Source organism: Triticum urartu, chromosome 7 (genome assembly GCF_003073215.2).
Source record: "Triticum urartu cultivar G1812 chromosome 7, Tu2.1, whole genome shotgun sequence".
In the NCBI taxonomy this organism is placed as follows: domain Eukaryota; kingdom Viridiplantae; phylum Streptophyta; class Magnoliopsida; order Poales; family Poaceae; genus Triticum; species Triticum urartu.
Genome location: NC_053028.1, coordinates 43683472 through 43755560, shown reverse-complemented (window position 1 = coordinate 43755560; position 72089 = coordinate 43683472). Strand labels below are relative to the sequence as shown.

The 72089-nt window shown below is 47.4% G+C and overlaps 1 protein-coding gene across 2 annotated transcripts; it reads left to right on the top strand.

Annotated features, from left to right (window-relative positions):
- The first annotated feature begins 20450 nt into the window (after nt 1–20450).
- On the top strand, nt 20451–38784 carry LOC125525780 (dormancy-associated protein homolog 3-like). 2 transcript variants are annotated; one of them, XM_048690791.1, is made up of 3 exons: nt 20451–20780; nt 21160–21283; nt 38381–38784. In XM_048690791.1, exons 1-3 carry the CDS (start codon nt 20537–20539, stop codon nt 38406–38408), a joined length of 396 nt encoding a protein of 131 aa, XP_048546748.1. In that variant the 5' UTR covers nt 20451–20536; the 3' UTR covers nt 38409–38784. The 2 variants fall into 2 exon arrangements, with proteins under 2 accessions (XP_048546748.1, XP_048546747.1); XM_048690790.1 differs by lacking the exon at nt 38381–38784 and adding an exon at nt 29470–29529.
- The last annotated feature ends 33305 nt before the right edge of the window (nt 38785–72089 follow it).

The following is a 72089-nucleotide window of genomic DNA, read 5'->3' as shown; positions in this document are numbered from 1 at the left end:
TGGCGACGCGCGGGGCGGCCGAGTGAGGATGCGCGAGGTGTCCGAGTGAAGGACTACGTGTCCAGCCAAGTGGCGACGCGCTGGGCGGCCGTGTGGCAAAGGCATGCACAACCGAGAGGCGATGCGCGGAGCGACCAAGTGGTGAAGACGTGCACAACCGAGTGGCGACGTGCGGGACGGCCGAGTGAGGATGCATGAGGTGGCCGAGTGAAGGATTACGTGTCCAGTCAACGGGTGATGCGTGGGGCGGCCATGTGGTGAAGGCATGCACAACCGAGAGGCAATGCGCGGAGCGACCAAGCGGTGAAGATGTGCGCAACCGAGTGGCGACGCGCGGGACGGCCGAGTGAAGATACGTGAGGTGGCCGAGTGAAGGACTACGTGTCCAGCAAAGTGGATGAAATTATCTTCGAAGGAGTTAGCCAGATGCTTTCGAAGTTAATGTAGCGACGAGGTTGATGTAGCGTGGTTGCGACGCAACAAGACCGGCGTGACAACTGAGTCTGAGTAGGAATGAAGATGGCGCGCAGAGCGTCTGGGTAATTATAAAACTTGTCAAGGTGGTGGGTCGAATGCACTTGTTGAAGTGAAGGATCTAACTGGTGATGAAGCACTCGACCACTCAGGAGAGTGTCATTCCAAATGAGTTGCAGCCCCCGAGTGTGGCGTAGCTCCCGAGCGTACTACAAGCTTCAACAACGGACATGTTGGAATACGGGAAATATAGTGTTGAATGGATAATTTGTAATTCATCGAGTCGGACTCGGGTAAGGATGAGGAGAAATTTCCGAGTGATACTCAAAAGAGGCAAACTCGCAAAAAGAGTGACGTGTGAAGTTTAATTATAAAAGGGACTTATCTGCCTCATGCCTGACGAGGTCTATATTATCGATGAAGAGGATTCAACAGAGGGGTTGGCCGGATGTGTTTGAAGCCAACAGAGCGACAAGGTCAGTGTTGTGGTACGCTAGGACCAGTATGGTGACCGAGTCCAAGCAGCGATGAAGTTGGCGCATAGGGCCGTCGAGTGATCACGTAACTTGTGTAAAAAATGGCACAAGTCAACAAAATAATTTCTTGAGGAAATTTGATGTGTGCTGAAATGATTTGTGTGAATAACACCCATAGACACCCGCTGGGAGTGCAAGGGGCTTGCTGGTTAACCAGCAAGAGTCTAAAAGAGCGAAGGATTCGTTCGAACTTGTCGAAGCGAGAGATCCTACTGAACTCGTTGGAATACTGGCTAAAATAAAATGGAAGTATAGTGTTTCGACTGAGTTGCAGCCCCGGAGGACCGATGCAAACTCGAAATGAAGAACGACACATGGTGTTCGTGAATGATGTGTGCGAAAAATGGAAGTTGGACTCGGGAGTCACATAACCAGTACTAAGCAAGTATGTGAAAATAAACAGCCGAGTGTAGAGGTACACTCGATGGCGTGGCCTCCGAGTGAACGTGATGTGTGAATTACGGGATACCCGGGAAGACGGAAATAACAGAATGTAAAATGACTTAGCTGTCTGAAGGCGCACGAGTGGCCGAGTGGTGATGAGGCGACCAAACGAGTGGCTACGCGCGGGGCAGCCGAGTGGTGACGAGGCGATAGTAACAGCCGACCTTCGTCTCGGTGTCCTTTCGGATAGGGATGGAGCGCACATTATACTTGTGATGCAGCTCCTTGAATTAGAGGTTTGCTCTTGTCTTAGTCGGGTTTTGGCTACTTAGGCGAGTCCTTAGACTGCAGCTAAGCCTCCGAGTGGGAGGCTTGCTCTCTACTCGGTAGGATTTTTTTCAAACTTAGGCGAGTACTGGACTGCAGCTAAGCCCCCGAGTGGGAGGATTGTTCTCCACTCGGTAGGATTTTTTCAAACTTAGGCGAGTACTGGACTGCAGCTAAGCCCCCGAGTGGGAGGTTTGCTCTCCACTCGGTAGGATTTTTTCAAACTTAAGCGAGTACTGGACTGCAGCTAAGCCCCCAAGTGAGAGGTTTGCTCTCCACTCGGTAGGATTTTTTTTCAAACTTAGGCGAGTACTGGACTGCAGCTAAGCCCCCGAGTGGGAGGTTTGCTCTCCACTCGGTAGGATTTTTTCAAACTTAAGCGAGTACTGGACTGCAGCTAAGCCCCCAAGTGAGAGGTTTGCTCTCCACTCGGTAGGATTTTTTTTCAAACTTAGGCGAGTACTGGACTGCAGCTAAGCCCCCGAGTGGGAGGTTTGCTCTCCACTCGGTAGGATTTTTTCAAACTTAGGCGAGTAATGGAGTACAACTAAGCCCCCGAGTGGGAGGTTTGCTCTCCACTCGGTAGGATTTTTTCAAACTTAGGCGAGTACTGGACTGCAGCTAAGCTCCCGAGTGGGAGGTTTGCTCACCACTCGGTACGATTTTTTTAAACTTAGGCGAGTACTGGACTGCAGCTAAGCCCCCCGAGTGAGAGGTTTGCTCTCCACTCGGTAGGATTTCTTGAACTTACGCGAAACAGATTTGCAGCTAAGTCACCCACTGGGGGTTTTGGCGATGGTGACGCGCGGGGCGGCCGAGTGGTGATGAGGTGACCAACCGATCGCGACACGCGGGGCGGCCGAGTGGTTATGAGGTGACCAACCGATGGCGATGCGCGGGGCGGCCGAGTGGTTCTGAGGTGACCAACCAATGGGGACGCGCGGGGCGGCCGAGTGGTTATGAGGTGACCAACCGAGTGGCGACGCGTGGGGCAGCCGAGTGGTTATGAGGTGACCAACCGAGTGGCGACGCGCGGGACGGCCGAGTGGTGATGAGGTTACCAACCGAGTGGCGATGCGCGGGGCGGCCGAGTGGTTATGAGGTGACCACCCGAGTGGCGACGCGCGGGGCGGCCGAGTGGTTATGAGGTGACCAACCGAGTGGCGACGCGCAGGGCGGCCAAGCGGTTATGAGGTGACCAACCGAGTGGCGACGCGCGGGGCGGCCAAGCGGTTATGAGGTGACCAACCGAGTGGCGACGCGCGGGGCGGCCGAGTGGTTATGAGGTGACCAACCGAGTGGCGACGCGCGGGGCGGCCGAGTGCTGATGAGGTGACCAACCGATGACGACGCGCGGGGCGGTCGAGTGGTTATGAGGTGACCAACCGAGTGGCGACGCGCGGGGCGGCCGAGTGGTTATGAGGTGACCAACCGAGTGGCGACGCGCGGGGCGGCCGAGTGCTGATGAGGTGACCAACCGATGACGACGCGCGGGGCGGTCGAGTGGTTATGAGGTGACCAACCGAGTGGCGACGCGCGGGGCGGCCGAGTGGTTATGAGGTGACCAACCGAGTGGCGACGCGCGGGGCGGCCGAGCGGTTATGAGGTGACCAACCGAGTGGCGACGCGCGAGGCGGCCGAGTGAAGTAGACTTGTCCCGCGGACTGACGATGCGTGGGGCATCCGAGTGTAGTAGACGCGTCCCGTGGAGTGATGATGCACGGGGCGTCTGGGTGATGTGGATGCGTCCCGCGAAGTGACGATGCACGGGACATCCGAATGACAACAACGCGCGGGCGGTCGAGTGTCTCATCGAGCGGCGACACACGGAGCAGTCGAGTCAGTTAAGGTGACGAAGATGTGTCCAGCAGAGTGACGGCGTGCAGGCGGCCAAGTCACTCCATGTTAGTCGTTTGGACGCAAATTTCATCTGAGTTAATCTGCATATGATGTTAGTCGCTTGAAACAAAATGTTCGTCCGAGTAAACTGCTGTCTGAGGGCCATGACGGACGAGTGACCCTGCAGGTTAGTAGCCACGAATATTGTTTTGCTGGACTAAAGTGTCCCTGCACAGATGCTATTTTGCAAGAATTAAAGACCATGGATGGTTGTGCATGCATGCACAAATTTAATCAGCGTGAAAAACGAAAGGTACGCAATTAAGCCATTAAATTGCGGAAGAAGCGGAGGCAATCAATCACCTTAACTAGGTAACGGAATCCTTGCCTAATTGGCCACTTCATGAGATATTTAAGAAATGGTAACTGGCACATGGCACGCAATTGGGTTAAGTGCATTTGCCAATTGAGAGCATGCACGCACTAGCACAACCATACGGGAGTGTATGGATGCATGCAAGGAGCATTAAACGGCTGTGGTAATTGGTGCTGGAAACCCTCATTTAATGGGCGTTTAATCAGGCGATTAATTTGAGGAAACTACCAGGCCACTTTACGAAGGATTAAGAGGGCCACGTTATGCGTATGGGGTAGGAGGCTACGTACCATCCGATGTAAACGACGCAGATGAAGAAGACCCAGGCGGCCGGGTGGCTCGTGCTGCCGGCGATGCAAGCGAGGGCCGGCAAGCGCGTCTTGAGGCGGCCCCGAGCGTGCCGCGGGGCGGCCCCGACGAGCGTGTCGCAAGGCGGGCGATCGCGGCGATCGGCAGACGAGCATGTCTCAGGGCAGGCGTGCGTGGCTTGAGGCCTGTGAGCATGACTCGGGCCGACGAGCACGGCACAACACTTCACTGCTCCGGGAATCAGACGGGTCCAATCCCTTCGCCTCCTCGACCGCGCCGCATGCGAGGCGGTCGTGCACGAAGCAGTAGCAACAGCGTTCGCGGACGACGGGACGGACCACACCGGTGACCGTGTGTAGGAGCTCAACGACGGTGCCAGACGCAAGGCCGGTGAGGACGAGGACGGATCGCGTCGATGGCCGATTTTGCGGTCACCGTTGATGATGATCTCGGAAGAAGGCAAGAAATATGGGAAACGAGTTGTTCTTTTCTCTTCTTCTCTGCTTCATGATATGCATGGGTGCGTCTGATCCTACAAGAGGAAAAGACAAACCTGTTGTTAGACAATTTATTGTAAAAAGAGTAGATGGAATGGATACTTCCTTGATCTTTTTGTTTGTATGAATGTTGCAATCGCTAGAACTCCATCGGCCAATTTCTCCGGCAATGGTCGTTGATCCGCTGCGGAAGATTGAAGAAAGAACCATTTGCACCATGGCTTGATAGACGCCAAGCCCCACGGTGGACGCCAACTGTCGTGGGAACGATTCCGACAGTAAGAGAGGGGTAGGATAAAGGAGCATTCCGACAGTAAGAGAGGGGTAGGATAAAGGAGCATGATCTATCGAGATGCATATGGGTGACACGGTGGTTTTATCGAGTTCGGGCCTCTCGCGATGGAGATAACAACCCTAAGTCTCGTGCTCCGGAGAGGCTTTGTTTTATCTTAGTATGTATCCAGAGATTACAATGAGAGGAGAACGGAGAGAGAGAGAGGTGGAAGCCCCGCGCCCCTTAGTCTAGCGGTGGGGGTGGCTTATATAGAGTGCGCCACCCCCTCACCTCCTATGTTACAAAGTGGGGGCGTTAATGCCATAACTCAGCCTACTACTAAGATGATGCTTCGCGTGCCTTGTCGACTGCTGGTCTGCGCATATCCGAGTGAGTTACACGGCCTAGTGGAATGAGTTCGTCGAGTGGAGTGACGTGCTCCGTGTGGTTGATGCCGTCCGAGTGACTTTCAAGTTGCGGTACATCTGGACGGCGATCTGGCCCAGGGGCCCAGTACAAAGTGTACGGTGCCCATGGGTAGGGTCTTTAGGTCAGGCCTGTTACCCTACCCCCAATACATGTCCTCGTCAAAGGACGTTCTTTATTGTTGGGGAACGTAGTAATTTCAAAATTTTCCTACGCACATGCAAGATCATGGTGATGCATAGCAACAAGAGGGGAGAGTGTTGTCCACGTACCCTCGTAGACTGAAAGTGGAAACGTTAGCACAACGTGGTTGATGTAGTCGTACGTCTTCACCATCCGACCGATCCAAGTACCAAACGCACGGCACCTCCGAGTTCAGCACACGTTCAGCTCGATGACGTCCCGCGAACTCCGATCCAGCAGAGCTTCACGGGAGAGTTCCGTCAGCACGACGGCGTGGTGATGGTGATGATGTTGCTACCGACGCAGGGCTTCGCCTAAGCACCGCTACGATATGACCGAGGTGGAATATGGTGGAGGGGGGCACCGCACACGGCTGGGAGAGATCAATTGGTCAACTTGTGTGTCTAGAGGTGCCCCCTGCCCCTGTATATAAAGGAGCAAGGGGGGAGGCCGGCCGGCCCTCTATGGACGCGCCAGCAGGAGGAGTCCTCCTCCTAGTAGGAGTAGGACTCCCCTTTCCTACTCCTACTAGGAGGAGGAAAGGAAGGAGGAGAAGGAGAAGGAAGGAGGAGAAGGAGAAGGAAGGAGAAGGAGGAAAAGGAGGAAAGGAGGGCCGGCCCCCTAGTCCAATTCGGTTTGGGCTAGGGGGCCGCACGCCCTGCCTCCTCTCTCCCACCACTTGGCCAATATATCGATCTTTACGTCTCGACCATTTCGAGACTCCTCTTCATGTCCCCGATCTCATCCGGGACTCCGAACTACCTTCGGTACATCAAATCACATAAACTCATAATACAATCGTCACCGAAACTTTAAGCGTGCGGACCCTACGGGTTCGAGAACTATGTAGACATGACCGAGACATGTCTCCGGTCAATAACCAATAGCGGAACCTGGATGCTCATATTGGCTCCCACATATTCTACGAAGATCTTTATCGGTCAGACCGCATAACAACATACATTGTTCCCTTTGTCATCGGTAAGTTACTTGCCCGAGATTCGATCGTCGGTATCTCAATACCTAGTTAAATCTCGTTACCGGCAAGTCTCTTTACTCGTTCCGTAATACATCATCCCGCAACTAACTCATTAGTTGCAATGCTTGCAAGGCTTAAGTGATGTGCATTACCGAGAGGGCCCAGAGATACCTCTCCGACAATCGGAGTGACAAATCCTAATCTCGAAATACGCCAACCCAACAAGTACCTTCGGAGACACCTGTAGAGCACCTTTATAATCACCCAATTACGTTATGACGTTTGTTAGCACACAAAGTGTTCCTCTGGTAAATGGGAGTTGCATAATCTCATAGTCATAGGAACATGTATAAGTCATGAAGAAAGCAATAGCAACAAACTAAACAATCAAGTGCTATGCTAACGAAATGGGTCAAGTCAATCACATCATTCTCCTAATGATGTGATCCCGTTAATCAAATGACAACTCATGTCTATGGTTAGGAAACATAACCATCTTTGATCAACGAGCTAGTCAAGTAGAGGCATACTAGTGACACTCTGTTTGTCTATGTATTCACACATGTATTATGTTTCCGGTTAATACAATTCTAGCATGAATAATAAACATTTATCATGATATAAGGAAATAAATAATAAATTTATTATTGTCTCTAGAGCATATTTCCTTCAGTCTCCCACTTGCACTAGAGTCAATAATCTAGTTCACAGCGCCATGTGATTTAATACCAATAGTTCACATCACCATGTGATTAACACCCATAGTTCACATTGACATGTGACCAACACCCAAAGGGTTTACTAGAGCCAATAATCTAGTTCACATCGCTATGTGATTAACACCCAAAGAGTACTGAGGTGTGATCATGTTTTGCTTGTGAGAGAAGTTTAGTCAACGGGTCTCCCACATTCAGATCCGTAAGTATTTTGCAAATTTCTATGTCAACAATGCTCTGCACAGAACTACTCTAGCTAATTGCTCCCACTTTCAATATGTATCCAGATTGAGATTTAGAGTCATCTAGATCGGTGTCAAAATTTGCATCGACGTAACCCTTTACGACGAACCTTTTGTCACTTCCATAATCGAGAAACATATCCTTATTCCACTAAGGATAATTTTGACCAATGTCCAGTGATCTACTCCTAGATCACTATTGTACTCCTTTGCCAAACTCAGGGCAGGGTATACAATAGGTCTGGTACACAGCATGGCATATTTTATAGAACCTATGGCTGAGGCATAAGGAATGACTTTCATTCTCTCTCTATCTTCTGCCGTAGTCGGGTTTTGAGTCTTACTCAACTTCACACCTTGTAACACAGGCAAGAACTCCTTCTTTGACTGTTCCATTTTGAACTACTTCAAAATCTTGTCAAGGTATGTACTCATTAAAAAACTTACCAAGCGTCTTGATCTATCCCTATAGATCTTGATGCTCAATATGTAAGCAACTTCACCGAGGTCTTTCTTTGAAAAAACTCCTTTCAAACATTCCTTTATGCTTTGCAGAATAATTCTACATCATCTTCGATCAACAATATGTCATACATATACTTATCAGAAATGATGTAGTGCTCCCACTCACTTTCTTGTAAATACAGGCTTCACCGCAAGTCTGTATAAAACTATATGCTTTGATCAACTTACCAAAGCGTATATTCCAACTCCGAGATGCTTGCACCAGTCCATAGATGGATCGCTGGAGCTTGCATATTTTGTTAGTACCTTTAGGATCGACAAAACCTTCTGGTTGCATCATATACAACTCTTCTCTAATAAATCCAATTAAGGAATGAAATTTTGTTTATCCATTTGCCACATTTCATAAAATGCGGCAATAGCTAACATGATTCAGACAGACATAAGCATAGATACGAGTGAGAAATTTTCATCGTGGTCAACACCTTGAACTTGTCGAAAACCTTTTTGCGACAATTCTAGCTTTGTAGATAGTAACACTACTATCAGCGTACGTCTTCCTCTTGAAGATCCATAATCTCAATGGCTCGCCGATCTTTGGGCAAGTCAATCAAAGTCCATACTTTGTTCTTATACATGGATCTCATCTCAGATTTCATGGCCTCAAGCCGTTTCGCGGAATCTGGGCTCATCATCGCTTCCTCATAGTTCGTAAGTTCGTCATGGTCAAGTAACATGACCTCCAGAACAGGATTACCATACCACTCTGGTGCGGATCTCACTCTAGTTTACCTACGAGGTTCGGTAGTAACTTGATCTGAAGTTACATGATCATCATCATTAGCTTCCTCACTAATTGGTGTAGTAGTCACAGGAATAGATTTCTGTGATGAACTACTTTCCTATAAGGGAGCAGGTACAATTACCTCATCAAGTTCTACTTTTCTCCCACTCACTTCTTTCGAGAGAAACTCCTTCTCTAGAAAGGATCCATTCTCAGCAATGAATATCTTGCCTTCGGATTTGTGATAGAAGGTGTGCCCAATATTTTCTTTTGAGTATCCTATGAAGACGCACTTCTCTGATTTGGGTTTGAGCTTATCAGGTTGAAACTTTTTCACATAAGCATTGCAACCTCAAACTTTAAGAAACGACAGCTTAGGTTTCTTGCCAAACCATAGTTCATACGGTGTCGTCTCAACGAATTTGGATGGTGCCCTATTTAACGTGAATTTAGCTGTCTCTAATGCATAACCTCAAAACCATTATGCTGTGGTGTTCCAGGTGGCACGATTTTGTGAAACTATTCCACATTGTTTTAATTGAAGACCAAATCGTAACTCAAATATCTGTCTCTGCGATCAGATCGTAGAAACTTTATTTTCTTGTCACGATGATTTTCCGATTCCCTCTGAAGTTTTTGAACTTTTCAAATGTTTCAGACTTATGTTTCATCAACTAGATATACCCATATCTGCTCAAATCATCTGTGAAGGTCAGAAAATAATGATACCTGCCGCGAGCTTCAATATTCATCGGACCACATACATCAGTATGCATGATTTCCAACAAATCTATTGCTTGCTGCATTGTTCCGGAGAACGGGATCTTAGTCATCTTGCCCATGAGGCATGGTTCGTAAGCATCAACTGATTCATAATCAAGTGATTCCAAAAGTCCATCAACATGGAGTTTCTTCATGCGCTTTACACCAATATGACCTAAACGACAGTGCCACAAATAAGTTGCACTATCATTATTAATTTTGTATCTTTTGGTTTCAATATTATGAATATGTGTATCACTACGATCGAGTTCCAATGAACCATTTTCATTGGGTGTGTAACCATATATGTAAACAGAACAATAATTTATTCTCTTACTTAAATGAATAACCGTATTGCAATAAACATGATCAAATCATATTTATGCTCCATGCAAACACCAAATAACACTTATTTAGGTTCAACACTAATCCCGAAAGTATAGGGAGTGTGCGATGATGATCATATCAATCTTGGAACCACTTCCAACACACATCATCGCTTCACCCTTAACTAGTCTCTGTTCATTCTGCAACTCCCGTTTCGAGATACTACTCTTAACAACTGAACTAGTATCAAATACCGGGGGTTGCTATGAACACTAGTAAAATACACATAAATAATCCGTATATCAAATATACCTTTGTTCACTTTGCCATCCTTCTTATCCACCAAATACTTGGGGCAGTTTCGCTTCCAGTGACCAGTCCCTTTGCAGTAGAAGCACTTAGTCTCAGGCTTAGGACTAGACTTGGGCTTCTTCACTTGAGCAGCAACTTGCTTGCCGTTCTTCTTGAAGTTCCCCTCTTCCCTTTGCCCTTTTCTTGAAACTAGTGGTCTTGTCTACCATCAACACTTGATAATTTTCTTGATTTCTACCTTCGTTGATTTCAGCATTACGAAGAGCTTGGGAATCGTTTTCGTTATTCCTTGCATATCATAGTTCATCACGAAGTTCTACTAACTTGGTGATGGTGACTAGAGAATTCTTTCAATCACTATCTTATCTGGAAGATTAACTCCCACTTGATTCAAGCGATTGTAGTACCCAGACAATCTGAGCACATGCTCACTGCTTGAGCTATTCTCCTCCATCTTTTAGCTATAGAACTTGTTGGAGACTTCATATCTCTCAACTAGGGTATTTGCTTGAAATATTAACTTCAACTCCTGGAACATCTCATATGGTCCATGACGTTCAAAACGTCTTTGAAGTCCCGATTCTAAGCCGTTTAAGCATGGTGCACTAAACTATCAAGTAGTCATCATATTGAGCTAGCCAAACGTTCATAACGTCAGCATCTACTCTTGCAATAGGTCTGTCACCTAGCGGTGCATTAAGGACATAATTCTTGTGTGCAGCAATGAGGATAATCCTCAGATCACGGATCCAATCCGCATCATTGCTACTAACATCTTTCAACTTAATTTTCTCTAGGAACATATCAAAAATAAAATAGGGGAGCTAAACGCGAGCTATTGATCTACAACATAGATATGCTAATGCTACCAGGACTAAGTTCATGATAAATTAAAGTTCAATTAATCATATTACTTAAGAACTCCCACTTAGACAGACATCCCTCTAATCTTCTAAGTGATCACGTGATCCATATCAACTAAACCATGTCCGATCATCACGTGAGATGGATTAGCTTCAATGGTGAACATCACTATGTTGATCATATCTACAATATGATTCACGCTCGACCTTTCGGTCTCCGTGTTCTGAGGCCATATCTGTTATATGCTAGGCTCGTCAAGTTTAACCTAAGTATTCCACGTGTGCAACTGTTTTGCACCCGTTGTACTTGAACATAGAGCCTATCACACCCGATCATCACGTGGTGTCTCAGCACGAAGAACTTTCGCAACGGTGCATACTCAGGGAGAACACTTGTACCTTGATAATTAGTGAGAGATCATCTTATAAAGCTACCTTCGAACTAAGCAAAATAAGATGTATAAAAGATAAACATCACATGCAATCAAAATATGTGACATGATATGGCCATCATCATCTTGTGCCTTTGATCTCCATCTCCAAAGCATCGTCATGATCTCCATCGTCACCGGCATGATACCATGACCTCCATCATCTTGATCTATATCAATGTGTCGTCACATGGTTGTCTCGCCAACAATTGCTCTTGCAATTATTGCTATCGCATAGCGATAAAGTAAAGCAATTATTTGGTGCTTGCATCTTATGCAATAGAGAGATAACCATAAGGCTCTTGCCAGTTGCCGATAACTTCAAAAAAACATGATCATCTCATACAACAACATATATATCATCACGTCTTGACCATATCACATCACAACATGCCCTGCAAAAACAAGTTAGACGTCCTCTACTTTGTTGTTGCAAGTTTTACGTGGCTGCTACGGGCTTAGCAAGAACCGTTCTTACCTACGCATCAAAACCACAACGATAGTTTGTCAAGTTGGTGCTGTTTTAACCTTCTCAAGGATCGGGCATAGCCACACTCGGTTCAACTAAAGTTAGAGAAACTGACACCCGCTAGTCACTTGTGTGCATAGCACGGCGGTAAAACCAGTCTCGCGTAAGCGTACGCGTAATGTCGGTCCGGGCCGCTTCATCCAACAATACCGCCGAACCAAAGTGTGACATGCTGGTAAGCAGTATGACTTATATCGCCCACAACTCACTTGTGTTCTACTCGTGCATATTACATCAACGCATAAAACCTGGCTCGGATGCCACTGTTGGGGAACGTAGTAATTTCAAAATTTTCCTACACACACGCAAGATCATGGTGATGCATAGCAACGAGAGGGGAGATTGTTGTCCATGTACCCTCGTAGACTGAAAGCGGAAGCGTTAGCACAACGCGGTTGATGTAGTCATACGTATTCACGATTCGACTGATCCAAGTACCGAACGCACGGCACCTCCGAGTTCAGCACACGTTCAGCTCGGTGACGTCCCGCGAACTCCGATCCAGCAGAGCTTCACGGGAGAGTTCCGTCAGCACGACAGCGTGGTGACGGTGATGATGTTGCTACCGACGCAGGGCTTCGCCTAAGCACCGGTACGATATGACCGAGGTGGAACATGGTGGAGGGTGGCACCACACACGGCTGGGAGAGATCAACTGATCAACTTGTGTGTCTAGAGGTGCCCCCCTGCCCCTGTATATAAAGGAGCAAGGGGGGACGCCGGCCGGCCCTCTATGGGCGCGCCAGGAGGAGGAGTCCTCCTCCTAGTAGGAGTAGGACTCCCCTTTCCTACTCCTACTAGGAGGAGGAAAGGAAGGAGAAGGAAGGAGAAGGAGGAAAAGGAGGAAAGGGGGGCCGCCCCCTAGTCCAATTCGGTTTGGGCTAGGGGGCCGCGCGCCCTGCCTCCTCTCTTCCACCACTTGGCCCATGAGGCCCATTACTTCTTCCTCGTATTCCCGTAACTCCTCGGTACCCCCGAAAATACCCGAATCACTCGGAACGTTTCCGTTGTCCGAATATAGTCATCCAATATATCGATCTTTACGTCTCAACCATTTCGAGACTCCTCGTCATGTCCCCGATCTCATCCGGGACTCCGAACTACCTTCGGTACATCAAATCACATAAACTCATAATACAATCATCACCGAAACTTTGAGCGTGCGGACCCTACGGGTTCGAGAACTATGTAGACATAACCGAGACATGTCTCCGGTCAATGACCAATAGCGGAACCTAGATGCTCATATTGGCTCCCAGATATTCTACGAAGATCTTTAACGGTCAGACCGCATAACAACATATGTTGTTCCCTTTGTCATCGGTATGTTACTTGCCCGAGATTTGATCGTCGGTATCTCAATACCTAGTTCAATCTCGTTACCGGCAAGTCTCTTTACTCGTTCCATAATACATAATCCCGCAACTAACTCATTAGTTGCAATGCTTGCCAGGCTTAAGTGATGTGCATTACCGAGAGGGCCCAGAGATACCTCTCCGACACTCGGAGTGACAAATCCTAATCTTGAAATACGCCAACACAACAAGTACCTTCGGAGAGACCTGTAGAGCACCTTTATAATCACCCAGTTATGTTGTGATGTTTGGTAGCACACAAAGTGTTCCTCTGGTAAATGGGAGTTGCATAATCTCATAGTCATAGGAACATGTATAAGTCATGAAGAAAGCAATAGCAACAAACTAAACGATCAAGTGCTATGCTAACGAAATGGGTCAAGTCAATCACATCATTCTCCTAATGATGTGATCCTGTTAATCAAATGACAACTCATGTCTATGGTTAGGAAACATAACCATCTTTGATCAACGAGCTAGTCAAGTAGAGGCATACTAGTGACACTCTGTTTGTCTATGTATTCACACATCTATCATGTTTCTCGTTAATACAATTCTAGCATGAATAATAAACATTTATCACGATATAAGGAAATAAATAATAAATTTATTATTGCCTCTAGGGCATATTTCCTTCATTTATGTGCCTACTTTGAGTAGGAATTTGATTTCAGTTTCATGTTTAGATGATTTTGGATTTCATTGTACCTTTGGGGAGAAACAATGTTTTTTAAAGTATTGTAATAAGGACGTTGGTCTCGCCGTCCGACGAGGCAAACTTTATATGTTAAATCTTTCCGGTCATCCTATGTGTGTGAATCTCTGTGAAATGAATATGAATGAACGCAATCATAAAAAAATGGGAGAAGTATCAATCCTTCTTCGAAATTGTGGCATCGTCGCCTGGGCCACATTTCGAGGGGGAGAATGGACCGATTGATTAAATAAGAAATACTTCTTCCGCTAGATTTCTCTGATGCGGGCAATTGTATTGACTGTATTAAGGGAAAATATGTGAAAACAATCAAGAAAGGAGCAGTAAGAGCCACATCGGTCCTTGAACTTATTCATACTGACATATGCAGACCTTTTAACGTAAAGTCTATGGATGGTTTTGATTCTTTAATTACCTTCACAGATGATTTCTCTCGCTATGGCTATATTTACCCCATACGTGATCGATCTGAAGCATTGGACAAATTTAAGATTTATAAAGCCGAGGTTGAAAATCAACTCAACCTAAAGATCAAAGTAGTACGGTCTGACCGCGGGGGAGAATATTATGGCAGGCATGCTCCTTATGGGCAAATTTCAGGACCGTTCGCAAAATATCTTGCTGAAAATGGAATAATTGCCCAATATTCAATGCCTGGTGAACCTCAGCAAAATGGCATAGCTGAGCGTCGCAACCGCACTCTTAGGGATATGGTACATAGGATGCTTAGTCATGCGAACTTACCAGTAAGCCTTTGGATGGAGGCATTGAAAACAGCTGCACACATCCTAAATCTTGCTCCAACTAAGTCAGCACCGAGCACACCTTACGAGATGTGGGCGGGAAAGAAACCAAGCTTGAATTACTTACGAGTGTGGGGCTGCCCGGCTGAAGTTAAAGTATTCAATCCACATATTAAGAAATTGGACCCAAAGACAGTTAGTTGTTTTTTCATTGGGTATCCTCATAGAGGAAAATGATATTGCTTTTATTGCCCAGGTCATACCACCAAGTTTGTGGAAACCAGGCAAGTGGTGTTTTTTGAGGATAATGAAGTCACTGAGGTTAGGGCCATTGATCTTGAGGAGAAGCGGGTGTACGTTCCACCCCCGACTATCCAACAGAACTTTATCCCTATGCCTAATATGCACGAGACACCTACTGGTGATCCCGAACCTGAAGTGGATCCTCAACCCGACAAGGAGCCTCAGCATAATGAAGATCCTCGGCCTGATGAGGATCCTCAGCCAAATGATGAGCCTCAACCCAATGTTAATCCTCAACCTTCTCGGGCAAGAGAAAATACGCATACTAATGAGCCTACGAGAAGATCACAATGGGAAAAGAAAAAGGCCATCTCTAGCGATTATGTGACTTTCATGTGTGAGGATGAAAATTACATAGGGAAGGCACAAGATCCGACCTCATATAAAGAAGCCACTAAAAGTGAAGACTCGTCCAAATGGTTGGTAGCCATGGAAGACGAATTGAAATCTATGAGCTCGAATGATGTTTGTGACTTAGTAGAAGTTCCTGATGGAGCCAAAAGGGTAGGCTGCAAGTGGGTCTACAAAACCAAATATGATTCCAAAGGGAACGTCGAAAGGTTCAAAGCGAGACTTATAGCAAAAGGTTTTACACAGAGAGAAGGAATCGATTATAAGGAGACCTTCTCGCCTGTGTCATCCAAAAATTCTTTCAGGATTGTCATGGCACTTGTAGCTCATTATGATTTGGAGCTGCATCAAATGGATGTCAAGACAGCATTTTTGAATGGTGACTTAAAAGAAGAAGTTTACATGACTCAACCTGAAGGTTTTGTCGTGGAAGGAAAAGAACACATGGCATGTCATTTAAAGAAATCCATATATGGCTTGAGGCAAGCTTCAAGGCAGTGGTACCTAAAGTTCGACGAGATTATTAGAACTTTTGGTTTTAAAGAGAATGAAGTGGACAACTGCATATATGTTAAATTTGAAGGCAGCAGGTTCACATTTTTAGTCCTATATGTGGATGATATTCTATTGGCTTGCAGCGATAAAGATATGTTGCATGAGACCAAGAGATTTCCGTCCTCAAAATTTGACATGAAGGATCTCGGTGAAGCCTCGTATGTCCTTGGCATCGAGATTCATCGAGATAGGTCCAAACGAACATTAGGACTATCGCAAAAGGCATACTTTGAGAGAGTACTAAAAAAATTCAATATGCATAAGTGCTCTTCCTCACCTGCCCCCATAGTTAGGGCGATAAGTTTGTGACATTCCAATGTCCGAGGAACCAAAATGAAACTGATCATATGAAGTCGGTTCCTTATGCTTCAGCTGTCGGAAGCATCATGTATGCTCAAGTATGTACACGCCCTGACTTAGCTTTTGTAATCGGGATTCAATCTAATCCAGGACCGAACCACTTGAAGGCCGCAAAGAAAGTCTTGTGTTATATGCAAGGTACTAAAAATTTCATGCTTACATATAGAAAGTCCGATAACCTGGAAGTTATTGGTTATTCAGACTCTGATCTTGCCGGGTGTGTGGATAGTATGAAATCCACGTCAGGTTATATATTCACACTCGCTGGAGGAGCCATATCGTGGAAAAGCTCCAAGCAAAAGATAGTTGTCTCATCTACGATGATGGCAGAATATCTAGCATGTTTTGAGGCCACTGGGCAGGCTGTATTCCTAAAGAATTTCATTCCCGGACTTAAAGTGGTTGACAGCATTTCCAAACCACTGACATTGTACTACGATAATGAACCCGCAGTTTTCTATGTGAATAACAACAAGTCAAGTGCTGCTGCCAGGCACATTGACCTAAAGTACCATGTTGTTCAACATAGAATCCAGGATCAAACTATTAATGTTAAGTATATCAGTATGACACGTATGCTTGCGGATCCGCTTACTAAAAGCTTACCACGCAATATATTTCGTGAGCATGTAGCCGGCATGGGATTATTGGAAGCCTCTTGATTCTGGAATTATCGGACCGCTAATATAAACCACTCCCAATAAGTAAAATGTGTTCCACTTTGATGAGCCTAACGATCAAGGGGGAGAATGTTGGTATTGATCTAGAGGCCCAATGGGCCAAAACGAAAATAAAAGACCAGAAATAAAGTTACGTTAAACAGAGAAACAGGGAGGCCACGAACCAACGTTCGTACCCCTCGATCTCAACTTACGCGCCCTGATCGGGGGCACCCTAACCAACTATGGTTTTGGTCCCCTGTCGCCAGCGCACATAAAAAGACGGGGGAACATCCGGCACCTACGCTAGACGAGTTCTCGTACGGTTTACTCCTGCTGCCCACATCCCTAAACCCTAACCGATCTGGGGGAGCGCTGCACGACGGGAAGATCATCTCCAAGCTCTGCCCCTGTCCCAGGGCAGTGCCGGTGGCGCCCGGAGGGACGCCGCTACCTGCAGCGAGCATCTTCACCGAGCCTGCATCAAGCCTGCATCGAGCAGGCATGGGACTTCGCATCGCCTACACCAATGGCTTCTTAATTGGTGGTAAGAACTCAACCCCTCTATGATCATATGCAATTAGGTGATCTGAATTCTAGGCATAAGATCCAACCTATCCTACTGGATTAAGTCTAACACCGGCACCATCGGCTGGTTGTAATGGGGAGTATCATATACTAGTATCATGCATATGATACTAGTCTATGATACTACATCCCTAATGCATAGTATCATATGTTGGTATCATAGAGGACTACATTTATTGCCATGCATGACACAAAGTAGCACATCATTTAATATGATACGGTATCATGATATGATACTCAAGCCTCTCTTTCTTCATTTAATTATATGTCACTCCATCAAAATTGCTTAGTTGGCATGCATTATACTACCTATGATACTTTCATTACGGGCAGCCTGACTGCGGCAAGGTCCTCGTGTCTCTCAAGCGGGACTCGGTTCCACCGCCGGTTCCATTAAGTTCCGCCCAAATCCACCGGAAGCAGTCAAACACGGAAGGGTCGAAACTCTAGATCCAGTGGCAGGAGACCATCGTCCACCTCGGGAGCTCCGATCAGGTGAGTTCTTTCCCATCATGTCGGCTCGTCATGGCCAGTTTTATGTGTTCTACTATCTCTCTCTCAGTTTACAGGGCGTGCGCGCCTAGGTCGTCAATTTGACCAACCTAATACAAGTCATATATTAAAAAACATATACCAATATAAAGTTCAGATGTTCTATTTTCAGATGGTATAATTTTTGTGTTATATAGTTTAAATTAGGGGAATAAAATTAGCAACCTAGGTATATGCGTAGGACTTGTAAATTGAAATGGAGGTAGTATTTGAATCTTTTCCTCCGCGGATGGTTTTGAATCCATGGCTTTTCTTGTCCACAGGTGCTAGCTTTGCATGTATCAAATTTTGCTCCATTTATTTCTTTGATTTGATCCGGGTGGGTTGCGGCCTCGCAGGAGCAGCCGACCTGCAGATTTGTGATGCGACCATATTTTCCAGGCCGAAGCCGTGGCCTTTCGGCGTGCTATTGCAGGGGCGAGTTTCATTCCGGCGGGTTGTGGTGTTCTGGTGGGTGTGCGTCTGACTCGGGGGTAGAAGAACAGTAATTGTTGGGTGGTGGGGTAAAATAGGGTGAATGGAGCGTGTCAATATTGGCCCCAATCTGCCGCTGGGGGCCAACACTGTTTCCAGGCTGTTCTGCTACTTGTTAAATTTTGGTACTTTCTCTGTTCAGTTTACCAGTCCTGCGCGTATATCTAGGTTGCTAATTTTATCACTCTAATATAAACAACATAACACAAAAATTATACCGTTTGAAAATAGGACGTCTGAAGTTTGTATTGATATATTTTTGTAATATATGACTTGTATTAGGTTGGTCAAATTGATGACCTAGGGATACGAGCACACCCCGTAAACTGAGAGAGAGAGAGAGGGAGTATATGCAGTGGGCAGTTAATTTTTTCACTTGACTGTTTATTGGAATGCAGATTCAAAATTTGAATCTGAATCTGGTGTGTTGAGTGTTAACCCACAAGAAAAACACGATATCTTTTAATTATTTGTTCCATGTCTGACAGGTCTGAAACTATGTATCAGGATTAGCTAGACTGGTTTGATGTTCCACTACTAGCACTTGTTGCTGAATCACTCCAGTCCTGGTTTGGATCAAGTTCGAAAAAACTGTCTAATTTCTTTGCAAACTTACAGTTCTTGCTTAAGACCTCTGGTCTGATAAAATATGTGCTGGCGCTTCTTGCTTATGAAGTGCTTCAGACCTTGGTTCTGATCAGCTCGAACAAAAACAGAGTTGCTTTTTTATGGGGAATTACTTGCAAAATTGACGGTTGGTTCTGGTTTAGTCGATGATCCTGGTTCTCGTAGACGGACGATTAATTTCTGCATGCAGCCCACCAACTCAAGCTGCTGGTACTGCTCTGTTCGGGAGCCAAAATAGTATTACCAATTAATTCGTGTAAATAATGGATTAGTACTCCTCTGTTTGGAAGGAGAATTAGCAAGTAATCCGCCTAAATAACGTCATTTTGATTTCAGCCATGCATGCCTTACTGGAGTAGTATAGTAGTTAAACCACTGTTGCATGCGTTAATTGGTCGCCTAGCTAATGCTCAAGGAGCTTTTCCCCACTAATGCTCAAGCTTTTTTTTTTTGCTGGTGCACTAATGCCCAAGCTTAAAATAGTTGGTCGCCTAGCTAAACAGTTTTGTTAGTTGACTGGTCCTGCTGCAGTAATTTTGAATGTCCTAATGGTGCCTAATCACTCCCAACCACAGCACGCCATTTTTTTCACAAAATGGTACTGATTGATTAGTTTCATAATGCACGTTCAGCAGGTTAGATCAAAACAATGGCGTCTTTTAAAAGATTTCAAACGAACCAGTAGCTTGCTTCTTGTGCCGGCTCATGGTACTCGGTCGCTCAAGGTTTCTGCCTCGTGCCAAACATGGCACTCGATCCGCTGGCCCAGGTGTGCCAGTACGGGGCGCTAACGTTTGTAATACATGCATTCCTACAGCAAGAAACCAAACATATACACAGCGTCATGACTGCGGTTGTGTGATCCCAATGCGGACCAATGGACTGGATATGCATATATACCAGTGGACACCGTGCACAGAAAGCATTTTTCGGACTAGTAGAGACAAAACCCTTGTTAGCAGCCCATCTGATGCATATTCCAGGAGCCGCAGCACTCCATGTTGTCAGCGAAGATCTGAATCCCGCCGAGCAAACCAGCGCACGCCTGTATAGGATTATTTTCCTTCTTATTATTCCACTGCTCTATAAAGAACCTCTCGGCCGCGGCCTCTCGCTGCTCCGAAGGCCGGCCACTTTGTCTCAGCCTTCTTGTCTCTCTGGTTCCCAGCCAACAAAGAAAGACCACGGCGAGTCGGCGACGGTACACGGAACCAATCGCATGGGCCTCCTCGACCAGCTCTCGGACTACACGGTCGCCGGCCCGCGGCCGGACCACGGTCTCGGCAGGCTCCGAAAGTACTCCTTTTCGCCCTCCTCGTCAGCCGCGCCGACCACGGACGTCCAGCCGACGGTGACCCGCAGCATCAGCATCTCCCGGCCGCCGTCTCTCTCACCCCCGTCCGGCGAGTCGACTTCCTTGCCGTCCTCCCCGGCCAGTGCGCCGGACTCTCCGTTCGCAGCAGGTGGGTCTCCGCCTCTGTTTCTTGGCCTCTACCTATGATTTCGTTCTTTGATTAGGATCGGTGTGTGACTCTGTCTCTGTGTGCCGCTCATCGACCGTGACCGCTTCTGTTGTATCTGCGATATGTCGATCCGTGGGTATGGGGCAAGAAGAACATGAACTTTTGCTTAATACATCATGGCTTGTTGCTCGAGCTCGATCCAGCCACAGAATCAGATATGTGCCCAATTCTGTTGCAGACGCAGAGTTCTATCTGAAATCAGTCGTTTCCTCTGAAATTCCTCCTCGTTAAACTGTTCTTCTATCCGAAACTTTATTCAGAAAAGTTATGCCAAGTTGTGGACACTGCATCAGTGGTTAATCTGCCTGAACTGTTGCAGGTAGCAGTAGCACGCCGAGGGTGGACGGCTGGAGGGCGTTCCGCCGGAAATCCAAGATGGCCAACGTCGACGTCGTCCGGGAGGAGGCGACCGTCGGGCCCAGGAGCTCTACTGTGTACGACTGGTACGATTTAAACGTCACCTTCACTCTCACTCCATGCTCCTTGCACCATACCAATTGTTAGCGAGGGAAAGGAGGGAGTAATGCACCGTAGTGCTTGCCGATCTATTAGCTCTGCATATATACAGTTCGAGTACATCCGTTGTGCAATCGTGCACATGATCGTGTGCCTAGTGCGCAGAGAGGGGGAAGACTAGGTCATGTCTAGAGAGAACTAGTCAACCAGCAGATATCCGTTGACACCCCGCCGCAGGTTGAGCGTCCGGTGGCCGGATGCACAAACTGGACCAAAATTCTGCGAAAGCAGCAGTCGGTAGGCCCTTCGTCATCACGTCGGCAAATTGCTGCGCCGTCGGAACGTGTAGAACACGGAGTTCACCGAGCGCCACCTTCTCCTGGACAAAATGTATGTCGAGCTCGATGTGCTTGGTGCGCCGGTGATGGACGGGGTTGGCTGCCATGTAGACACTGGAGATGTTGTCACAGTACACGACTGTGGCCTTGGGGACGCTGACGTGTAGCTCGCCCAGGAGCTGCCGGAGCCAGCAGCATTCGGCGACGACGTTAGCGACAGAACGTTACTCGGCCTCTGCACTCGATCGGGAGACCGTGGCTTGGCCTTCAAGGACCAGGAGATCAGGGCGTCGCCGAGGAAGATGGTGTAGCCGGAGGTGGAGCGGCGTGTGTCGGGGTAGCCTTCCCAGTCTGCGTCCGAGTATGCGACGAGGTCGAGCACATGGGAGCGATGAAGATAAAGGCCGTGCAACGTCGTCCCCCGCAGGTACTGGAGTATGCGCTTGACCAGAGCCAAGTGCTGATCCCGAGGGTCATGCATATGAAGGCATGCTTGTTGGACGGTGTAGGCGAGATAGGGGCGAGTCATGGTGAGGTATTGGAGCGCCCCGACCAAGCTCATGTACTCCGAAGGATCAGTGACTGGTGCACCATCAGACGCGGACAGCTTGGCACGCGTGTCCACTGCCGTCGGCGAGGGCTTGCACTCGACCATGTTGGCACGGTCAAGAAGCTCCTCTGCATATTGGCGCTGCGACAAGAAAAATCCGGAGCTGCTGCGCGTGACGCTGATGCCGAGGAAGTAGTGGAGGGAGCCAAGATCCTTCATCGAGAACTCGGCGAAGAGGCGCTGCTGGATGTGGTGAAGAAGGCGGCTCGATGAGGCGGTGAGGACAATGTCGTCGACGTACAAGAGAAGGTACGCCAGGCCGCCATCGTGGGAGTACACGAACAACGACGGATCAGCGCGCGCCGCCGTAAAGCCGACCGCACGGAGGAAGGCGGCGAATCTGTCGGACTAGGTGTGTGGGGCCTGCTTGAGGCCGTACAACGACTTGTCGAGGAGGCAGACATAGTCGGGGTGGTCGTTGTCGACGAAGCCGGCCGGTTGTTGACAGTAGACACGCTCGGCCAGTTGTCCGTGGAGAAAGGCATTGTTCACGTCCATTTGATGGACGGGCCAGTCTCGCGACACGGCAATGGCAAGCACGGCACGAATGGTGGCATACTTGACAACAGGGCTGAAAGTTTCGTCGAAGTCCACACCGGGCTGTTGCGAGAAGCCACGCACCGCCCATCGAGCTTTGTACCGTTCCAGCGAGCCGTCCTCCTTGAGCTTGTGACGGAACATCCATTTCCCGGTGACAATATTAGCACCAGGGGGGCGTGGCACCAACGTCCAGGTTTTGTTCGCCATCAACGCCCTGTACTCTTCCTGCATAGCTGTTAGCCAGAACGGATCGCGCAATGCCGTGCGCACGGTTTTTGCTATGGGAGAGATGGTGGTGACTTGTGCTTGGAGTGCGTACTTGGGATTGGGCGGGAATATGCCGCGGACACCACGAGTGGCCACGCGATGCGTACGCGCGAGTGGTGCAGGAGGCTGTGGTTGCTGGGCAGGTGGGGATGGTGTGTTGGTCGGCAGAGGCGAGGGTTCTGGTGTGCACGGGGAGGGCTCTGGTGTGGGCGATCGACATGGTGGGTCGTGAGGGGCGGGCGCTAGCAGGGACGGGCACGAGGACGGTGGCGACACCGGTGCTGGGGTGGGTGGTAAGATGGTGGGACGAGGGACTGGCGGCTGATATGTATCATCGTCAGCAGTAGTCAGGGGGTGTGTCGTAGGTGCAGGAGTGTGATAGGGGAAGGTGAAGGAAATATGCCCTAGAGGCAATAATAAAGTTATTATTTATTTCCTTATTTCATGATAAATGTTTATTATTCATGTTAGAATTGTATTAACTGGAAACATAATACATGTGTGAATACATAGACCAACATAGTGTCACTAATATGCCTCTACTTGACTAGCTCGTTAATCAATGATGGTTAAGTTTTCTAACCATAGACATGAGTTGTCATTTGATTAACAGGGTCACATCATTAGGACAATGATGTGATTGACTTGACACATTCCGTTAGCTTAGCACTTGATCGTTTAGTATGTTGCTATTGCTTTCTTCATGACTTATACATGTTCCTATGACTATGAGATTATGCAACTCCCGTTTACCAGAGGAACACTTTGTGTGCTACCAAGCGTCACAACGTAACTGGATGATTATAAAGGTGATCTAGAGGTGTCTCCGAAGGTACTTGTTGAGTTGGCATATTTCGAGATTAGGATTTGTCACTCCGATCGTCAGAGAGGTATCTCTGGGCCCACTCGGTAATACACATCACTATAAGCCTTGCAAGCATTGTAACTAATGAGTTAGTTGCGGGATGATGTATTATGGAACGAGTAAAGAGACTTGCCGGTAACGAGATTGAACTAGGTATTGAGATACCGACGATCAAATCTCGGGCAAATAACATATCGATGACAAAGGGAACAACGTATGTTGTTATGTGGTTTGACTGATAAAGATCTTCATAGAATATGTAGTAGCCAATATGAGCATCCAGGTTCCACTATTGGTTATTGTCCGGAGACGTGTCTCGGTCATGTCTACATAGTTCTCAAACCCGTAGGGTCCGCACGCTTAACGTTCGGTGACGATTTGTATTATGAGTTTATGTGTTTTGATGTACCGAAGGTAGTTCGGAGTCCCGGATAAGATCGGGGACATGATGAGGAGTCTCGAAATGGTTGAGACGTAAAGATCGATATATTGGATGACTATATTCGGACATCGGAAAGGTTCCGAGTGATTCGGGTATTTTTCGAAGTACCGGAGAGTTACGGGAATTTGTTGGGGAGTATATGGGCGTTATTGAGCTTTAGGGGAAAGAGAATAGAGAGGCTACACGTCCCCCAATGCTTAGTCCGAATTGTACTAGGGGGAGGGGCGGCGCCCCCTCCTTCCTTCTCTTCTCTTTTCCCTTTCCTTCTCTTCTACTCCTACTACTTGGAAGGGCTCCTAGTTCTACTAGGAAAGCGGGAATCCTACTCCCGGTGGGAGTAGGACTCCCCGAGGGCGCGCCATAGAGAGGGCTGGCCCTCCCCCTCCTCTACTCCTTTATATACGGGGATGGGGGCACCCCTTGGAGACACAACAATTGATCATTGATCTTTTAGCCGTGTGCGGTGCCCCCCTCCATCATAATCCACGTCGGTCATATCGTAGCGGTGCTTAGGCAAAGCCCTGCGTCGGTAGCATCCTCATCACCGTCATCACGCCGTCATGCTGATGGAACTCTCCCTCGAAGATCTGCTAGATCAGAGTTCGTGGGAAGTCATCGAGCTGAACGTGTGCTGAACTCGGAGGTGCCGTACGTTCGGTACTTGGATCGATCAGATCGTGAAGACGTACACTACATCAATCGTGTTGTGCTAACGCTTCCGCTTTCGGTCTACGAGGGTACGTGGACACACTCTCCCCTCTCGTTGTTATGCATCACCATGATCCTGAGTGTGCGTAGGATTTTTTTTGAAATTACTACGTTCCCCCACAGTGGCATCCGAGCCTGGTTTTATGCGTAGATGTTATATGCACGAGTAGAACACAAGTGAGTTGTGCGTGATACAAGTCATACCGCTTACCAGCATATCATACTTTGGTTCGGTGGTGTTGTTGGATGAAGCGACCCGGACCGACATTACGCGTACGCTTACCCGAGACTGGTTCTACCGACGTGCTTTCCACATAGGTGGCTGGCGGGTGTCAGTTTCTTCAACTTTAGTTGAACCGAGTGTGGCTACGCCCGGTCCTTGAGAAGGTTAAAATAACACTAACTTGATGAACTATAGTTGTGGTTTTGATGCAGGGGCGGAGCCAGGATGAAATGCGAGAGGGGGCAAAGATGTAGTATAATTTTTTTTCGAAAGAACTATATACGAACTAATGGCTAGATCACTTAAAACCCCAACCACACAAGCACATATATAGTGTGTAAGAAGTAAAGTCATATATTTCATGAATATACTTATGAAAAGTTCATTCCCAAAGTAACTGTAAACTAACCACTTAAGGCACAAAAACTTGAGAAATCAATATGGCGTTCCTTTTTATTCATACGCCCCAAATTTCTAAGCTTCAAGCTGCATGAAAAAGAAACATCTTTAAATATGAGAGAATGTAAATACTGATAAATAAATAAATAAAATAAGCTTGAGAACATTACCTCCTTCCGTTTCATCCCACGTCGTCTTTTCACATGAAAGCGTTTAACTATCACCTCATTAGTAATATTATCTAGCATTTCCTTTTCTACGAAGCAAATAAGGCTATTGCTCAAATAATCATCACCCATCTTGTTACGTAAAGCATTCTTCACAAGCTTCATTGCGGAGAAGCATCTCTCAACAGTTGCAGTGGCAACAGGAAGAGTCAGTACTAATTTCAAAAGTCGATAGAGAAGAGGATAAGAAAAGTGCTTCTTCATAGATACCATTAGTTTGGCCAGATCATTGATAGTTTCCAAGCTAGCAAATCTTGTATCATTGCGTACATTATCTATGTACAGGCAAAGCTCCTTCTCAAGATGCTCCAACTCAGTATCACTAAAGTCATTAGGATAAAACTTAGCCAACTTCAACAACTTCTCATGATCATAGTGACAAACTGACCGCTTGGGTTGAAAGCAGACATACAACAAAGCAACTCATTGTTTACCTCATTGAATCTGCGATTTAGTTCTTCTGCCAATAAATCCAAGACAACAAAAAAACAATCAACACCATAATGATGCTCATTATTAATGCTAGTCCTCTGCCTTGGCTTCTTTGGATTTACGTACTCCTTTTCCATGTCCACAACCGAGATATCATTCTTGTCGCAAAAAGAACATACCTTGCTCAGGAGAGAATTCCATCCATGTTGAGATCTAAGCTTATTTAGCTCTCGCTTAACAGATTCCACATCTGATATAGCATTTACAATGTCCATATCCTTTCTCTGAAATGTTTTTGACAGCCCATTTATTAAAGCTAATATAATCATCATCATGTGTAGAAAGAATGCAGAATCAAATGACCGGAAATATTTTAGAAGACCACTGGCTTGACGTTGCTTAGTAGCATCCGAGCCCTCTTCCTCCACATACTCTAGAACTTTTACCACCGAGGTAAACATCTTCGACAAACTTGACAAAGTGGTATAGTGAGAATTCCATCTTGTATCTCCTGGTCTTTGAAGAGAAAGCTCCTGGTTTAATCCGGACCCTGTAGCAATCTCTCCCTTACCAATTGCTTTCCTCACTTCTTCTCGATGGTTCTCTCTAAGTTTATCCTTTCTCTTGCAAGATGATCCAACGACATTCACCAATAATGATATCATATCAAAGAAATCTCCAACATCAAATATCTTTTTTGCAATGGCCACAACAACCAAGTTAAGTTTATGAGCAAAACAATGTACGTAATAAGCTGACCTGTTCTCCCTCATAATCTTGGCTTGCAAACCATTAAACTCACCTGCCATATTACTGGCCCCATCATAACCTTGTCCTCTCACTTGGTGTAGACTCAATCAAGCTTTGCAATTATAAAATCAATTTTAGACTTGAGATAAGCAGATGTTGTTTCCCCCACATGAAGAACACCAACAAACCTCTCATTTGATAGCCCACATGTATCTACATAACGTAGAACCACTGCCATTTGCTCTTTGTCAGAAACATCACGACATTCATCAACTAATAAGCCGGACACGCCATTGTCAAGCTCCTTCAAAATACAACTCAATACTTCTTCTGCAAAGCACTTAGTAATATCCTTCTGAATTGTTGAAGACAGTAACTAATTATTAAGTGGAGCATTTTTGAATGCTTTGGCTATAACATCATTGTGCATAATTGTATAATCCACCAGCTCCCTGTAGTTACCTTTATTTGTAGACTCTTTTGACTCATCATGGCCACGAAAAGGTTGTCCTTGATGCAACAAGTATCTGCATACATCAATTGCAGCATTTAACCGGATAAGATGCTCATTCTTCTCAAGGTCGGTCTGTTTATACAAGGCTACAGGAATTGATTGTTCTGTTCTCATTAGATCCTCACATTTCTTTAGTGCCTTGTTATGAAAACTATCACGATCTATCACGATCGCCCACATGAGTTGCAAATCTCTCTATTGCCTTCTTCCAGTTGACAAAGCCATCAACCACAAATGCATCATGGCCAGGTTTGTTACCTTTAATGTTGTCCCTAAACAAATAGCAGTACAAGCAATATGCCTCGTCCTCTACCTCACTGTACTCTAGCCACTTACGATGCAGATTATACCATTCGGGACTAAAATACCGCTTACTCTTACCAATCCATCTCGGTTTAAACTTGGAGGGACAAGGTTGATATGCCCCCCATGCAAGGTACTTTCTCCTAATCTCCTCATGCTGATTGACATTAAAATCTGTAAGCCTCTTCCTTTTAGATGGATCACGAGTAAGCTTGTCCAGATCAACTATTTCAGGCATACTACCAGTCGTCGACTTTGCAAAAAAATCTCCATTAGCTTTCCTGTCAATGCCAAATAGTTGAACATTAAATAAATCATAATACCAGAAGGTGAAATATCACCATAGGCTTTATTCTACTCCAACGACTTCAAACTTGTTCATACAAAATTAGTAGATTTAGGCGTTTAGCAAGGTTCAGTCAACCTAATTATCAATTCATACATTACAAATTTACAATCTATATATGTACACAGGATATTTGATACATTTACTACTGAACAAAATAAAGATATAGAAATTAGAAGGAAAAGGCCAAGAAAACTGAACCTACGGCTTACCTTGATTGATCAGCGCGACAACGTCCACAGATTGTTTCCTGCCGGTGCAGAACAGCCAGACCCAAACGACATGCACCGTGTGAAATTGCGAATCGAGGATGGCCGCCGGAGTGGCGTCGTGTAGTGTAGGTGCCACGTACAGCCATGGACTGCAAGCGTCGGCGGCTTCGATGTGTCAATCAGTCAAGGCGACAGGCGGCAAACTCGTGATCTCCTGATTTCCCGAAGGCGATGTGTGTTTCCAACGAATTGGGCAGCAGCCTGCTCGTACTCTATTTAGATGGGCTGCTGGGCTAGCTATTATTTCCTATACATGGACGTGGGCTTGAAATATATGACAACAAACTGAGAGTAGAGGGGGCAAACACCTTGAGCTGAGCGGGGGCAACATTGCACATACTGGGCCTGGTATAAAAGGGCCCAAAAAACGAGTGGGGGCATTCGCCCCCACAACCCAGTACGTAGATTCGCCCCTGTTTTGATGCGTAGGTAAGAACGGTTCTTGCTCAGCGCGTAGCAGCCACGTAAAACTTGCAACAATAAAGTAGAGGACGTCTAACTTGTTTTCGCAGGGCATGTTGTGATGTGATATGGTCAAGACATGATGAGATATAAGTTGTTGTATGAGATGATCATGTTTTGTTGAAGTTATCGGAAACTGGCAGAAGCCTTATGGTTGTCCCTTTATTTCATAAGATGCAATCGCCAAATAATTGCTTTACTTTATCGCTATGCGATAGCAATAGTTGCAAAAGCAATAGTCGCGAAACGACCATGTGACGACACATTGATATAGATCAAGATTATGGAGATCATGGTGTCATGCCGGTGATGATGGAGATCATGACGATGCTTTGGAGATGGAGATCAAAGGCACAAGATGATCATGGCCATATCATGTCACATATTTTGATTGCATGTGATGTTTATCTTTTATGCATCTTATTTTGCTTTGATTGACAGTAGAATTATAAGATGATCTCTCACTAAATTTCAGGATAAAAGTGTTCTCCCTGAGTATGCACCGTTGCCAAAGTTTGTCGTGCTGAGACACCACGTGATGATCAGGTGTGATAAGCTCTACGTCCATCTACAACGGGTGCAAGCCAATTTTGCACATGCAGAATACTCAGGTTAAACTTGACGAGCCTAGCATATGCAGATATGGCCTCGGAACACTGGAGACCGAAAGGTCAAGCGTGAATCATATAGTAGATATGATCAACATAGTGATGTTCACCATTGAAAACTACTCCATCTCACGTGATGATCGAACATGGTGTAGTTGATATGGATCACGTGATCACTTAGATGATTAGAGGGATGTCTATCTAAGTGGGAGGTCTTAAGTAATATGATTAATTGAACTTTAATTTATCAGGAACTTAGTCCTGGTAGTATTAGCATATCTATGTCATAGATCAATAGCTTGCGTTTAGCTCCCTTGTTTTATTTTTGATATGTTCCTAGAGAAAACTAAGTTGAAAGATGTTAGTAGCAATAAGGCGGATTGGATCCGTGATCTGAGAATTATCCTCATTGCTGCACAGAAGAATTATTTCCTTAATGCACCTCTAGGTGACAGACTTATTGCAGGAGCAGATGCATACGTTATGAACGTTTGGCTAGCTCAATATGATGACTACTTGATAGTTTATTGCACCATGCTTAACGGCTTAGAATCGGGACTTCAAAGACGTTTTGAACGTCATGGACCATATGAGATGTTCCAGGAGTTGAAGTTAATATTTCAAGCAAATACCCTAGTTGAGAGATATGAAGTCTCCAACAAGTTCTATAGCTAAAAGATGGAGGAGAATAGCTCAAGCAGTGAGCATGTGTCAGATTGTCTAGGTACTATAATCACTAAAATCAAGTGGGAGTTAATCTTCCAGATAAGATAGTGATTGACAGAATTCTCTAGTCACCATCACCAAGTTGGTAGAACTTCGAGATGAACTATAGTATGCAAGGGATGACGAAAATGATTTCTGAGCTTTTCATGATGATGAAATCAATGAAGGTAGAAGTCAAGAAAGAGCATCAAGTGTTGATGATTAACAAGACCACTAATTTCGAGAAAAGGGCAAAGGGAAAGAAAGGGAACTTCAAGAAGAACGGCAAGCAAGTTGCTGCTCAAAGTGAAGAAGCCCAAGTCTGGACCTAAGCCTGAGACTAAGTGCTTTTATTGCAAAGGGACTAGCCACTGGAAGCGGAACTGCCCCAAGTATTTGGCGGATAAGAAGGATGGCAAAGTAAACAAAGGTATATTGGATATACATGTTATTGATGTGCACTTTACTAGTGTTTATAGCAACCCCTCGGTATTTGATACTAGTTCAGTTGCTAAGAGTAGTAACTTGAAACGGGAGTTGCAGAATGCACAGAGACTAGTTAAGGGTGAAGTATCGATGTGTGTTAGAAGTAGTTCCAAGAATGATATGATCATCATCGCACACTCCCTATACTTTCGGGATTAGTGTTGAACCTAAATAAGTGTTATTTGGTGTTTGCGTTGAGCATGAATATGATTTTATTATGTTTATTGCAATACGGTTATTCATTTGAGTAAGAGAATAATTGTTATTCTGTTTACATGAATAAAACCTTCTATGGTTATACACCCAATGATAATGGTTTCTTAAATCTCGATCGTAGTGATACACATATTCATAATATTGAAGCCAAAAGATGCAAAGTTAATAATGATAGTGCAACTTATTTGTGGCACTGCCGTTTAGGTCATATTGGTGTAAAGCGCATGAAGAAAATCCATGTTGATGGGTTTTGGAATCACTTGATTATGAATCAGATGATGCTTGTGAACCATGCCTCATGGGCAAAGATGACTAAGACTCCGTTCTCCAGAACAATGGAGCGAGCAACTGACTTATTGGATATAATACATACTGATGTATGAGGTCCGATGAGTGTTGAGACTCGCGGCGGGGATCGTTATTTTCTGACCTTCACAGATGATTTGAGCAGATATGGGTATATCTACTTGAAGAAACATAAGTCTGAAACATTTGAAAAGTTCAAAGAATTTCAGAGTGAAGTGGAAAATCATCATAACAAGAAAATAAACTTTCTATGATCTAATCGTAGAGGTGAATATTTGAGTTACGAGTTTGGTCTTCAATTAAAACAATGTGGAATAGTTTCATAAACTCATGCTGCCTTGAACACCACAGCGTAATGGTGTGTCTGAATGTCATAACCGCACTTTATTTGATATAGTGCAATCTATGATGTCTCTTACTGATTTACCGCTATCATTTTGGGGTTATGCTTTAGAGACGGCCGCATTCACGTTAAATAGGGCACCATAAAAATCCGTTGAGACGACGCCTTATGAACTATGGTTTGGCAAGGAACCAAAGTTGTCATTTCTTAAAGTTTGGGGCTGCGATTCTTATGTGAAAAAGCTTCAACCTGATAAGCTCGAACTCAAATCGGAGAAATGTGTCTTCATATGATACCCAAAGGAAACTGTTGGGTACACCTTCTATCACAGATCCGAAGGCAAGACATTCGTTGCTAAGAATGGATCCTTTCTAGAGAAGGAGTTTCTCTCGAAAGAAGTGAGTGGGAGGAAAGTAGAACTTGATGAGGTAATTGTACCTGCTCCCTTATTGGAAAGTAGTTCATTATAGAAATCTGTTTCTGTGACTCCTACACCAATTAGTGAATAAGCTAATGATGATGATCATGTAACTTCAGATCAAGTTACTACCAAACCTCGTAGGTCAACAAGAGTGAGATCTGCACCAGAGTGGTACGGTAATCCTGTTCTGGAGGTCATTTCAATTGACCATGACGAACCTACCAACTATGAGGAAGCGATGATCAGCCCAGATTCCGCGAAATGGCTTGAGGCCATGAAATCTGAGGTGGGATCCATGTATGAGAACAAAGTGTGGACTTTGGTTGACTTGCCCGATGATCGGAAAGCCATAAAAAATAAATGGATCTTCAAGAGGAAGACGGACGCTGATAGTAGTGTTACTATCTACAAAGCTAGACTTGTCGAAAAAGGTTTTGACAAAGTTCAAGGTGTTGACTGCGATGAGATTTTCTCACTCGTATCGATGCTTAAAGTCTGTCTGAATCATGTTAGCAATTGCTGCATTTTATAAAATCTGACAAATGGATAACAAAACTGCAATCCTTAATGGATTTATTAAAGAAGAGTTTTATATGATGCAACCAGAAGGTTTTGTCAATCCTAAAGGTGCTAACAAAATGTGCAAGCTCCAACGATCCATCTGTAGACTGGTGCAAGCATCTCGCAGTTGGATTATACGCTTTGATGAGTTGATTAAAGCATATAGTTTTATACAGACTTGCGGTGAAGCCTGTATTTACAAGAAAGTGAGTGGGAGCACTACAACATTTCTGATAAGTATATGTGAATGACATATTGTTGATCGGAAATAATGTAGAATTATTCTGCAAAGCATAAAGGAGTGTTTGAAAGGAGTTTTTCAAAGAAAGACCTCGGTGAAGCTGCTTACATATTGAGCATCAAGATCTATATTGATAGATCAAGACGCTTGATAAGTTTTTTTCAATGAGTTCATACCTTGACAAGATTTTGAAGTAGTTCAAAATGGAACAGTCAAAGAAAGAGTTCTTACCTGTGTTACAAGGTGTGAAGTTGAGTAAGACTCAAAGCCCGACCACGGCAGAAGATAGAGAGAGTGAAAGTCATTCCCTATGCCTCAGCCATAGTTTCTAGAAAGTTTGCCATGCTGTGTACCAGATCTGTTGTATACCCTACACTGAGTTAACAAGGGAGTACAATAGTGATCTAGGAGTAGATCACTGGACAACGGTCAAAATTATCCTTAGTGGAATAAGGATATGTTTCTCGATTATGGAGGTGACAAAAGGTTCGTCGTAAAGGGTTACGTCGATGCAAATTTTGACACAGATCCAGATGACTCTAAGTCTCAATCTGGATACATTTTGAAAGTAGGAGCAATTAGCTCACAAGAAAAACATGATCACACCTTAGTACTCTTTGGGTGTTAATCACATAGCGATGTGAACTAGATTATTGGCTCTAGTAAACCATTTGGGTGTTGGTCACATGACGATGTGAACTATGGGTGTTAATCACATGATGATGTGAACTATTGGTGTTAAATCACATGGCGATGTGAACTAGATTATTGACTCTAGTGCGAGTGGGAGACTGAAGGAAATATGCCCTAGAGGCAATAATAAAGTTATTATTTATTTCCTTATTTCATGATAAATGTTTATTATTCATGCTAGAATTGTATTAACTGTAAACATAATACATGTGTGAATACATAGACAAACATAGTGTCACTAGTATGCCTCTACTTGACTAGCTCGTTAATCAAAGATGGTTAAGTTTCCTAACCATAGACAAGAGTTGTCATTTGATTAACGGGGTCACATAATTAGGAGAATGATGTGATTGACTTGACCCATTCCGTTAGCTTAACACTTGATCGTTTAGTATGTTGATATTGCTTTCTTCATGACTTATACATGTTCCTATGACTATGAGATTATGCAACTCCCGTTTACCGGAGGAACACTTTGTGTGCTACCAAAAGTCACAACGTAATTGGGTGATTATAAAGGTGCTCTACAGGTGTCTCCGAAGGTACTTGTTGAGTTGGCGTATTTCGAGATTAGGATTTGTCACTCCGATCGTCGGAGAGGTATCTCTGGGCCCACTCAGTAATACACATCACTATAAGCCTTGCAAGCATTGTAACTAATGAGTTAGTTGCGGCATGATGTGTTACGGAACGAGTAAAGAGACTTGCCAGTAACGAGATTGAACTAGGTATTGAGATACCGACGATCGAATCTCGGGCAAGTAACATACCGATGACAAAGGGAACAACGTATGTTGTTATGCGGTTTGACTAATAAAGATCTTCGTAGAATATGTAGGAGATAATATGAGCATCCAGGTTCTGCTATTGGTTATTGACCGGAGACGTGTCTCGGTCATGTCTACATAGTTCTCGAACCCGTAGGGTCCGCACGCTTAACGTTCGGTGACGATTTGTATTATGAGTTTATGTGTTTTGATGTACCGAAGGTAGTTCGGAGACCCGTATGAGATCAGGGACATGACGAGGAGTCTCGAAATGGTCGAGACGTAAAGATCGATATATTGGACGACTATATTCGGATATCGGAAAGGTTCTGAGTGATTCGGGTATTTTTCGGAGTACCGGAGAGTTACGGGAATTCGCCAGGGAGTGTATGAGCCTTATTGGGCTTTAGGGGAAAAAGAGAGGAGAGGTTGCGCCCCCCCCCCCCAATGGTTAGTACGAATTGGACTAGGGGGAGGGGCGGCGCCCCCTCCTTCCTGCTATTCTCCTTTCCCTTTCCTTCTCTCCTACTCCTACTACTTGGAAGGGCTCCTAGTTCTACTAGGAAAGGGGGAATCCTACTCCCGGTGGGAGTAAGACTCCCCTAGTGTGCGCCATAGAGAGCCCCCCCTCGTCCAATCCTTTATATATGGGGATGGGGGCATCCCTTGGAGACACAACAATTGATCATTGACCTTTTAGCCGTGTGCCGTGCCCCCCTCCACCATAATCCACCTCGGTCATATCGTAGCGGTGCGTAGGCGAAGCCTTGCATCGGTAGCATCATCATCACCGTCATCACGCCGTCATGCTGACGGAACTCTCCCTCGAAGCTCTGATGGATCAGAATTCGTGGGACGTCATCGCGCTGAAGGTGTGCTGAACTCGGAGGTGCCGTACGTTCGGTACTTGAATCGGTCGGATCGTGAAGACGTACGACTACATCAACCGCGTTGTGCTAACGCTTCCGCTTTCGGTCTACGAGGGTACGTGGACACACTCTCCCCTCTCGTTGCTATGCATCACCATGATTCTGAGTGTGCGTATGATTTTTTTTGAAATTATTATGTTCCCCAACAGAAGGAGCTCTCGTCAAAGAAGACATGGCAGGAAACGATAACTTTGCATGTCATTCCGTTATAGCAGCGGTACCCCTTGTAATCAGGCGAATAGCCAAGGAATGCGCATGCGGTCAAGCGGGGAGCTAATTTGTGAGCAGCGGTGGCCGTGGTGTTTGGGTAGCATAGATACCCGAAAACACGCATGTGCGCGTAATCCGGGTGAGCACCGAAGAGTAGATAGAAGGGGGTGAGGTTATGGCATGGACGACATGGGCGTCTATTTAGGATGAAAGTGGCGGTGTTGAGGGCCTCTGCCCAAAAAGAAAACGGCATGGAGGCGTAGATTAGAAGACTACAGACAATGTCGTTTAGGGTTCGCAAGATCTGTTGTCTGTTTGGGGGGCTTGTGTAGGGGCACGACATACGTAGTGCAATGCCGTGTGTGGAGAAGAACTCGCGGGTGGAATGGTTGTCAAATTCACGTCCATTGTCTGTTTGGAGGGTTAGGATGTTCAGGTTAAAGTGGCGATGAATGAAGTTCTGAAACGTTAGTAAAGTGGAGAGAACTTCAGACTTGGCGCGCAGAGGGAACGTCCAAACGAAATGACTATAGTCATCTAGCACAACTAAGTAGTATTTGCAAATGGTAAACTTTGTACAGGAGAGGTCCATATGTCACAGTGAACTAACTAAAATGGAAAGTAAGATACATGCTGTGAATCTGAAAACGGCAATCTAATGTGTTTAACGAGCTGACAGGCATGTCAAGTGTGAGCTGGGGCGGCCATTGTGGAAGGAGAGGCTTGTTGCAGGGTGGTGGCCAAAGCATCACGTCCTGGGTGGCCGAGACGTTGATGCCAGAGGTCCACGGTGGCGGCGATGAGATTGTGGTGTGTGTGTGTGTGTGCTTGACGGAGTAGAGCTCGCCGTCGTCATCACATCGGAGGATCTCCCTCTTTGTTCGCCGTTCCTTAACAAAAAAACCGATATCATCAAAGTCAACATTAACGGGATTATCACGGGCAAGAGTTTTGACAGAGATAAGGTTTTTGATTATGTTTGGGAAGACAAGAACATTGTGAAGGGAGAGGGGAGAAGATGCAGTAGGGATGATTTGGTGGCCGGAGTGCGTGACAGTCAAGGACGATCCGTCACCCAAAACTATGCGAGAAGGAGCAATAGGGTGAGATGAGGCAAGAATACCTGAGGACGAGGCCATATGCGACGTGGCTCCTGTGTCAAGATAACACTCGCCGCCGGCAGGTGACGGCAGAGCCGGCTGCTGCATAGACATGCTGTTCAGGGCCTGGATGAGGGTCGTCCGGTCCCATGACGGCGTGTTTAGAGCACTGTAGGGCGGTGCCGGGGCGTAGGGTGGAGGAGTGCCATAGGGTGGGGCCGGAGCGCCGTAGGGCGGGGCCGTCTGGTGATGAGACGCGGTCCCCGCGAACGGAGCGGGCGCGCCAGGGCGCGCGCCGAGGATGCCAGAGCCAGGAGCGTGAGAGCGCCATGGCATCGCCCAAGCATGGACCATGCCGGTCCACGGTGCCGAAGATGGTGCCGGGGGACGCGGTAGAACCGCGTTGTTGTAGGCGCCCCCGCCGGTGCCGCCGCCAGAGTTGGCCTTTCCCTTGCCCTTGTAGCGGCCACCGCCGCTTTTGTTGTTGTGGGGGCGGTTGGGGCCGCTCCCCCCGCCGGATTTGGAGCTGCCCGAGCCACCAGAAGCAGGCGGGCGCGCGGCGTGGAGAGCCATGTCGGTGGTGCCGCTGCCCTGCGCGGCGTGGCGACTCTCCTCCAGGAGCAGGAAGGCGCGGTAGGCAAGGAAAGTGGGGAGAGGCCACTGCATGGTGACAATCGGGATGTCATAGTGCAAGCGAGGAGCGAGACCACGGAACATGTTCAGTACCTGGTCACGGTCAGTGACAGGCTCGCCAAGATCAGCCAGGCGGTCGACACACTCCTTGAGGTGGGGGTAGTAGGCGATCACAGAAGACGAGGCCTGCTCGATCCGACGGAATCCCGTGGTGAGGTAGACAGCCTGGTGCTCAATATTCTCCAAGAAGAGGGTGGCGATGGAGGCCCAGATCTGCGCAGCCGTGGCGTTCCTTTGATGGACGAGGCCGAAGATTTCTGGGCTGACCCGGTTGTACAGCCACGACACGATGTGGGCGTCGTCTTGGCGCCAGTAAGCCGCCGTCGCGCGGGGGGGGGGGGGGGGGGGGGGGGGGGGGGGGGGGGGGGGGGGGGGGGGGGGGGGGGGGGGGGTCGATGATGTGGTCGGTGATGCCGCTCTTGGCGAACATGACCTCGAAGAGTGTGCGCCACAGTGTGTTGTTGGGCGGCGCCAGGGTGAGAACCAGCGGGACATGTTGGTTGATGAAGATCCCGGCCAGTGGCGACGAGAGGGCGACCGCCGCAACGGAGGAGTCGGGCTCACGAGGGAAGAGGGCGCCGCCCCGCGCGGAGTTGGCGAGCGCAGATGGAGTGAGCAGAGGGGTTGAGGCGGCCGGGGCTCGGAGGGGGGTGCTTGAGCCATGACTGACCGGAGGAGGGGGAGGTGGCGGTGGTGCGGTCATGGCGAGAGCGGGCGGTGCAGAGAGGCAGCGGAAGAGCGGTTACAGGCGTAGGAGGTGGAGAGCATATGATACCATGTTAGCGAGGGAAAGGAGGGAGTAATGCACCGTAGTGCTTGCCGATCTATTAGCTCTGCATATATACAGTTCGAGTACATCCATTGTGCAATCATGCACATGATCGTGCGCCTAGTGCGCAGGGAGGGGGAAGACTAGGTCATGTCTAGAGAGAACTAGTCAACCAGCAGATATCCGTTGACACCAAGGATGATCCATACACAAATACTACCTACTGGATACTACGTCAGACCAATCATTCTTCCGAAAAATAGATGTTAGAACATATGACAGAAGGGTCAGCGTGGTAAGTGATTCCGTTCTACTAACTCTGGATCGTGTGGTTGTAGGGTGGTGATTAGTTCATTGGACCGATGAATCAGCAGGACCGAGGTACGAAATAATCGACGGATGCCGACGAAGCAGAGGAGCTAGATGGTGTGTTTGCGGCCGCGAGTTCGTCGTGTCATATGCATTCCGGCTATTGTGTAATCGTTGTGTTAACTAGGTGCACTGTGTTTTCTTCTTTTAGGTAGTTGTGCGCCCCTTCGGGCTGCGAAAGTACGTGGTGCCTGTAGCAGTAGTAGGCTCCGATCGAGATGCGGTGCCTCCACAAGGACGCCTTTTTGTGTGTGGAGGAGATGAGCGCTGAAATGGTCATGCAATGCAAGTGTTCGATCCTACTTCGGTTTCACACAGTGGTGTTGTAATTGAGAACTGTGCAGTAAAATGCAAATAAAACAAGGCCAGACCTATATTTCGTTTTCTGTGAGTTGTAACTTGCCTGTGGTCGCACATTACCATCGCCGTCCCAATAGCCAGCAACTTCTCTCCATTGATCTTTCAAAAATGGATTATTATTATTTTTTGCTGTGTTTAGGTTTGTATGGTTTTTTTTTCTCTTTTCAAGGGTTCTTTTTTCCCATTATTTTTTGACATTTTCTTAACTTTCCTTCGTGTTCTCCTCCTTTTGCTTTCAATTCATTTCGGTTTTTCCTTCCGGTTCTTATTCGCTTCTTAAATTTCTTCCCCTTTTCTTTTCTACTAGCAAACATGTTGCGTTATAACGGAAGATATTTCTTTTCTTTTCACAGACCCCTATCTAAAAGAAACGGTAAAGTCATTTTTATTCACTTCTAGAAATTTAATAGTTAAATTCTTGGCGTGAACATGATCAAACAAATTTTAAAAGAGTGGATTTTCTACTCTCGGGTGTACTATACCTGAGTTGCCAAAAAATTAAATATACGTGATCAAACAACTTCCAGAAAATATGAAATTTTGAGGAATCAAACAATATCAAATTTTTTAGGATCTTACAAAATTTCATCCAAAAATAACATCCTAGGAGCTCTAAGAAAAAAAATGCTAAGGATCTTACAAAATTTCATCCAAAAATAACATCCTAGGAGCTCTAAGAAAAAAATGCTACTTAATTTAAGCAGCGTTTTTTTTGTGAGAGCTCCTCGGATGTTTTTTTTTGGCTGAATTTTTGCAAGAACCAGAAACATTTTATAGAGTTTCATGTCGAAAAATTTCAGATTTTTTTCATGTTGTTTGACAATGTTTTTCCAAAAAAAATTGACCAACTCGGGTGTAGTACATCGAGAGTAGCCACTACTTTCCGAAATTTTAACCTGATGCAAGGCGCATCTCCACTAATGTATATGTGAAACAACACTCAATATCACAAATTACTTAGCATGCCAAATGATCAAGAGCTAATACTACTGGAGTAAACCATATTCTAAACAACTATTCCTTAATTTTGGTTTGTCAATTATCATCTCGATGAACAATTCTATTCCACCGACTACACTGGTATAACACTAAAGCCATAACTTAGTTCTTATAGCCTGTAAAATAACTAAGAACAGTACCTGTAATAAAAACTAAGAACAATCACCACATTGCAGTGTAACTGCAGATTAGCATTTCTCTTAAAGCACCATTACACTGGCCCCCAACCGATGGTGTCCCATAGGTAAGAAAGTCAAGCTTCAGACAAACCGAGCCTTCCCACTGAGTTGTGTAGTCAGATTTAAGGAAACAGGTACCAAGTTTGATCACAAATTATGCCAACTATTTTTTTCTAGAATACACACTAGCGTGCGTATCATGCATTAAAGAAAGAGAGGGGGCAAGAGCCCCGTCCACCAAAGGAAAAGGTTACATGTGATTACACTTGTTAAAAGAAACACTGCCGCTACCGTGCCACACACGATCGACGCCGATCTAACTACTCGCTCTATCCCACCTAGCAAGCACCGACAGGGAAGAAGCCATGTCGTGCTTAAACATTCCAGCCCGCGTCCATGCTCTGCCCTCGGTCTCAATGCACGCAATCAACGTTGCCGTCGATGGGGAGGCGCCCTCGAAAACCATCTTGTTTCTATGCTTCCACAGTTCCGATAGGCACATAGAGATCATGGTGGTGACATACCTTTGTCGAATCCCAGAAGACGAGCACGTCATGAACCACTCAACGATCGAGTTCTCTTGGCCGGGCGCCCAATCTGGCTTGCCCAGCGCCGCAAGCACGGCGACCTAGACCGCTCGGGAAAAAACATAGGTTAGCATGATGTGATTGATTGTCTCCTCGCCCTGATCGCAGAAGGGGCAAGCCGCCTGGTGGGGAAGCCCTCGCTGCGCCAACCTGTCCGGAAGCAAGTTGCACCAGCCAGCATTGGAGATTAAGCCAGGAGCAGAACACGTGAAGACCGGAAGGAATTTTTGGTTCGCTTTGCTATTAGTACGCGAAGATCTTGTTCGTGTACTTGGGGCATCACGTGCATAGCTCGGGTATTTTTTCACACAGTCAGTCATACGAAGAACCATGACGTCAGTGGATATCAGGTTTGAGGTGGAGTAGTTCAACGGAACTGAAAACCTTGGGTTATGCCAGACAAGGATGAAAAAATTTGTTGGCACAACGGAGATGCTTGAAGGCGTTGCGAGAAGTCATATTAGCTAAGATGGAAATATCATGTGATGGATGAGAATTCGCGGAAGATGATTTGGGAGTGTCGAGCGTGTCATACAGCCGGACAAGTTCGGTTGGGTCGGATTAGATAGTCTGACGGATCGACGCAAGTCGGTTGGTACAGAAGACGGTGGTAGGATCGGCGAAGACGACGTAGGAGCGTGATGCTGATGGTGACCGACTTCTGGGCGTGGAAACACGTGGTGCGCATGCCCGAGGCTTGTGCGGCTTCGACAAGACTATGGCGCGTGATTGATTCAAGGTGGTGTATACACAGAGCTTGAAGTCGATGAGGCGCGAGGGTGGACTGATCATCTACCATGGAGTCACGTTGAAGGTGGAGCTGGATTGAGGAGCTACGGTGTAAGGATCCAGAGAATCGAAGCCTATTTCAGCTGGAGGGGAAAAAGCGAGGGACACGTAGTTCGGACTGGAGCCCAGTGGTCTGATGGAAGCGCGAAACTCGTCATCGGTCGGTCATGATCGGTGGTACTCTGCAGTGGGGGTTGAGTGGTGTGGTTTCACGACCCTTGAGACTCGACCGGGACAGTGGAGGCTCGATGCGGTAATATCGGCGAGGCGTGCGGTGCGCATGGGACATGGAGACGGGCCAAGGCTCTGGTGGTCATACATGTGGTGAGACAACTGCGAATTTGACTCAGGGATGACTACAAGCAATGGTGAAATTCCTTCAAGTTTCAGACAGGCGGTCAAGAAAGGAGCGGTGATGTTGAGTTCAGATAACTCTTATGTGTGACATCCAATATGTGAGTTGTTCACTTTCACGCAGGTCAGTGATCAATGTGTGATGGCGTTGGACGGATACTCTGAAAGTTGGGAGCGCAAACTAGAGTAATGTGGAACTTAATTTCGTTCGAGTGTTGACTCTGGTCAAGAAAAGAAGGGACTACAAGTTGCAGGTGGAGTCATATGGAGTTTTTGAAGTAGCAACGGTTCTCATGGGATAAGCTCAAGTCCGATGTACATGAAAGTTTGACGCATGGTCAAATCCAAGATGGTGTAGAATATTCGCCAAGGTGGAGTTTTGTTGGAGTTGTGTCGAATATAGTGTACAAGGTAGGTTACAGTTGGACTATGAGTTGTATTGTGTTTACATAGGATGTAGAGTCGTGTCCTAGTAGGACACTTGTATCCTAGGCCTCTCATATATAGCGAGGGTAGACACACGATGTAACCTATGCCAACATAATAGCACAGGCGCGCAAGGGGGAGCCGGCGGCGTGTGCCAGCGCCCGGGTGGCCGGTGTGCGGTATTGTGACGGTGTCACGGGGAGGAGCGCCCGTAGTCAGGCGCCAGGAAATGTAGTTATATCGCTGAATCTCGTTAACAAATCTCGGTGTCACATTTGTATGATTGCTTGGTCCTCGGATGATTGGCGAAATGCCTCGGATTTATTCTAACACCATGCCCATCTGACAGAGTCTCTCGAGTCCGGCGTTAGCTGAACCACAACTGTCGCCGACCACAGAGCCAGGTACTCCCGAATGGTGGCCTCGTCCATGTCCGGTCCAAAGCATGCAGCTCAACTACCACTCGCAAGCGCCTGCGCAACCGGCATAGCCCTCTTCGTTCTGCGAGGCACGCACTGGTACAGGCTCGGCGCGATCTCTTGAGCCCTGTACCCATCAATCCACCTATCTTCCCAGAAGATTTCCCGATGTCCATCGCCGACCACAGTGATTGCGGCAGCCAGGGCCGGTCCATGCATGTTGGGGGCCCTGGGGCGAAAGTAAAACTTAGGGCCCTCACACAAAAATGAAAACTCCACTTCATTTATAGTATTGCGTAAGTAAAATAATCAATCGGTATGATGCAACACTTTACATGTCGATGATCTTGGCTTCACCTTAATTATTTTTTCGTTGTTCAAATGAAACAAAACCAATATCGTAAATCCCAAGAGTAACTACAGGTTTTGAAATGTTAATTACTCCCATTGGGAATTCCTTTAAAAAGATACTCTAGCAACAAATGTAATCCCATTATTTTCTTTGCTCTAATCACAATTCACTACTGGAAAACTAATAGAAGACATTCTACAACAGAACTACAAAAATTGCAAAAGAATAAAATCAATATACATAATCTAGAAAATTTTGTTCAAGATATATATGGTCAAGGAACGGAAGCACCTTAATGTGGATTGTTGGATCAAATATAAGAAACGTGCGAATCCATGAAAACTTCAGCCTGTAATATCTGAAAAAGGTCCTCCAAATATAAGAGACATATTACCTCCAAAAGACAAGTATCTCTAAAATTTAGAACATAGAAAATAGTGCTATGAAAATTCTCACTATGGATTGACATTATTTAACATCGAATCATAGAACTAAGGAACCGGATTACTAGAAAGAAGAACCCGTACAATCTCCCAATCATATGGGGATGGAGCAGAATGAACGGATGAAGAAGAGCTAATTGGGGATCGAAATTGCGCCATTTTCCTCCGTTAATGGTTGGTCGCGACCACAAAATCCGAAAGGCATGGGAGAGGCGGCGCTGTTCTTGGAGACTGAGATCGGAAATTTGGGAAGAGGAGGAGACGCCGCTGTGGAGATAGATCCCTATCCAACAACCATCGATTAATTTCTACGTGCGACTTCCCCCGGCGTGGTGGGCTTTCCTTACTGGCTGCACTTTGGGCCCTCTTTTTTTTCTACCACTGTATTTTCTGGGTCTAAGACTAAACAGAAAACTACAGCTGGGCCGGGGCCCCTGATTCCCGGGGGCCCAGGGCGGGCGCCCCGTTTGCCCGGCCTATGGGCCGGGCCTGGCGGCAGCCCGAGACAGCCTCATGGCTTCCTTTGAAACCTTTATTTCCATCCCTTCCCATGGCCTTTGCTCGTCCATTTTCTGCAGCCATGGCCACCTCGCTTGTAGGGCAATGTTCCATTGCAAATCCGGGACACCTAGCCCACCAGCCCATTTTGGAATGCAAACGGACTTCCAGGCCACCTTGCATTGGCCTCCATTAGCCTCCGCTGCTCCCGCCCAAAGGAATCAGCGACAGATCATGTTGATCGCCTTGATTGTCTTGGGCGGTATCTGTAGAGCAAGCATGGCATGGAATGGAATGGCGCACAATGACGCTTTCACCAGCACCAATCGACTGCTCCAGGGCAGCGATGCCCCCCTCCAAGAAGGCAGCTTTCTTGCTACACGGACTACCAGATCATCGAGTTGTACCGTCAACAGTTTCCGCAAGGTAAGCGGCAAGCCAAGGTAGCGGCATGGGAAGGCCCCCACAGCACAGCCTAGCAGCTCTGAAATTTGGTCTACCTGCTCCTCCGAGCACCTGATAGGCATCGCGCAAGTCTTGGCCCTGTTTACCTACAGCCCCGACGCTCCCGCAAACGAACCGAGATTGGCATTGCAGATGTGAAGATCCTGGGCCTCCGGTTGCAGGAAAAGCATTACATCATCCGCGAAGATCGAGACCCATTGGTTTTGGGGCCCCCGATAATGGCGAGAGCAGGGCCTGACTATCGGCAAGGGCAAATAACCGCTGAAGTGGTTCCATCATCAATATGAACATCATCGGGGACAGCGGGTCGCCCTGTCTAAAGCCATTCTTATTCCTGATTGGGGCCCCTGGGCCCTGGCACGCCGTTGACAAGGATCCGAGTTGATGCAGTGGAGAACAAGCCGGCTATCCACGCAATCCATCGCCTACCAAAGCCTAGGGCTTGCAGAACTTCCAGCGCGAACGGCCATTGCACCGAATCAAATGCTTTGGAGATATCGAGTTTGATCATCACAGCCGGATGTTTGAGGGAGTGCAGCTTCTTGGCCATGCCTTGCACCATCATAAAGTTGTCATGGATTGCCCGTCCTCTTACGAAGGCGCTCTGGTGCACTCCAACAAGGTTTGGGAGATCATCTGTAACTCTGAAGGACAACACTTTGTCGAAGATCTTCACCGCCCCATGGACTAGGCTGACCGGTCGGAAAACTTTCATCTCCTCCGCCCCATCCACCTTTGGAAGTAATGTTACCAGGGCCAACTAAATTTTCATTTGTAGTCTTTGATCTTGTCACTAGTAGAAAACAGGGCTATGGTCCAGGCCGGCTCAGCCCATTAGTCCCGGTTCAGTCTAGAACTGGGACCAATGTGGGCATTGGTCCCGATTCGTGAGCCCAAGGGGCCGGCCGGGCCACGTGGGCCATTGGTCCCGGTTCGTCTGGACCTTTTGGTCCCGGTTGGAGGGACGAACCGGGACCAATGGGCCTCGCTCCTGGCCCACCACCATTGGTCCCGGTTGGTGGCTTGAACCGGGACCAAAGGCTTCCCTTTAGTCCCGGTTCATGTCATCAACCGGGACCAATGAGGTGCCTATATATACCCCCTCGCGCAAGAGCAGAGCACAGTGCTCTGTTTTTTCTGGCCGAGGGGGAGAGGGCTTTGTGGTGCTCTAGCTCACCTCCTATGCACATGAGGTGTTCGATGGAATGCCCGGGCTACACTACTTAAGCTTTCTCCTCTCGAAGCTCGACCTCCAAGCTCCATTTTCCTCGAGATTTGTCTAGATTTAGCGGTCCGTCACGCCCCGTCCCCGTCTTCACCGCCGTCGATCACCCGCGCCGATCTCATCACCGACACCACCGTGGTGAGCCTCTTGTTCTTATCTTCTTTCTGAAAGGAAAAATATTCTTACTTGTATGTTTAGATAGATACTTGTATCATTTTCTTACATTTATTATTGCATCTTATATAGTGCGATGGTTTTGGTATCCGCCCCCGTCGGCCCTCGTCCTGTCTATGATTCGGATTTGGTATGTATATTATCTTTATAACTATTGGTTCATTTATTGTTTATGAAAATTATGCCAACCAACGTGACATAGATTTTATTTATCTAGGATGTATGTGAATCGGAAATGCCAACCGACCCTATTGTCGAGAGGTTAAATTTAGTTGAAGAAGAAAATAATTTGTTGAAGGAAAAAATAAAAAAAATTGAGGAGGAGAAGATGATATTGGAGTTGCATGTTGCGGACGTCGTCGATGATCACAAGATCAAAATGGATGCAATGCGCTTAAAAATTAGAAAGATTAGAAAATATGCCATTCATGCCGAGGCTTGGTATCATTATGCCGTAGGATCAATTGTTACCTTGGTTGCGGTTATGATCGCATTTGTTTTCGCATTGAAATGTTTTACATAGTTTCAATATATGGTTTAATTAATTAGATGCTCTGGAGAGCTATATGTTATTAGATGAGAACTATGTATGCACTTTGGTTTTAATGTGATGATGAACTTCTATTAATTTGGACACTTAATTATATATAATGCATGCAGATGAACCGGCAATGGATGTACGGTGACAGACACACCCGCGAGTACATTAAGGGCGTGCATGAGTTTCTCGATGCGGCTGAGGCAAACAAGCAGAATGGTTTTATGTGTTGTCCATGCACTGAATGTGGGAATACGAGGTCTTACTCTAACCGGAAAATCCTTCACTCCCACCTGCTTTACAAGGGTTTCATGCCACACTATAATGTTTGGACGAGGGACGGAGAAATAGGGGTTATGATGGAAGACGGCGAAGAAGAAGAGTACGATGACAACTATGTGCCCCCTGAATATGGTGATGCTGCAACGGGGGGAGCTGGTGAAGATCAAGAGGAACCAGACGATGTGCCCAATGATGCTGCCACGGGTGAAGCTGCTGAAGATCAAGAGAAACCAGACGATGTGCCCGATGATGATGATCTCCGCCGGGTCATTGTCAATGCAAGGACGCAATACATTAGTCAAAAGGAGAAGCTGGACGGCAAAGAAAAAGAAAAGATAAGGAAGCGAATACATCATATGATGAGCCAAAGCGCCACATAGTTCTTTCAGGAAAAAGGGACATCCTAGGATTGGACGGCAAGAAAGACATGTCTGAAGATTATGAAAAGTTTCATGAAATTCCTCCCTTCAATGTCAAGGTTGACCCAAGCATCCTGATAAACAATGAAGATTATCCATGGTTACGGCGCAATAAGCAAATGACACAAGCGAAGAAAAAGTGAAGACTTTCTCCCGCAACTTTTTCAGAGTTCATTTGAAATGCTTTCATGTCTTATGGTTCAAGGTTTCATGTGTTGAGGCAAATGGATCAATATGTCAGGAGGCGGGGTACAGGTAGACCCACAGTACGGTATGACAACAGTGGATCGAAACAATCTTAGGTACACAGACGAACCATTCGTCCTAGCCAATGATGTGGCGCAATTATTGTCCGAAACTTTGATACTTCGAAAGTGATTGTCCATTTTGTACACGAAGTGCATCAAGTTTTTGTCGTAACCCTCTCTACTTTTTGAAACATGCTATGTGGGTGAAATGATGATACCATGCCAACTTTCAACCTTTTCAGAGTTCATTTTAAATGCTTTCCAATTTCAGAGTCATTTAGCTCAAAGAATGAATTAATAGCAAATAGAATGAACTACAAAACTTTTATGAAAATAAAAACAATCAATTAAAATATATTGTTATGATCAACTAAAATAAAACTATAATATTCTTCAATAGCAAAAAGAATATAATTTTTGTGACCTAAAATCAAACTATAAGTATTTAATTGTAAATATAAATAAAAAATAAATAGAAAAAAAGAAAAAAAATTCTATTTTTATAGTAAAGTTATTCATAAACTAGTGATTCACACAAATTTTAAAAAATACAAATTTAAACTATTCAAAATTTTAAAACTAATGGCACTAACAGAAAGTTTATAATTTTTGTGACCTAAAATCAAAAAGAAATCACTAAAAAACTATAAGTATTTAGTTGTAAGTATAAATAAAAAATAAATAGAAAAAAAATTCTATTTTTATAGTAAAGTTATTCATAAACTAGTGATTCACACAATTTTTAAAAAATTCAAACTTAAACTATTCAAAATTGAAAACTAATGGCACTAACAGAAAGTTTATAATTTTTGTGACCTAAAAGCAAAAATAAATCATTAAAAAACTGTAAGTATTTAGTTTTAAGTAGAAATAAAAAAATAAAAAACCAAAAAAATGTAGAAATAAAAAAGAAAAAACCAAAAAAAATGGCACCTACTGGGCCTCCACGGCCTGAATACGACTAGAAACTCTACATGGGCCAGGATTCAGGCCCGTAGAGGCCCAATAGGCCCACAGGCAGTAGCAAGTTTAGGCCCGAAAACCTGCATTAGAGAGGAGCTCGAATGGGGAGGCACAGCAGCGCTTATAAACAAGTGCCGGCGCCCTTCAGCTAGTGAGAAGCTTCTTTGAAGGGGTGAAAGCAAAGAAACATCCACCTCCGGAGGAGAAGGTAGATCGGGTGAAAGTGAAGTGCACTCTGGCTGCCCTGACAAAACCACCGAAGTCTGATCCGCCGAAAGGAAACTATGACCGCATTATTGGAAAGGAATTTGCCGAAGCGGAGCGGTCGGGAAGTACTGCTAGTGATCAAAGGCTGAAAGAACGACGAGCTGGGAAACAAATTGCCCAGCTCGGCGAACAAGCGAAGCAATCGTGCCCCCCGCTCAAGGTGCCTAGCCACAACGTCGCTAATGATCCGAGGATGGTGCCCGGTTATAGCAATCTTGCAGATTACCTGCCCGACGAAGTACATTATGAACCCATGGACATGCAGATACAAAGATAGAGTACGGGAAGCCTCTCGTCAAAGATGAAAGATCTCTATCAACGATGATGCGAAGATTGCATGATTGGTACTTGAAAATCTGCAGAGACTCTGGGGGGAGGAGTACTTCGTATGTGAAAGTTAAAAAGGAGCATGACCTCGTTGGAATTGATCTGTTGCCTATTCCATTTAAGGAGTTCTATCAGTTTTTCAATCAATTGGCCCTCGATAAAACAACGGTCGCCTGCTACTGTCTGTAAGTAGTACTACTTCTGTCATTAAGTTTCTCTATATAGCTTAGCTCTTTCATTGCATGTATTTATAATCATCCTCACTATATTATGCAGATTGAAGATCGCCGAATTGAACAAAAGACAAGTCGATGATATTGGGTTCATTAACACATATCTCATAGATGCAACTCAGGTTAAATTTCATGCCGCAGATACCGAGGCCAGCTTACTACAATCGTTGGTAATAAATCAAAACAAAGATATAATACTCTTTCCTTACAAGTTCAAGTGAGTGTTACTGTGTTGTGCGTATTCTGTTTCCCTTATATATTAGTCAAGGTTATAGTAATGTAATTGATGAGTTATGCATGCGTGTGCAGTTTCCACTATATTCTCCTACATATTAAGCTTGAGCAGGGACTAGTAACCGTCTTAGACTCAAGACGAAAAGATTCCCAGAACTATGCAGACATGACTCAAATACTCGAGAAGTAAGTTAAATCGATCATTATCCACCATATCAGCAACTTTGTTCATTTCCTGATATATCAAGTAATTGTTTTCTTTCTCCGGCAGGGTTTGGAGAAAATTCACCAGAAAAAGCTCCGGGACTGCCGAAGGAGCTGCAATTTAGACACCCGAAAGTAAATACTATAGTAGCATTTTAAGCGCATCTACTAGTCATTCAAGCGCTAGTTTCATCAATACCATTTGGCATTCTTGCTTATCAGTTTGATTAACCTCTATTTCTTGTAAAGTGGTTGTGGCAAGAATAAGGGAATGATTTCTGTGGATACTATGTTTGCGAGTCCATCCGCCACACGACCTGTGAGCGGGGCTATACTGAAGAACAATATGAAGTACGTAAATAACAACATTCACAATTTTATTTTATTACCATCATTTGTGTTGAGTTTCATTCATTCATATATATATGTATTGACCCCCTTCTTTAAATTAGATGTTTCGGAAGCGGGATGAACTCCTAGCACCAGCTCGCATGCGAGCAATTCAAGAGGAATTGGCGGCATTCTTTCTTGACCACGTGATCCCTGAAAACGGAGAATTCTATGTGGACACTGAGTCCGTATGATTATATTTGTAAGAGATAATTATTGTATATATGTAGCCGGTAGTGTCAGATAGATATACGAGAACTTGTTGTTCGACCAATCTCTCGGAGAAAGAGAGGTGGTCGATATCACTTCTCTCTGTATGCATATATGTTCATCACGATCTTCTGTTTCCTTCGTTTGCTTACTAGCTAGCCAGCGTGTCTAGTCCTCTCTATACGTATGTATAATACGTAGCGTCGACCAAGCACGGACATAAGAGAGGACACTTCTCTCTATTAATTATAGCTAGCTAACACAATATATGAAACACCTAAATTAACCCCCCAAAACCCCCAACCCCCCCCCCTTAAAAAAAATAAAACCCCAGCCACAGAAATGCTGACGCGTGGATGCCTATTGGTCCCGGTTGGTGCCACCAACCGGGACCAAAGGGTCTCCTGCCTGGGCTCTGTGCACTGCCCACGTGGAGGCCCATCAGTCCCCGTTCTGGATTGAACCGGGACTAAAGGGTCAGGGCATTAGTACCGACACTTTAGTCCCGGTTCAGGAACCGGGACTAAAGGCCCTTACAAATCGGGACTATAGGCCCTTTTTCTACCAGTGTGTGTACATTATTGATAGTTCCCCTGAAATGAAAGACAAAGGCAAACTCACACCAGATTTAGTAATCCAGTGCCTCCAGGAACATGCAGTGTCCCTTCTGAATAATGATTAGAACATTGAAAAAGGAACACTATGGATCAATAAATATGTTGATCGCATGGCCATGGGAAGATTGTGGAGGGCAAGAGGACACGGAGGGGGCCTTTTAAAGAACAAATGCCAAGTGTATGTGAGCTAAATATACTTATACTAATGTAGAGGATACGATGAAACTATGCTTCCTAGCAAAGAAAGAATTACATTATCAGCAATGGCAAAACCAAATCTGCACATAGTAAATAACCTGGTACAGCATAGACTGTCTACTAAGGGAAACTACAACAAAACGATTCACGAAATGTACAAACTTTACTGTACAGACTCCGCAGCCTATAAAAACAGAACGTATATACTCAGGTGTAGGTTCTTCAAAGTAACTTCAATTGGTTGCACCTCAGCCTGGACGTGGCGAGCGGGCTTTTGGCCCGGCTCGCGGCCCGCGACGGACCGGACCGAACGGTCCTGGCCCGCTGATAAAAATGACCGGTCCGGTCTGCAGAAACAGGCCTGAAAATAAGTCGGTCCGGTCCTGTTTTTGACCGGGCCAGCTCGGTGGACCGAGATACTCGGCCCAGGCGCGCAGCCCAGCAGTGTATTCTTAGACAGCGAGTCGCTACGCTAGGGCAAAGCCCCCACCCCACATTCCCCGACCTACTTTCCTTCGAGCAGGGAGCGCCGCCGCCGGCGGCAGCCGTTGCCATCGTCGAACACCTGCAGCTCCTCGTGTTGTCATCGTCTCGTCGACGACCACCTCCTCCTATGCACCTGCACGCGAGGGAATGATGAGTGAAGGAGCCGGCATGACTGCTCCTGCCCGCCGACGTCGAGACGTCGACCGTGTCCGTCTCCACCTGCCCATCGTCAACCACCTCCTCCCGCTGGCTCGCCGCCGTCGACCACGAAGCTGGAGGACGCGGGGAACGTAATGGCTGCAACCTGCACCTGCACCTGCACACCGACGCCGTCAGTTGTTTAATTCTGCAGTTCCTCTGAACTTTCTTCAGTTGGCATCTTTCTTCAGTTGGCATCTTTCCTCAGTTGATAATTTGGGAGTTTGCAAACTTGCTTATTTTTTGTCCATTTGAACTTCTTTTGCAACCTAATGATATGTAGGTTCAAATTTACTGTCAAAGAGTTCTAAAAACCATCCCATCTCACTCCCAGACACGAACTGCGGCCGGTCCATTCGGTCCGGTCGGTCCTCACCTAGGTGCTGCCGGTCCGTCCAGAGAAACAGGACCGCAGGCAACCTCGGTCCGGTCCGGTCCGGGCCAACCACGGCCGGTAAAAAGCGAGGCTCGGTCAGGGACCGGACCGGCCCGGACCGTGTCCACCCTGAGTTGCACCTTTACTCAAATCAAATAAGTACAAAGTAGTATCTGCATTTGTTCAGAAAAAAGAGTGAAGCATTCATAGCTTAGCTGCCCTTTGCTTCAGTTAAATAACAGGTGCTGGCTTGCTTGATGGCTGTGCCCAAAAAATACAGTGAACAACTCTGAACCTGACTTTGGCTAAAAGCACAAAATCATTGGCTTATGTGTTCTGCATTACGGAAACTGTGAAATGAGTAGCAACTTAAGTAAAGATAACCTGAAAGAATAACATCACAGGGGCCTCTCACCAAGGGCCTCCAGCTCATTCTCTCGTGCGTGCAAAATTTTCCAATTAGAGCAACATCCAAAGCTTTGATGATCTGAATCTGAAGGAAGTGTTACTGATTTGGTGTGAAGCAAGAAGAGCAGTGGGATTAAAAATTGGAACACATCTTGACACAGCTTGCTCCACGCTTTGAAATCAATTTAATTAGCACATACAACGAAATCCCAAATCCCCCTGCTCTAATCCACCCAGCTGTGGGCCTTCTTTTCTTCTCCACAAGCTGTTGGAATCCTTCTGATCTCCAGCGAGACACAACCGCGAGATGCAGCGCTGGCTCCTCTATCACTCTTCTCCTCTCAACAACACCGGCAGCCCACAGCTCGTCCCCTCCACCGACCTCTGCTGCACATCACAACCCCCGCTACAGACAATGGCCACTCCACCATAGTCCAGACACAAGCTAGAGGGCAGCAACCCCCTCCTCACTCCTCTCCTCCCCGGCCAGGACGTTTGTAGCTATCGGCCTCTCCCTGAAGTCGTCTGAGAGGACGCGTCCCCCACGCTCCTCGTCCAGACCTGAACCGCCGCATGCCGCCTCGACGGTAATCTAACCGTGCCACCGACGCCGGTGGTCGACAACTCAGTGTCGCCGACCCCGACGACGGATCAACAACCTGGCTGGGATGAGGTGCCTCGAGTTGGGTCCTCCTCCACCACGAGCACAACACATGGAGACGCCGCATCAAGTTCGGTCCTCCTCCACCACGAGAGCACAGCACATGGACACGTTGTCTCCAATGATTACGTTCATCCTGCTACAGACGATTAAATTGACGGGATCAACTGATCGAGGAAATGGTGGTGGCATGCGCGTGTCGCACATGTTGTTGACTTGCTGTTCATGGCGATCGACTCCCGCCTCCGCCCCTCCAATCTCTCCTCCCCGAGCTCCTCATCCTCCTCACCGTCTTTGACGGTCACGGCCTCCAGCAATTCCATCTCCTGCTTCTTCCGGCCGAGCTCCAGCCCTGAGTGCGGCACGTACACAACCGTGGCCTATAGCGTAGATATAGGTCAGATAAGTTTGAAAAGAATCATACTCGGTGGAGGATTACGAGGCCTAATAAATTCCACCTACGCCCGTGGGTGATGTACCAAAACAGAAGCGTAGACCCAGCCATGACATGTTTTTCGCCTATGGAGATATATTAAATCTCAGCCGTCAATATGCATGGTTAATATAAAATCAACGGATATAAAGGCATCGGGTCCTTTTAAATCTCAGCCATCAATCTTCATGTTTGACTTAAAATCAACAGATATAAAGACATGACGTATGGAGAATTATGAAAGCCTTCATCCTTTATTATTAGGTAAAGGTAAAGATTCAAGTTTTTCTTTTATTTTCATCATTTTTCCTTTCTTTTTTCTTTTCTATTGGTTCTTTTTCTTCATCACGTACTAAACAGTCTCATTCGCCTCTTAAAACATGGTTTGTCGTATATTAAAAAAAAACAGACCTATCCGTTAGCTTAGCACTATGATCGTTTAGTTTATTATTATTGCTTTCTTCATGACTTATACATGTTCCTACGACTATGAGATTATGCAACTCCCGATTACCGGAGGAACACTTAGTGTGCTATCAAACGTCACAACGTAACTGGGTGATTATAAAGATGCTCTACAGGTGTCTACGATGGTGTTTGTTGAGTTGGCATAGATCGAGATTAGGATTTGTCACTTCGATTGTCAGAGAGGTATCTCTAGGCCCTCTCGGTAATGCACATCACTATAAGCCTTGCAACATATGTGACTAATGAGTTAGTTGCGAGATGATGCATTACGGAACGAGTAAAAAAACTTGCTGGTAACGACATTGCACTAGGTATGGTTATACCGACGATCGAATCTCGGGCAAGTAACATACCGATGACAAAGGGAACAACGTATGTTGTTGTGCGGTTTGACCGATAAAGATCTCCGTAGAATATGTAGGAGCCAATATGAGCATCCAAGTTCCGCTATTGGTTATTGACCGGAGATGTGTCTTGGCCATGTCTACATAGTTCTCGAACCCATAGGGTCCGCACGCTTAACCTTCGATGACGATTTGTATTATGAGTTATGTGATTTGATAACCGAAGTTTGTTCGGAGTCCCGGATGAGATCACGGACATGACGAGGAGTCTCGAGATGGTCGAGACGTAAATTAATATCGATATATTGGAAGGATCTATTTTGGACATTGAAAATGTTCTGAGTGATTCGGGTATTTTCCGGAGTACCGGAGAGTTACGGAAATTCGCCAGGGGAAGTATTCGGCCTTCATGGGCCTAGTAGTGTAAGAGAGGAGGCAGGCCAAGGTGGGGCGCGCGCACCTCCTAGACCAAACCGAATTGGACTAGGGGGGACGGCCCCCCTTTCCATCTCTTCTTCCTCTCCTTCCTTTCTCACCTACTTGGACTAGGAAAGGGGAAAACCTACTCCTACTAGGAGTAGGAATCCCTCCTTAGGGCGCGCCCCTTGTGGCCGGCCCTCGTCCTCCTCCTCTCCTTTATATACGGGGGAGGGGGCACCCCATAGACACACAAGTTGATCTTTAGCCGTGTGCGGTGCACCCCTCCACAGTTTTCCACCTCGGTCATATTGTCGTAGTGCTTAGGCGAAGCCCTGTGTCGGTAACTTCATCATCATCGTCACCACGCCGTCGTGCTGAGGAAACTCTCCCTCGGCCTCAGCTCGATCAAGAGTACGAGGGATGTCACCGAGCTGAACGTGTGCAGATCACGGAGGTGCCGTGCATTCGGTACTTGATCTGTTGGATCGCGAAGACGTTCGACTACGTCAACCGCGTTACTAAACGCTTCCGCTTTCGGTCTACAAGGGTACGTAGACACACTCTCCCCGCTCATTGCTATGCTTCTCCTAGATAGATCTTGCATGCTCATAGGAATTTTTTTGAAATACTATGTTCCCCAATAGTGGCATCCGAGCCTGGTCTATGCGTAGATGTTATATGCACGAGTAGAACACAAAGAGTTGTGGCCGATAATAGTCATACTGCTTACCAGCATGCCATACTTTGATTCGGTGGTATTGTTGGATGAAGCGGCCTAGACTGATATTACATGACCTCGTTCATGAGACTGGTTCTACCGCCGTGCTTCGCACATAGGTGGCTAGTGGGTGTCAGTTTCTCCAACTTTAGTTGAATTGAGTGTGACTACGCCTGGTCCTTGTTGAAGGTTAAAACAACAGAATACTCGGGCTAAACTTCACGAGCCTAGCATATGCAGATATGGCCTCGGAACACTGAGACCGAAAGGTCGAGCGTGAATCATATAGTAGATATGATCAACATAGTTGTTGGAAATATGCCCTAGAGGCAATAATAAAATGGTTATTATTATATTTCCTTGTTCATGATAATTGTCTATTGTTCATGCTATAATTGTGTTATCCGGAAATCATAATACATGTGTGAATACATAGACCACAACATGTCCCTAGTGAGCCTCTAGTTGACTAGCTCGTTGATCAATAGATGGTTACGGTTTCCTGACCATGGACATTGGATGTCGTTGATAACGGGAACACATCATTAGGAGAATGTTGTGATGGACAAGACCCAATCCTAAGCCTAGCACAAGATCGTGTAGTTCGTATGCTAAAGTTTTTCTAATGTCAAGTATCTTTTCCTTAGACCATGAGATTGTGCAACTCCCGGATACCGTAGGAATGCTTTGGGTGTGCCAAACGTCACAACGTAACTAGGTGGCTATAAAGGTGCACTACGGGTATCTCCGAAAGTATCTGTTGGGTTGGCACGAATCGAGACTGGGATTTGTCACTCCGTATGACGGAGAGGTATCTCTGGGCCCACTAGGTAAGACATCATCGTAATGAGCTCAATGTGACTAATGGGTTGGTCACGGGATGATGTTTTACGGAACGAGTAAAGAGACTTGCCGTATCGAGATTGAACAAGGTATCAGTATACCGACGATCGAATCTCGGGCAAGTACTATACCAGTAGACGAATCCTTGACATCGTGGTTCATCCGATGAGATCATCGTGGAACATGTGGGAGCCAACATGGGTATCCAGATCCCGCAGTTGGTTATTGGCTGGAGAGATGTCTCGGTCATGTCTGCATGATTCCCGAACCTGTAGGGTCTACACACTTAAGGTTTGATGACGCTAGGGTTATAGGGAAAGTTTGTACGTGGTTACCGCATGTTCTTCGGAGTCCCGGATGAGATCCCGGACGTAACGAGGAGTTCCGGAATGGTCCGGAGACAAAGATTTATATATGGGAAGTCCTTATTCTGTCGCCGGAAGTGTTCGGGGGTTTATTGGTATTGTACCCGGGACCACCGAAAGGGTTTCGGGGGTCCATCGAGAGGGTCCGCCTGCCCCGGAGGGCCCTATGGGCTGAATATGGAGGGGGAACCAGCCCCTAGGTGGGCTGGGCGCCAAAATCCCAAGGGCCCAAGGCGCCTAGGGTTGGAAACCCTAGGGGGCCGCTGCCCCCCGGGGGCGGGCGCCCCCTCCCCCTAGTTGGAAACCCTAAGGGGGCTGCTGCCCCCAGGGGCCGCCGCCCCCCAGGGGTCGCCGCCCCCCCTCTAGATGGATCTAGGGGGCCGGCCCCCTCTCCCCTTCCCCCTATAAATAGGGGGGGGGGGGGGGGTGGGAGGGCAACTGTACCCCTGCTCCTGGCGCAGCCCTACCCCTCTCCCTCCTCGTCTCTCGCAGTGCTTGGCGAGGCCCTGCTGGAGTGCCATGCTCCTCCACCACCACCAAGCCGTCGTGCTGCTACTGGACGGAGTCTTCCCCGACCTCTCCCCCTCTCCTTGCTGGATCAAGGCACGGGAGACGTCACCGGGCTGCACGTGTGTTGAATGCGGAGGCACCGTTGTTCGGTGCTTAGATCGGAATTGGCCGCGATCTGAACCGCTTCATGTACGACTCCACCGACCGCGTTCTTGCAATGCTTCCGCATCGCGACCTTCAAAGGTATGAAGATGCACTCCCCTCTCGTTGCTAGTAAACTCCGTAGAGTGATCTTGGTGATGCGTAGAAATTTTTCCATTTCTGCAACGATCCCTAACAGTGGCATCATGAGCTCGGTGTCGGTGTCAAAACCGGCGGATCTCGGGTAGGGGGTCCCGAACTGTGCGTCTAGGCGGATGGTAACAGGAGATAAGGGACACAATGTTTTTACCCAGGTTCGGGCCCTCTCGATGGAGGTAAAACCCTACTCCTGCTTGATTAATATTGATGATATGGGTAGTACAAGAGTAGATCTACCATGAGATCAAAAAGGCTAAACCCTAGAAGCTAGCCTATGGTATGATTGTTCTTCGTCCTATGGACTAAAACCCTCCGGTTTATATAGACACCGGAGAGGGCTAGGGTTACACAGAGTCGGTTACAATGGGAGGAGATCTACATATCCGTATTGCCAAGCTTGCCTTCCACGCCAAGGAAAGTCCCATCCGGACACGGGACGAAATCTTCAATCTTGTATCTTCATAGTCCAGGAGTCCGGCCAAAGGTTATAGTCCGGCTATCCGGACACCCCCTAATCCAGGACTCCCTCAGTAGCCCCTGAACCAAGCTTCAATGACGACGAGTCCGGCGCGCAGATTGTCTTCGGCATTGCAAGGCGGGTTCCTCCTCCGAATACTTCATAGAAGATTTTGAACACAAGGATAGTGTCCAACGCTGCAAAATAAGTTCCACATACTGCCATAGAGAGAATAATATTTACACAAGTCTAATCTGCTAACGTATTCCGTAGCGTGTCATCATGCCACGACCAAGCCTTTATTTGAACCGTTTTTACTGTCCCACCCCAGCGCGTTTTGCGAGGCGGTTTCTTTGGCACGTCTTGTCGAAGCAGAGATCGTGTCCCCTTTATTTACGGGATTCTCATCAATACAGACATGGGTAACCCAATCATGCCCGTTGGTGTGTCTCCTCGATCAAAGGCGAGTCCCAAACGGTCACGGGGAGGGCTCTTGGTATTCAACCTCTTATAAAGAGACCAAGGCCTTACTCCTTTCTTTTGATCTCAATCGAATTCGCCCTTCGCCTCGAGTTCCAACACCCAAGGCCCCAGATTTCAGGCGCTTCGGACCTTCGACGATGTCCGGCTCCGACCTTCGAGGCCGATGGACGCCTTCCTCCATCACGGAGGAAGACGTGCTAAAGCTGAGAGAGGCCAGGTTTTTGACCGGCGAAATCTCACATAGGCTGCCTGCTCACGGGCAGGTTATTCCTACTCCCAAGCCTGGTGAGAGCGTGGTGTTCGTGTCTCACTTCCTCTGAGGGCTAGGCTTCGCGACGGATCACTTTGTGAGGGGGCTCATGTTTTATTATGGGCTGGAATTTCATGACTTAGCCCCGGAGTCCATCCTCCACATCTCATCATTCATTGTCGTGTGCGAAGCCTTCCTCCGTATTACTCCTCACTTCGGACTGTGGCTTAAGACCTTTAAAGTAGAGCCGAAGATGATTGAGGGACACCACGCGGAGTGTGGAGGCTCTGTTATAAGCAAGAATGCTGACGCTCCATGGCGGCTCTTTTCAAGAGGAGTTCAGCTTATGTCAACAAGAGTGGTTTTATATCACAACTCCCAGGAGCACCAAGTGGGTGGCGCTGCCTTCTTTCCGCTTGGGTCCCCTGCCACGACTGGCGTCATGGGTCAATAAGGGGCTAGACTGGGGGTCGGCAAAGGACGTGCCCGTGTTGCAGGGCCGCATCCGAGATCTCCTAGAAAGAGGCATCAGTCTGGTCGTGGTGACGCAGGTTATGTACGCCCACGAGTTCTCCAACATTTTCTTGGCATGACGCCCGTGGAAACGTACAAATTGTTCTTCGGACCACAAGTAGTGTGTCTGGATTCTACAGAGGACGCAGGTCTGAGATGCAACCGTCCGGATACTCAAGTAAGTAGCCATGTGCCCGGACACACCATCTATTCATTTATCACAACATCACCCTTAAAAGAGTTGTCTTTGAAACAGGAGTGGGTAGCGAAGGCGAAGTTAATCAGGTGTCCGGCCCCCCTTCCCGAGACCTCACCGGATCCCGTGTTAACCAGGATGCTGGAGATCGTGCCTTCGGAAGAAAGCGAAGGGGGGGTACTAAGAAGCTGCTGCCTCCCCGAAGGAGGCTGCCTGGAAAGGAAGAATCAAAAATTCTTCTACTCAAGGGAGGAAGAGGACTGCCTCTGAAGACCCGGAGTCCATGGTCTCAAAGCGGGGGAAGAAATCTTCGCCAGAGGGTCCTGTGCCGGGGGATGCCTTGGCCGTACTATGCCCTCAAGGGGATCAACCCTCCACCGAGCCATAAGTAGAGAGGGGAGGTTTAAAATGAGAGAAATCCTTGTTTTATTTCTGAGGAAAATAACCGAAATTTTACCTTGTAGTTCGGATCCCAGCCCTTCTCAGCAGAGCTCATCTTCGGGGGATCTTCCGGCGATGATGGAGAGCGGAACGCCTCCCCCTACCGTACCGCCTTACGAGGCGGGCGATCCTGAGGTATCATCGCAGAGGGTTTCCCCGAATCCGTCAGGGCCGGAAGGCAGTCATATGGCCCCCCATGGCCATCTGTGTCCGGTCTTTGAAAAAGGCCATCGAACGAGTCCAGCACTGCCTGGTGCTCGGTCGGATGAACTGAAGGATCTGTTAGGGCGAGCGTCTATCTCAGAGGAACACCGTACGTTGATGGGTACGGTAATTGAAAGGATTTCGTCCGCTGAAAGCGGGTTGCACGAGGCCGTTAGGAGTTTACTGACAGGTTTTGAGGTACGCGAGGTGATGTACCTTTTGACAGTTCCGCATATAAGATGCGCTCTGTGTAGATAGTAGCCCCTGAGACTCTGTGTGTTGTCGAAGACGACAGCACGCAGAGGATCATAGTCCCAGGTGTAATTTTGCCGCCTTCGTATGTAGGTGGCAAAGTGTCCGGTGGCCAGCCGGACTGATGAATTTGCTGAGCTAACGCGGCAACTTGACGTGGCAGATGCCGACATCGCGCTTGTCAATAAGCGGCTTGACGAGGCACAAGGTATGTAATTTCTCCGGAGACACCTGGTAAGAGGAGCTTGATGCCAGTATCTTACAGCATGTGCGCTTGATGCAGATGGGGCCGCTGCCATGGAGAACCTTCGGGCGGAACTTGCCCGAGCCAAGGAGCAAGCCAGGAGAAGTGATGCGGCTGCCGTAAAGGCAATTGAAGAGCTAAAAGCCGAACAGGCCGCTCGCTGCCGAAGCAAGAAGGAAATGGCCGAAATGGCTGTGAAGTTAAAGAACGCTGCTGACCGCTGCAAGCTTATTGAAAAAGAAGATCGGGCAGAGCGGACAGACCTGGAGAAGGCCACTACAGCGGCCAAGGATGCTCGTTCTGCGATGAGAGCGATGAAGGAGGAGCTGCGTCAGACCGGAGATATCGCGCCTGGAAAGCCCTTTATGCCGCGGATGAAGTTCGGAGATCCTAAATACGCTCCGTTGGACCGGATGTGGAGTTCGGCGGACGCATGTCTGGATTTAGCTGCGAGTGCCGCTGATGCGGCCGAACATTTCCGAGATCAGAAAGATAGCGAAGTGGAGAAGCTCTTCTAGTCACAATTCAACAATCCAGAGCGTCCACTTCCATTGACCGGTCGTTTGGCCAAATGGGCCGAACTGAATAGGTTGTCCGGACTCGTCATGAAGGATGTCGTTAATCATCTGTGGCCGGAAAGGCCAGCCCCAAACAGTTATTTTAGCTTGGTGCAGCAGTTCCTTGGTGCTGTGCCACATATCAATGCGATGAAGAGGTCAGCATGCATAGAGGGTGTGCGGATGGCCCTTGCCCGTGTCAAGACATACTGGGAGGAGATGGAGGCCGCCGCTGTTGCATCCCAAGATTCGGACGGAGGCCGAATACCTGCTGAGCACTATTTTCAGGAAGTTCTGCAAGGCGCTCGTTTAATAGAGACGCAGTGCTCGAAGGATATTATGTTCGAATAACATGTATTATTGTAAAACAATATTTTGATGAATTGTAGAAGCTTTTTATACTTGTGCCTGCAAGTATTATAATGCCTCCTGTGCGGCCGTTGAGGTATATGTGTATATAATCTGAAAGATGGCAGTCGTCAGCTTCAACCCCACGCATATAATGCAGGGGTGTTGGCAGAAGGCGCATTCTCACACTTGATCCAACGTCTTGGTCCATGAAGGAGGTGATAGCGCAACGAACTAGGCAATCGGACTATAATGCTTTATCACTTTCACTTAGCCATAGGAGTTTGACAGGGGGCTACTATATAGCCCCTGGTGGCGCCGCGCTCACCCGAACTCGGGGCGCGTGTGTGCCTGGCCGGGAAACGGCCCTTCGTTAATGCGGAGGAATCCCGAAGACTCTGATAGGTCATCGAGTGGTTGACCAGTCTCACGCTATATCATGACAGTCAGTTTTCGGCTTTCTCTACTGAGGTGCTCGCCTGGCTGAACCAGGGCACAATCGCAGTATTTCTCCTGGTGCCGCCTTAGACAATAGAGCGGAACGTAAGGCAGCAAAACACAGGAGCCGGGCAAACCCAACATTTGACCAAAGACATGATTCGGAGCTGATGCATATAAGGCCAAACTCACGACGCCGAACACTCCCTAAGGTATTCGGTCTTTATAAAAACGGGCTGAGTAGTGCCCATGATAATAAGCCCCTGGTGTCCAGGTACGTGCAAAATTCTGACGTGGCCACATGCCAAGACGCCAGCCTCCTCCTCGGTTATACTGTGAATCTGGGGGATGTGCATCAACAAGAGACAGTGAAAAAGGTTTACGCAGGGTCTTAATCTAAAGAGAATCCTTGGGACGGGTCCTTGCTGCACGTCTGTGCCTGTGTCTCCGTTGCGCCGTGTCCTGGACGGGAGTAGCACAGTGTTCATCTGTAAAAGACAGGAACTTAGTTGAAAGAAGAATAGCCGTGTGAAATATATGTTGTACTAAGTAAACAAAGTATAATTAAAGATGGGGAAGATTGAGCCTTATTGTCGCTTATTTTACATATGCGGAGCCCCTTGTATAGGGGTGTACGGCTACAAAAACCTTTATCAATTATAAGTTTGCTCCGGACTCGCCTAGCCGTGTCCGTGGTCTTAATGACCCGTTAGATGCTTTTGTTGGTGAAGCTGTTTTAATGTGTGGCTGTCAAGGCAGCCGTATAGTCTTCTGCGTGCGAGGGACATTCAATGTTTCCCTTTAGTGAGATGATGCCTCGTGGGTCGGGCATCTTAAGCGTGAGAGATGCATAATGCGGTATTGCGTTAAAGCGGGCGAAAGCTTCGCGTCCCAGTAGTGCTTGATAGCCAATTGAAAATGGGGCGATGTGGAAGGTTAGCTTTTTGCGGCGGAAGTTATCGGGGGAACCGAACATTACTTCTAGCAGGAGAGAACCCGTGCAATGGGCATCTGGGCCTGGCGTTACTCCTTTAAAGGAAGTGTTGCTATGGCGAATTTTTGTTGGGTCCATCCCCATTTTGCGGACTGTGTCCTGATATAGCAGGTTTAGACCACTGGCGCCATCCATCAGGAGTTGTGTAAAGTGGAATCTGTCGATTATCGGATCTACTACCAAGGCGGTCCAACCCGCGCTCCGGATACTTCCGGAGTAATCCTGATGGTCGAAGTTGATCGGTTTTAACAACCAGTGGCGAGACTCCTTTGTGATAGGCCGCATGGCGCGTATCTATATAGGGGCCACTTTGTTTTTCCCTTTTGTCACGTGAAGTAAGTTTACTGTTTTGACTTCTTGTGGGAAATTCTTTTGTTTCCCGGTGCTCTGCTTGTGGGGTTCGTCATCGTCCTCACTTGGTGTATCGAGCCCCTTGTGTTCGGCGTTGAGTTTGCCGGATTGCTTGAAGACCCAACATTCTCTGTGGGTATGGTTTGCAGGCTTCCCGGGAGTGCTGTGGATTTGACATATTTTGTCCAAGATTTTGTTTAGGCTAGATAGCTCGTCCCTGTTTTCCTTGAGGGGCAGCTTTTTCTGACCCTGCCGAGAGCTTTTGAATCCGGTGTTGACTGCCGTGCTCTTCGGGCTGTTTCCCTTATTCTGGCGCTGGTCCTTGCTGCGATGCGGTTTCCCGTTTCCGTCCCTGACTTCGGATGTACTTGGGTCGTTGGTGCTGCATCTTGCCAACCAGCTGTCCTCTCCTGCGCAAAAGCGGGGCATGAGGCTTGTTAATGCAGCCATTGTTCTTGGCTTTTCTTGGCCGAGGTGTCTGGCGGGCAATTCATCTCGAACGCTGTGTTTGAAAGCTGCTAAGGCTTCGGCGTCCGGACAATTGACTATCTGGTTCTTTTTAGTAAGAAATCTGTTCCAGAGTTTCGGGCTGACTCTCCGGGCTGTTGAGTTATATGACTTAAATCGTCTGCATCCGGAGGCCGGACATAGCTCCCTTGAAAATTGGCCCGAAAAGCATCCTCGAGCTCTTCCCAACTTCCAATGGTGTTTTCGGGAAGGCCTTTAAGCCAATGCCGGGCTGGCCCTTTGAGCTTGAGGGGTAAGTATTTTATGGCGTGGAGGTCGTCTCCTCTGGCCATATGGATATGGAGGATATATTCCTCAATCCAGACTCTAGGGTCTGTCGTTCCGTCGTACGCCTCTATGTTTACGGGCTTGAATCCCGCTGGAAATTCATGGTCCAGCACCTCATCGGTGAAACATAGGGGGTGTGCGGCACCCCTGTATTTGGGTGTGCCGTAGTGTTCGGATGTTTGTTGTGTTGCATTGCTTACTAAAGCTTGCTTTCTTGGCCCGTAGATAGATCTGGTTGGGCCATCTTTTTGATGCGAATCCTTGAGTGGGTCGCGTGCTGGCTTGTGTGCGGCGCCTCTTGCTGCTCTATATTGGCCATGGGGTCGTTTATCCGACCGAGTGGCTTCCTTATTTGTTGATTGCGGAGGTTCTAAGGCCTCCTCATCAAATTCAGGCAGGAGCTTTCGCTTCGGGTAGCTTTTTGTGTGGCGACTGTCGCTGTATTTGCCTGCGGTGTTGAGTACTTTGCTCCACCTGATTCTGAGTGCATCTTCCGCAGTTTTGAGCTTCCGCTTCTGCTTTTTCAGGCTACACGCAGTGGCGACGAGCCTTTTGTGGAGGTTCTTCTGCTCCAGGAACTTGTCCGGCGTTAGGTCGTCCGGACTGTTATCTTCACCGGGGACGGGTTGTGCGGTTTGTTTATCAAGTTGCCTTGTTCGGACGGTTGCTCGATGCCATGTTCATCGTTCGCTGGCTCACCCTGCTCTGTGGCTGGGTCTGTATGACCGCTGTCTCTGTCGAGGCGGGGCTTGGAGCAGCGCTTACGCCGCCGCTTTGACTTCTTTTCGGAGGAACGACCCTTCCTTGCGTCCTCCCGTTCGTCCTCGTCGTTTCCTTTGGGTGTGTCCACCATGTATACATCGTAGGATGGGGTGGCTGTCCGGTGCCCTGTGGGCGCTGGTTCCTGTTTGCCTCCTACATCGTCGTCCATGCCGTCGATGTCTTCGGAGTCGAAGTCAAGCATGTCGGTTAAATCGTCGACAGTGGCTACGAAGTGGGTGGTGGGTTGGCGTCGAATTTCCTCGTTATCCGCATCCCAATCCTGTTGGCCATAATCCGGCCAGGGCTCTCCTGACAAAGAGAGAGACCTTAGTGAATTCAGAATGTCGCCGAAGGGCAAGTGCTGAAAGATATCTGCGGTGGTGAATTCCATAATCGGCGCCCAATCAGATTCGATTGGCAAGGGCGCGGAGGGTTCGGATTCCGGAGCAGGGTCCAGCACCTTGGAGTCACGGGCTTCGCAGAGGATAATGCTAGTGTTTGGCTCGATCGCCGTTGAGACTGCAGCCCCCGAGGCGGTGTCTAGCCACCCGCCCTCGATCGGCGCAGTTGGCTCCGAGCTAAGGGTCGGAGCTGTTGCGAGTGCGGCCTCCAGGGCACTGTTCGGCGGTAGAGCTAAGTAATGCCCATCGTGACAGTGTGGCGTGCTTGGTTGTGGCTCGGATCCGTCGAAGATCAAGTCTCCACGGATGTCAGCCATGTAGTCGAAACTTCCAAATCTGACCTGACGGCCAGGGGCATAGCTTTCAATCTGCTCCAGATGGCCAAGCGAATTAGCCCGCAGTGCAAAGCCGCCGAACACGAAGATCTGTCCGGGGAGAAAGGTCTCACCCTAGACCGCATCGTTGTTGATGATCGGAGGAGCCATCGGGCCTAAAGGTGACTAGATAGAGGAACTCTTAATGAAAGCACCAATGCCGCTATCAAAACTGACGGATCTCGGTTAGGGGGTCCCGAACTGTGCGTCTAGGCGGATGGTAATAGGAGACAAGGGACGCAATGTTTTTATCCAGGTTCGGGCCCTCTCGATGGAGGTAAAACCCTACTCCTGCTTGATTAATATTGATGATATGGGTAGTACAAGAGTAGATCTACCACGAGATCAAAGAGGCTAAACCCTAGAAGCTAGCCTATGGTATGATTATTGTTCGTCCTATGGACTAAAACCCTCCGGTTTATATAGACACCGGAGAGGGATAGGGTTACACAGAGTTGGTTACAATGGGAGGAGATCTACATATCCGTATTGCCAAGCTTGCCTTCCACGCCAAGGAAAGTCCCATCCAGACATGGGACGAAGTCTTCAATCTTGTATCTTCATAGTCCAAGAGTCCGGCCAAAGGTTATAGCCCGGCTATCCGGACACCCCCTAATCCAGGACTCCCTCACTCAGTCTATGCATAGTTTCTATGCATGAGTAGAACACAAGTTGTTGTGGGCGTTGATTTTGCCAATTTACTTGTCGTTACTAGTCTTATCTTGATTCGGCGGCATCGTGGGATGAAGCGGCCCAGACCGACCTTACACGTACGCTTACGTGAGACAGGTTCCACCGACTGACATGCACTAGTTGCATAAGGTGGCTAGCGGGTGTCCGTCTCTCCCACTTTAGTCGGATCGGATTTGATGAAAAGGTTCCTTATGAAGGGTAAATAGAAATTGGCATATCATGTTGTGGTTTTGGCGTAGGTAAGAAACGTTCTTGCCAGAAACCTATAGCAGCCACGTAAAAATTTGCAACAACAATTAGAGGACGTCTAACTTGTTCTTGCAGCATATGCCGTGTGATGTGATATGGCCAAAAGGATGTGATGAATGATATATGTGATGTATGAGATTGATCATATTCTTGTAATAGGAATCACGACTTGCATGTCGATGAGTATGACAACCGGCAGGAGCCATAGGAGTTTTCTTAATTTATTGTATGACCTGCGTGTCAATGAAAACGCCATGTAATTACTTTACTTTATTGCTAACCGTTAGCTATACTAGTAGAAGTAATAGTTGGCGAGACAACTTCATGAAGACACGATGATGGAGATCATGGTGTCATGCCGGTGACAATGATGATCATGGCGCCCCGAAGATGGAGATCAAAAGGAGCAAAATGATATTGGCCATATCATGTCACTATTTGATTGCATGTGATGTTTATCATGTTTTTACATCTTATTTGCTTAGAATGACGGTAGCATAAATAAGATGATCCCTCATTAAAATATCAAGAATTGTGTTCCCCCTAACTGTGCACCGTTGCTAAGGTCCGTTGTTCCGAAGCACCACGTGATGATCGGGTGTGATAGGTTCTAACGTTCGCATACAACGGGTGTAAGAAAGATTTACACACGCAATACACTTAGGTTGACTTGACGAGCCTAGCATGTACAGACATGGCCTCCGAACATGGAAGACCGAAAGGTCGAACATGAGTCATATAGAAGATACGATCAACATGAAGATGTTCACCGATGATGACAAGTCCGTCTCACGTGATGATCGGACACGTCCTAGTTGACTCGGATCATCTATCACTTAGATGACTAGAGGGATGTCTATCTGATTGGGAGTTCATTAAATAATTTGATTAGATGAACTTAATTATCATGAACATAGTTTAAAACTTTGCAATATGTCTTGTAGATCAAATGGCCCAAGCTAATGTTGCCCTCAACTTCAACGCGTTCCTAGAGAAAACCAAGCTGAAAGACGATGGTAGCAACTACAAGGACTGGGTCCGTAACCTGAGGATTATCCTCATAGCTGGCAAGAAAGCATATGTCCTTGAAGCACCGCTAGGTGATGCACCTGTTTTCCTAGCAACTCAAGACGTAATGAACGCCTGGCAGTCGCATAGTGATGATTACTCCCTGGTTCAGTGCGGCATGCTTTACATCTTAGAACCGGGGCTCCAAAAGTGTTCTGAGCAGCACGGAGCATATGAGATGTTCCAAGAGCTGAAAATGGTTTTCCAAGATCATGCCCGGGTCGAGAGATATGAAGTCTCTGACAAGTTCTACAGTTGTAAGATGGAGGAGAATAGTTCTGTCAGCGAGCACATACTCAAAATGTCTGGGTTGCACAACCGCTTATCTCAGCTGGGAGTTAATCTCCTGGATGATGCGGTCGTTGACAGAATCCTTCAGTCGCTCCCACCTAGGTACAAGAGCTTTGTGATGAACTTCAATATGCAGGGGATGGAAAAGACCATTCCTGAGGTATATTCAATGCTGAAATCAGCGGAGGTGGAGATCAAAAAGGAACACCAAGTGTTGATGGTGAATAAAACCACTAAGTTCAAGAAAGGCAAGGGTAAGAAGAACTTCAAGAAGGATGGCAAGGGAGTTGCCGCACCCGGTAAGCCAGTTGCCGGGAAGAAGCCAAAGCATGGACCCAAGCCTGAGACTGAGTGCTTTTATTGCAAGGGAAACGGTCAATTGAAGCGGAACTGCCCCAAGTACTTAGCGGATAAGAAGGCCGCCAATACCAAAGGTATATGTGATATACATGTTATTGATGTGTACCTAACCAGCGCTCGTAGTAGCTCACATGTATTTGATATCGGTGCGGTTGCTCATATTTGTAACTCAAAACGGGAGTTGCAGAATAAGCGGAGACTGGCAAAGGACGAGGTGACGATGCGCGTCAGGAATGGTTCCAAGGTCGATGTGATCGCCGTCGGCACGCTACCTCTACATTTACCTACGGGATTAGTTTTAAACCTCAATAATTGTTATTTAGTACCAGCTTTAAGCATGAACATTGTATCTGGATCTCGTTTAATGCGAGATGGCTACTCATTTAAATCTGAGAATAATGGTTGTTCTATTTATATGAGAGATATGTGTTATGGTCATGCCCCGCTGGTCAATGGTTTATTCTTATTGAATCTCGAACGTGATGTTACACATATTCATAGTGTGAATGCCATACTTGTGGCACTGCCGCCTTGGTCACATTGGTGTCAAACGCATGAAGAAACTCCATGCAGATGGACTTTTGGAGTCTCTTGATTATGAATCATTTGACACGCGTGAACCATGCCTCATGGGCAAAATGACCAAGACTCCGTTCTCCAGGACAATGGAGCGAGCAACCAACTTATTGGAAATCATACATGCTGATGTGTGCGGTCCAATGAGCCTTGAGGCTCGCGGTGGTTATCGTTATGTTCTCACTCTCACTGATGACTTAAGTAGATATGGGTATATCTATTTAGTAAAACACAAGTCTGAGACCTTTCAAAAGTTCAAGGAATTTCAGAGTGAGGTTGAGAATCAACGTGACAGGAAAATCAAGTTCTTACGATCAGATCGTGGGGGAGAATATTTGAGTCACTAATTTGGCACGCACTTAAGGAAATGTGGAATTGTTTCACAACTCACGCTGCCTGGAACACCTCAGCGTAATGGTGTGTCCGAACATCGAAATCGCACTCTATTGGATATGGTGCGATCCATGATGTCTCTTACCGACCTACCGCTATCATTTTGGGGTTATGCTTTAGAGACTGCGTCATTCACTTTAAATAGGGATCCGTCGAAATCCGTTGAGACGACACCGTATGAATTATGGTTTGGGAAGAAACCTAAGCTGTCATTTCTGAAAGTTTGGGGATGCGATGCTTATGTCAAGAAACTTCAACCTGAAAAGCTCGAACCCAAATCGGAAAAATGCATCTTCATAGGACACCATAAGGAAACTATTGGGTATACCTTCTACCTCAGATCCGAAGGCAAGATCTTTGTTGCCAAGAATGGATCCTTTTTGGAGAAAGAGTTTCTCTCGAAAGAAGTAAGTGGGAGGAAAGTAGAACTTGATGAAGTACTGCCTCTTGAACCGGAAAGAAGCGCAGCTCAAGAAAATGTTTCTGTGGTGCCTACACCGACTAGAGAGGGAGTTAATGATGATGATCAAGGGACTTCGGATCAAGTTGCTACTGAACTTCATAGGTCCACAAGGACATGTTCCGCACAAGAGTGGTACGACAACCCTGTCCTAGAAATCATGTTGTTAGACAACGGTGAACCTTCAAACTATGAAGAAGCGATGGCGGGCTCGGATTCCGACAAATGGCTGGAAGCCATGAAATCTGAGATAGGATCATGTCGGATGTGGGGTTCCGGCTAACCCTTAAGGTTCGAACACTAGGGTGCGCGCGAAGTCTTTCCCTCCTACTGATCGACGCTCTAGCTCGATAAGATCTTGCGGACGAACTCGACGAACTCGCAACACAGAAAGACACGGGGTTTATACTGGTTCGGGCCACCGTTGTGGTGTAATTCCCTACTCCAGTGTGGTGGTGGTGGATTGCCTCTTGGGCTGATGATGAACAGTACAAGGGAAGAACTGCCTCCTGAGGTTGAGGTGTTCTTGTGCGTTCGGACTTGTGTGTATCTCTGGGTCCCATGAGATCTCTACCCCTACTATGGTGGTGGCCAGTCCTATTTATAGAGGCCCTAGTCCTCTTCCCAAATATCGAGTGGGAAGGGAGCCAACAATTGTGGGCCAATTTGAAGGGGGACAGCTAGTACAAGCTATCCTGACAAAAGCGGTCTTCGCCTGCACAAAGCTCTGGTGGTGACGCCGTCTTGGGCTCCACGATGACATCCGTCTTGCAGTCCATGGTCTTGGTCTTGTTGCACCGAAATGGCAACCTTTGCCTGATGCCTCGGTACTCCGCGGCTGCGCTTGCCCCCTTTGCACCAAAGAGGAAACAAGGACGCTGCGTGTGTTGGCGCCCGCCTGGTGTCGATCGTCATGGCTCACGTCACGAGAGCCTCGTGAGGTTCGCCTCTCCTTGATATCTCCGCCCCTCCCTAGCCTGCCTGACTAGGCCGCTCGGGAGGAGGTCTTGCGTCGTCCGCCTCACGAGGCTTGGACCCTAGCGAGGGTCTTGGATACTTTGTTGACGAAGATGGGTCGTACAGCCTGCTGGCTCCGCCACGCCGCGGGCCGCAGGCAGGCAAGTCTGGGGACCCCCTTTCCCAGAACGCCGATAGTAGCCCCCGGGACCAAGGTGCGTGTGGGCTTGGCTTCACGGCGAAGTCAAGGGTCATGTTCGGAGAACCGCTGGCCCCAAAAGCCTGCAACCCTTGGTTGATGCATGGCGGTTGATTGGACATGGGAGTCTCTGCTTCCCCACGTTGCCTCGGTAACTGCTTGACTTGACAAAAGGCTGGCGCGGGCGGCACTTGCCTTCATTGCTTCTTCCTTGCCTCACTCCAGATCCCCTTTCTCGCTCTTCGCCGCCGCTACCTACAGATCTGCTCCAGCCTTGCTCTGTATCTGCCGCCCATGGCGCCGCGCAAGGTCAAGACTTCCTCGACTCCGGCTTGGTACGAGCCCGCTCTTGAGGCGCCCACTGTCACGGAGAAGAGCCTTGCCTCTGTGCGCCTGCTGACGGCGGGAGAGAGCAACGAGTGGGGGAAGACGGAGCTCCGGCTTGCCTCCGACGAGCCGGAGCCTGAGGGGAGCACCTTCTTTCCCTTCTTTTCGAGCAGCGTTGCCATCGGGTTGGTTCCTCCCTTCTCTGATTTCTTTTATGAATTCCTCGATCACTATGGGCTGCAAGCGTTGCATCTCCATCCCAACTCTGTCCTCCTCATGTCCATCTTTGCCTACTACTATGAGGTATACCTGGGCGTGATACTGTCCGTGGCACTCCTGCGCCATTTCTTCTTCCTCCGTGTCAGCGAGGATCACATCTCTGGATGCGCCAACTTCGTTGCGTCCGGCAAGTACAACTCGATCTCGAGCACCGGGAAGAGGGCTGACAACATTCGATCCAAATGGGTCATGGTGGATGACAAGCTCGCCCATCCGCACCTGGTGTTGCCGACGGAGGCGCCCCGGCAAGGCAAGGAGTGGCCCAGGGCAGAGCTTGTCGACGAGCGGGCATCGTCACTGTTGGGGCAGATGATGACTGACCTGAAGCCACGCAATGCGAGGGCGGCCAAAATAACGGGAGCGATGCTCCTGAGGGAGTTCTTGACGCTGTGGGTTGCCCCACTTCAGGCGCGTGCGCGCCCCTTCTGGGAGCTTGAAGGAGGGGAAAAAAGGCCCGCAGGAGGCCGGGGGACCTTCCTGACGACGAACTGGACGCCGTCCTGCGTCTCATAGTCGGAGACAACCAGGAGTACCCACCTAGTGCCTTCATTCCCCTATTTCAAAGCAGGGACCGGGAGGAATTCGTTGCCTCCAGGCCGACTTTTGATGCGCGCGGGCTGGTGCCGCCGGTGTTTTCGGGAGCTCTTACGGCGCAGAAACCGGTGGAGGTGTCTTCTGGCGAGTCTCACGGAGAGGGGGAAGAGGAGGTGGACTCGGAGGAGACCCCAGAAGAGGTGGGGGAGACCTCCCCTCCGAGCAAGGCCGAGATTCTCCGCGCCCTTCCTGATGATGCTGAGGCTGACGCCTACCAAGGAGGGTAGGAGCAACCCCTCATC

Excerpts from the sequence above, each read along its gene's own strand:
- LOC125525780 (XM_048690790.1), top strand. The coding sequence starts at position 20,537 with ATGGGCCTCCTCGACCAGCTCTCGGACTACACGGTCGCCGGCCCGCGG. Across the intron at positions 20,781-21,159 it reads GGACTCTCCGTTCGCAGCAG|GTAGCAGTAGCACGCCGAGG; the intron begins GTGGGTCTCCGC and ends GAACTGTTGCAG. Across the intron at positions 21,284-29,469 it reads AGCTCTACTGTGTACGACTG|GATAAAAGTGTTCTCCCTGA; the intron begins GTACGATTTAAA and ends ACTAAATTTCAG.